A 72,089-nucleotide genomic window follows, 5' to 3' on the forward strand; every position below is an offset into this window, starting at 1 on the left:
AAGCTTGACGGTAAAAGAGCCTCATAGTGTATGTACCATGTGACAAAAGTGGGGCCCGCAAAGTCATAACTTTATTATTTTAAGAGAAAAAAAAAAAAAAACCTAAATTCTTGATAACACATCGGTTTTTTCAAAATGACCCATGTACAAAAGTACGAAGAAAATTTATATAAACACACAAGTCGTTTTTCAAGTAAACTAAAGCTCATTAGATGAGAGGGGGGGGCAGGAAGGGAGAGTATAGCGCTTAATTGCTCCCGCGTGCACACGGAACATCAAAGAAAAAAAAATGAACTCCCCGCGGCGTCTTCAGGGGTTACCCCCAAACGTCCGAAAGCTGTAGCTTCAGGAGCTTGACGAGCGATGGCGCTACCAAGTTGCTCTCGGGGATCATGTATCGTTTTCGAAATAAAATAAATAAATTAGGTGATGTAAAAAGGTATTCTTAACTGTTAATACTCTCGCACTCTCATTTACGGGGGTATGGAATAATTTTCAAAAATGCTCGCAAGCTACGAATCATATAGTTCTTTCTTTCTTGGAGCTTTCAAAAAAAAATAATGCGTTGGTCAACCTCGTCGGCATTTTAAGTAATTTAATTACCAAATGTATAACGAAAGATAACGAAAACCTGTCTTTCTTGTAGAACTACTCTTTCCTCGGTGTCTTGAATATTGTAAAATAATTTTATATTACATGCAAAATATAACATATAAAAGTTGTTACATACATCCCTTGTTAACTCAATGTAGGAAAATATTCTGCACCATTGGTTTCTTAAAATTTTTTAATTCGATTGTAATGTTCACATACATATGTATAAGTTGTAGAAGACGTAAAAATATCTTTTCCATGACAATAAGCCTAGTGTGCAGAAACACAAGATAAATGTGTTATCATCGCATTATAGTGCTTTAATTTCACGAAAGATATTATTATGTTTTGCTCTTGTATGCAAAGTGTGACTAACAATACACTTTTACATAAATACGTTAAAACGTAAATTTAAAAAGTTTCAGCTTAAAAAAAAAAAAAAAAACTGTTCTACTTGGAGTTTCATGCTCTTGACCAGCAAACCATCGCGTTCTATCAGAATATTCATGAAATTGAAGCCCAATCCGATGTAAATCACTCGAATTTTCGGCTCAACCTAAATTTCCATACACACGCACAAGTACAACAAACATCCCGTACATGTAAAAATGTCGTGTCGAAAATTAATAAAATCCCTCGTAAAACGTTATTGCACGATCATTGTGTTGTTGTTTACGTTGCTCTTTTCTCAGCCATCCGATTTTGAATTTAACTTTTCGTTTTTCTCCTTTCCATCGAATAAAAAAGTGCCACCGATTCCAAAAATCAACGCATGCCATGAAAATCGATGAGCAAAACACTTGTTCAATCACAGCAGCATCCCCGTTGTATATTGTACATTCATAAGAATTAAAATTATTACATGTGTATCGAGATGGTACGAAAAAAAAAAAAAAGTTGTGTATATTTTATTGTACACACACACGTAAAGGTTTGTAACAAAGAGAAGTGCGCACGTGTTTGTGCACACACATATATATGTATTTGCTATTTATAAATCGAAGAACGAGGACAACCAATAGCGCGCGCACGGAGCCGCAGTTTAGTTGAGTCTTCATAAAGTTTACCCTATACTCTTTCTCTCTCTCTTCTTTCTTTTTGCCGCGATGTGCAGAGCGCGTATATACACGCTATAATTACACCTCATGGGAGAAGGCAAATAAGTGTGTGTGTATATGTACGAGCACGAGAGGACAAGCACTTTGATAATTAAACGAATCGAATGTTCCTTTCTCGAATGGGTTGATAAACCAAACGATTTTTTTTAAAATTGATTTTCCACCAAGACGATGATAAACGCGTGTTTTACATCGGTCGAGGGTGTCGTTGACGGTACATTTCTCTCGAGTACCGATTAGGCGGAACAATTTAGACGTGTGTTCAAATACAAATGTTGTGTGTACAGCCAAGGCTAACTGACCTTTTTTTTTTTTTTTTTTTTTTTTACAACCTTTCTTTCACGCGCTCGCGAGAGGTGTTTAATGGCAATGCTAATAAGAAGACAGTTATGAGATGGACTTGGAAATTACGACTCGGTTGCGCGAAGGTCGAACTTTTTTTTTTTTTTTTTACAATTCGTAAAGAGTAATGCTTTTTTAAGACTCCTCCAAAAATTTTCAAAAATATCGTACGAGAACTAAAAGAACCTCAGAAAGTTCAAATCGAGGACAAAAAAGCCTCACTATTTCAAATGAATTTTTCTGTAATTGATATAGCTTCGTTTAAAGTTTTTGTATCGTTATCTCTCTGTGTCATTGAGTTTTATCAAAGTTTGGTGCAAGTTGAAATCGTTTTTGAGAAAATGAACCTCCCTAACGTGGAAAAACTAATTTTATCTTCTTGAGTAACAAATAATGTTATTTTAATCACGTACGAAGTGCCTCATAATTAGCGTCGTCAAATAACCTTTAGCTGAAAACTATGTGACTGGTTGTACGACTTTTTGGAGATAAAACACGTTAAATCAGTTCTTATCGTGTTCCATTTAGTCAAAAATACCTATATTACGTAGTGTGCCTTATCTATTTTCTTTCTATATACCTAATCCTCAAGTTTTTCTCTGCTATCGACTTGAATATTGAACAAACTGTTTATATAGAAACTAAAGATTCGCGTTTTTTTCGAGGATTATCGTAACTAACCTGAAGACGAAACTTTGCCATTTGACGCGTGTGAAAAATTATAATGAAAATTTAGATTGAGCGCAAAATCATTAGTTGCAAATAACGACACTACTCGGACGATTACTCAATACTCGCGCGCGACGTCGTTTATCAGCAGAAAATCTGGTGGATAACGACGTTACCGATAACGGCAATATATTATCGTCGTCGTCATCGTCTAAAAAAACCGGCACATCTAAATACTCAAGCAATAACTTGTTAAAAAAAGAAATTGTGTGTAATATTCCCCCCAAAATCGAATCTACGACACCTCATCGACTTTTTTTTATATCTCAACACGAGTTTCACACCAATTAAGTTTAATGTTATCACTAATGGAAAAATGTCGAGGCGTACGTCAGACTTCGGGGAACTCGTATTGGTAATGTTTTTTGTAAACTTCAAAGAACTGATGAATAAAAAAAAATTTGGAGCGTAGCGCGTGTGCACTATCACCTTGTAACATCATAACGGACATTTTAGTGATTTTCGTGCAACACCTGGTGCCCCGATGAGTTATATTTTTCGTGTCTCTCTCGGCCCGAGACTCTCGGGACCGCACACCGCATGTCTTTTTTTTTTTTTTTTTTTAATGCCTTTCCTCACTTAAGTGTATTTTCTTACAAGGTGCAGTATATCTGTATCTACACGTACAACCATAAGAGAGAAAAGGTCATGTAAACCGGCACAAAAAAAAGTGCGGAGGTACGGGGGAGGGGGCCAGAGGGGAAACGGTTGCGCGATGATGATGGTGTATACAAAGGTACGAGGCCGCAAGGGTAAAGTAAACGGACCTTAAACACGTAGAAAAGGGCACACCCACACGCCACACGTACGCACCAACGTTGGTTCATCTGCTTCTTCGTATAGTCTTCGTACTACTATGTAGGTATATGTATGTAAGATTTGTGGTTCAAAAGAAAAAAAGGAGACAAAAAAAACAGCCGGCTCCGCGCGCTTCCTGTGCCCCCCTTCATCCCTCCGCGCGTTTGCCCTCTTTTACGCCGTGCCGCTTCTCGACCCCACCATCATTTTCTTCGCCCCTTTCAAAATTCGTGTCTTGCGCGCGCACCGAAGCCAACTTGCTTACTTGCGTTGAAAAGAGAGAGAAGTACGGCTTTTACCCCCCTCCCCCGTGTCAAGCGCCGCCGTCCGAGCCGCCAAGCAGCGCCGTAGCCGTCCCATAACTGCCGCCGTAACCTCGAGCCTTTTGCTTATAGTCTCGTGAAGCAGCAACAGCTACCGTCTCTCTTGCTGAAGCACGTATCTCTTGTACTTACCTCGATATAACCTGTGTATCTAACCGATTATTTGTACAATAATCAACTCCTCGTCGTCTCGTCAACGAGAAAGTGAATAACTTCACTTTGCCAAGTGTGTACAGTAGCGTTTGCTCTTCGATATCTTCATAACCCAACCGGCAGAAATGGCTGACGTCGAAACAAAGTGAGTACCAGTGCACGTTAACCAAGGATATGCTTCATTACCCGGGACGCATTGGGGAGAAAGGAGACGTGGGAGGAAAAAAGCGCGGCAACCGGCATTTTGCTGCACGTCCTATATGTATATACATATGCATGCATGTGCCCGTGGCAGTTTTCTCTCTCTCTTGACTCCCCCTCGTCCCGATCAATATGGCGATGTTCCCATGCCGGCGTTCGTTTGTTCGTCGTACGGTTCTCGTTTGCGCGCATTTACCATCTTTTTACTCTCACTCGTACGCGCTTCCTTACGTGTTGCTGACTTGCACGATCGCGCGTGTTTTTTTTTTTTTTTTTCTTCGGCCACGCGCGGAACGAGGCCGTTGTCCGTGGCTCTCTCATTGGGCTACTGGCGACGCTCCAGATTTTTTGTGTCTCTTTTTGTTTCCGTGTTGCGCATCGATTTTTCCGTTCTCGATCCTTCTGGGAAAAAAGGGTACGGCGCACGGCGCTAGGCCTTTAAAGTATCGATGCTCTCCTCCAGGGAGCAATAAACGCATGATGTACCTTTACCGCAGTCAGGGTTATCTGGCGCAGTAAAACTCGGCACCTCAACAAAAGCGAGAGAGAGCGGCCGGTTACCGGCTCTTATCGATCCACCGCTCGCTTTCTCGTGCGCGCCAACAACCAACGTTCTACGCGTGTGTGTGCCAGAGCGGCTCTTTTCTCTTCTTGTATGTGTGTAACATGTATCTACTTGGCGCGTGCACGCGCGAACATGGTGTACATGGGGGAGAGCAATAGAAAACGACTCTTCCCCATACCCTAACTAGCCCTTCGTGTTTATTTGGTCGAGTACCTAAACTTGAATGCTTTTCGATTCGTCCGTTGATCGGGACCTGGCGAGTTCGCGTCCGTTTGATATTCGTTACACATGCAACAGTTGAATCTCGATTCAAGGTTGGAGATTGATTCGCGCGCTCTCTCGAGTATGTTATTATGATTGCCGAGATGTTAAACGTGTCATGCCGTTAAGTTGGGAAATTGAATTTAGCTCTGTTCAATGCAGTAATGGTGGCGGCGTCTTTTTTTTCTCTTTTACATGTGCTTATCCAACGTGTTCCGCGTGCCTTACTTTCTTACTCCCTCCTCCTCCGCCATCTCCTCTCTCGCAACCGTCTGAAGAAATAGAAAAGGCAACCCGGTCTCTCTCGGCCGATAATAGCGATGCGGCGCCACTTATGAGAGACCGCGCGTCAGCTCACTCTCCCTTTGATATCATTTCTGTGTATATATAGGTGTTCTCGATTGTACAAATGATCTAAGCGGTTCCAACTCCGAATTTGCCGGCAAGTTCTCTAAATTTCTATAACTAGTCGTTTAGACGTCTTGCAAAACAAATGAACTCGCCAAGATATCTCGAAATGGACATACGTAGGACTTCTCGCGTAATTCTTAAAAAAGATTGAAGAATTGCATGATGTCAAAATTTATAAGCCGGTCCAACCATCATTTAAGCTGTCCTACCTTTTTTCCCAAAATTGTGCTCAAATTTTTCTACAACACTTTACTTGGAACAATTTTGAGATATTCTGTTCAATGTTACAAGTACGAGTCAATCCATTTTCAATTGTTTACAACTGGTTACTTTTTGCTATTTAATACTCCTTGAACAATTAATGGTCGACATCCAATGTTTACTATCAAAATCCCCTTGTGTATTTACAAATGTTGTAAACCTAAAAGTACATACTACTGACTAATTTGATTATCGTAACAAATGTTGAAATATACTTACGATTCGACTCACTTTCGTTTCAGAGAAACCAAAGTCGCCGAGTCCCCAGAAAAGAAGGTGGTTGAGACCGAAAAGAATGATGCTGTCAAAGAGTCTCCCGTCAAAGAAGCAAAGGAATCTAAGGAGGTGACGGAAGTCAAGGATGGCAAGGATAAGAAAGTTGATAGTCCAGTAAAAGAAGCAAAGGAGACGAAGGAAACAAAAGAAGTGAAAAAAGATGAGGAAACCGATGAGGACTCGAAGGCTTCTGAAAACGGTAACGGAACTGCCAAGGAAGAAGAAAAACAGAATGGCACTAGTGAGGAGGATGAGACTGATAAGAAAGAAGTCGAGTCCACCAATGGTAATTCTGAAGGTAAACAAATTTTCGACACTGTTACCGCTAATGTAAAAAATGAAAAGTTTTGATTTCTTGATCAATGCATATTTAATCCCAAAATTGTATTTTCAGTTGCTAATGACGTGTGCAGCATAAAGAGGAAATCAACAAGTGCCGAGACAGAATCAAAAGACGTGATAACACCGAAGAAAGCAAAAATCGACCCAAAGTCAACCGAGGTAGTTGAGGCAGAAACTAATAATGCGACATAATTTTAAGACGTAATTTTTAGAAAAAATGACTTTCATTATCCAGCGCGAAATATTGACAAAATGAATGATCTGAAAAAAAATTCTAATAACGAACATAAAAAACTTGTATCATTTGACTTAAATTTTGAAAAACAAACACTTTTAGTGTTTTTGAATCGAACATTTTACAAATGTTTACTGGTATTAAAAATTTTCCAGCCTAAGTGTGTATAATATTTGAATGATAATTAGTATTCATAGTTTGGCTAACGTTTCTTACAATAAATTTAGATAAATTATCTACAAGAGGATAAGTGTGAATGGTCATAACTGCATCTTGCATTAATAATAGTTGTAATAATAATGTTTACTATTAAAACCACAACATAAGCACCTTATGTTTATATATAAGAGAAATAGAAAAATGTCTTTTGTACATCATTTATTGTCCAAGCCACATTATTAAAACAATAAAAAGATTTCTCGCATTTGCGATAATCTGTGTAAAAAAAATATCTTATGATTAAACCCAAACCCTGCTTTTTAAAACATTTTCTTAAATAATATTTTTGCTATATCACAGTAATGTTGGTGCTGTAATCAGTCAACAATTAAAATTTCATTTATAAATGACTAGTCTAATAAAGTAACGAAACTTTTATTGATAAAAAAAAAATGAACGCGGTATTATGGTGAGAACAAATCTTCTCAATTTACCTGCAGGTGAAAAGTTATGCACTGTAGCTCTGCCAGCAACCTGTAATAGCTGCAGTTGCTACACGGTAAACACCATAGGAGCCCGGGTATATAGGAACATCTAACTGCATGCATACAAATTCACTATGATGCTCTATACATATACCTGTATATAGAGCTATGCTATATGTGGTAACTGCACTGCTGCTGTGCAACAAAACTTTGTGAAGGGTATAGGAGTACGCCGAGAGAGTTGTCAGGATTTATTGTGATATTTGCAAGACATGGAATCACATCCGGTGTAAATATACAATGTAAACAACAAAATCAGTCAACCCGGCGTTCGAACGATACTCGAGTGGAGAGGAAAAAAAGTTTTGTATTGAATACAAATCGAGAATGAATAAATACTACGAGTGCTGTTGGCGTGCAATTGTTGCTCGTGAAAAGAGGAAGCATCTTGGGATCAAAGAAGCTGGGAAAGAAGAACGGCAGACGCATTAGCGAGAGTTGTGTGTGTGTGTGTGTGTATATATGCGTGTACATCGCGGTGTCGATATTATATTTTTAGTTTTTGTTCATGCATAATTTTTTTTTTTTTCCAACGAAAATATTTACCTCTTAAGTAGAACAAAAAAAATATATCACCTCTTCTAGAGTAGAAAAAGGAATGTCACGAACCCAAGTAAGCATATAATTTTCCATCATCTCTGCCCCAATTTTCTTATCAAATTTGCATTCATTTATATTTTCCCACTGTTTTCAGGTACTCTGATATTAACAATAATTGTATCTCACCACAGGCCTGCACAGTATCTCCCAACATTAAAAAAAAAAAAAAAAAAAAAAAAGTCTGACTAGTATACATACAAGTACAAGTTTGAGTTAGAGCCAACAAGCTGCCAATAAAAATTGTCAACGATGAGCTTTTACCAAGAGGACCACTTATACGTCGTGCCATAAAAGACATTTAAAAAATAATATGTACCACAAAAATAATATTAATCATAAGCATACAAGTACACGTAGTACAAAGCATATGTAAAAAAAAAAACAAAAAAAAAAGTAGACTCCAGAGAAGAATCAACCATGACTAGTTCTCGGGGGTCGACACCCAGTGCCATTATTCTACTGATAGCGCTTATAGTAGTAGCATCAAGCTCGGCCATCCAAGATGACACCAACAACGCGCCAAAGTGTCAGTTTGGAAAATCACCGAGGAAGCAAATCGATGTTACAGCCCTTGACGGCATGTGCTTGCGTGACATGGTCGTCCACCTGTCGAAGCACTTGTACACCCTGGGCGAGGATGAGCTAGGGGTTGGCAAGTTCCAGGGCATCCTGGACAGGCTAGTTTTTGTCGACTCGGTGACGACCATCAGCGCGCGACTGAACGATCTGTCCAAGAGCCTCAACGACAAGCTCAAAAAGTACACGGACTTGCTCAGGGAGAGCAACAGCGTCGTCCAGCCCATACTGCTTAAACAGGGCCAGGACGTTTATTCGAGCTTTGGCAGGAAAACGGATACCGCGAGCGGCAAACCCTCCGACACTTGCTCCAAAATCATAGATGCGCTCGCCATGAACGTCCGCAACCAGGACTGGAAGAACCTTCACATACTGCCCGTCGGTTTTTTTTATTTTTTTTTTATTCTGTAAGCAACGCTTGTGCGAAATTGACGTTTCCTATTTGTTCTACAGGTCAGTCAGCCAGGCACAATGTGCGGCCCACCGAGTTTGGCCCACAACATAGGTCCCCTCCTGCTGTCCCAGTGCAATCGCTCCAAAAACATAATCCTCCTGCTTGAACAAAACGCCGGCTTCATGTCCGAGGAGGACGAGACGCTCGCCCAGATAACGGCCAAGACGATAGTCCACATGCTCAGCGGTACAAAGATTTTTCATCAATTTGGAGTATTTATTTACCAAGCTACGAGTTTTCACAATCAACGTTTTTATTATTTTTTTTTTTTTTTTTTTTTTTTTTTTTTTTTTTTTTTTCTTCAAATTAGAAACCGACCGCGTGACCGTGATCGGCCTGGCCGCCGGTGGTGGTGGGCTGTGCCTCGACCAGGGCCTGCCAAGGGCCACGGACATACACAAGATCCGACTGGACAGGCACATAGACTCGCTCGTCAGGTCGAGTGCGAATCAGAGCTTTGGCCTGGACGTCGGCAAGATCGTCCGAAACGTCGAGGGTGAGCTCGTGCTCGTGCACCTGACCAACAATTTAAACGCCGGGCTGCACTCGGATGTCAACAGGATAGCCGAGGCCATTAAGAACGAACGGCTCGTAGTGCATCTGAGGACGATCCTCATACTGTCGAATCAGCAGCAGCAACAGACCAGTTTCAAGGAGCACCCCAACAACGGCAGCGTCATCACCCTGCCGACGCAGCACGTGCTCGGTTACGAGATCGCGCGCTTGTTTGCCGGTACGTGTATATATAACGATAGTTGTGTGCTTTGTGGACAAAATCAATTGAAATATTCGAACCAACTCAAGGTCTCAAGTGCGCCAAGGAGGACGCGAAGCCCTATTACCTCTCGGATCCGTACTTTGAGCCCTACAGCAAAGCGATGATGCTGTCCATTGGCCAGATAACCAACACAGCCTTGCTCTCGTTCGACGTCAAACTTCGGGACTTTGTCGAGGACGTGACGTACTTCGAAGTGGGCAGCCAACAGGTGCACGCCATACTCCTCGACAAACGAGGCGTCATCTGGATGCACAAGAACTTCCCGAGGATGGAGACCATAATTGAACAGCCGCTCAAGGTTTACCTCCATCAGATAGAGAACCTCGACGAGGACATCGTGGCTAGTACAAGGTGGGTATTTTGTCCTCATTTTATAATACATCCACATTGGCTAACTTTTGATCATTGTTTTATTATTATTATGGTAGGATGGCCCAAGAGTCTGAGGGCGTGGCCCAGGTAAAGACGCTACTGGGCACAGAGAAGCGACTCTACTGGCGGCAGCTCGATTACTCGGAACTGATAGTTTGCCTGGTGGTGTCGGGGCCCCACCTGTTGAGCAGACACCGGCCCGTAACTCCCAGCACGACCAGCCCCGACAAGAACAAGCCACCGAAGCAGCCAACTATCGAGGAAGTGAGCCTACGGTTGGGTCTGGTGCGTCCGGATGGCGCCCTCAACGCCGGTATGTTACACCACCGGCTAGATTTGGCGCTCGGCACGGGTCAGCTGCGCAGGGACAGTCTGTGCGCTCACGCGGGTAACCGTCGCGTGGCCAGCCACGAGGCGGGAGTACTCTTCCTGTCCGGTTGGTGCTTCCGCTCGGCAGCGGAGCAAGCCCGCCAGTTGGGCCTCGCGGCCCGCGTGACCGTCCAGAGTTACATGGCCTATCTGCGCGACGAGACGCGCTTGCTGGCGAATCCTGGTCTGCGCGACGACGTCAAGCCCGAGTTGAAGACACTCGGTCGGCTGCTCGAGTTGTTCCGCGAACGGCGGGCCACCGAGGGTCCTCTGGAGCGTTTCGTGGTACAGCGCTACGGCGTGGCTGTCGGCTCGGGTGCTCTGGTGTTGCACCCGGGCCTCGTTCTCGACGCCGAGCTGGATCCGAAACGCCGGGCCTGGTACGTGCGCGGCCTCGAGCAACCCGATAGGCTGGTCCTCGGTCCGCCGTACCTCGACGCCGGGGGCGCCGGTTACGTCGTCACTCTCAGTCGGCTCGTGCACGAGGGCCGATCCGTGGGCCTGCACAGCAGTAGCGATCCCGCCTTTGCCGTCCTCGGGCTCGATCTCACTCTGGGCTACTTTGGCCGCATGCTCGAGCAGCTGTTCCCACTCTGCGGACGATCGGACGGCGTCAAGTGTTTCCTCATGGACGACAAGGGTGAGTATACTATTTTTTGTTACTTTCAGTGTGTGACACGTATGTATGACCGATTCGATGCTGACTCGCAGGCTACCTGGTGTACCACCCGGCGTTGATGAAGCCCGGCGCAAAAGTGGAGCAACAGCACCTGACCAACAAGGAGTTCCTGGTGGCCAACGACATCCTCAACCACGAGAACTTTGTGAACAAGCGAATGTGCGCGAGCCACATGGACGGCACGGGCCAGCGCTACTACCAGTTCAACGTCTCGCTCGACGAGGTCCTCACCAACATCGTGCATGGTGAGCACTGCGTGCTTTACCAGCTGGCCGCGGTACCGGGCACCAACCTCTTCCTCGGAGTCGTCAACGTCACCTGCAGCTCCAGCAACGCCTTCTGCCCGTGCAGCACCGTGAGTTTATCGTTCAGTACATATGGTTGATCCTTTTTGTTTCGTGTCCCATGGCTGATGATCATTGTGTTTCACCACACAGACGGATCGCTCGTGCCTGAACTGCATAAGGATGGAACAAATGGACTGCGAGTGCCCGTGCGAGTGTTCCCTGTACACGAGCGAGTGCCAATCTCGCGAGGCACCTGACACGAAACTCGAGGTTTGCCCGGCACCCCACGAACAAGGCTCGGCCGGGCTCTCCGCGCCCTGGATACAGAGCGGCTCGACGAGCGCCCTCCGTCCTTGCCAGGCGTTCAGTTGCCGGAGCTTACCGACTCGCTCCGATTGCCTGGGCGTCGTTGGGTGCCAGTGGTGCGAACTCGATAGCGACGCCGAGACTACCTTGGACCAGCCCTACTGCGCCGATCTGGCGCTCTGCTTCCGCGGCGTTCTTGGGGCCAGCATTCCCTACGGCGACGGCAGCTATGGTACAGAAAAAGAAAGAAAAAAACCAATAACTAAATGAATAAATAAATAAATAATGTTTTTTTTTTTTTTTTTTTTTTGTTTTACAAAAGATTCGCAGGCCAGCGAAGAGATGTTGGCAAACGATTGGCCCGGAGTAGGCTCGGTAGCCGGGGTTATCCTTGGGTTGTTGCTCGCCGTCGGCTTGGCTCTGTTTTGCCACCGGCTGCGCAACGTGCACACGGGCCTGGAGCACCAGTGTCTCCACAACCACAACTCGCCGGACACGTTGCGCATGACCCACCTGGACTGCGAGCTCGAGCCTACCGATCACGAGCCCAAGCCTAGCATGGACTCGGCCCTGTTGCGCGATTGCGCGGCGGTTGCCGCGGTACCCGTGGTCTCGCCCTACCGCGTATCAAGCGGTTATAGGCGGGCACCCCAGGCAGACAGCGACCACGGGTACAGCACCATGACGCCCCACGACGACTCTGAGCAGCACAACTTCTCCGAGCCTCTGCTCGTGCTCGCCAACGGGCCCAACGACGGACCTGTGCCCACGACGGCCATAGTCACGGCTCTCGAGTCGCCGGCTACGTCGAGCTCGACCATAGTACCCTCGCCAACGACGAACATCGCCTCGTCGCCCCACCGGGTCATCGCCGCTGTCACCGTCCACCGAAACATGGAGACTAATTACTGCTAATGCGCGCCCCGAGGACCCTCCTCGCGCCCTTGTCGAACCGAGAGATCATCAACGCGGTTTTTTTTCGCGGTTCTCACTTACGTCCGTGTCAGTATCTAGGTGCACACGTGTGTGTGTGTGTATAGGCATTTTATTAATAGTGCGTAACTTGCATGCTCTGTACCCGACGAACGATTTATATACTACTACTTATTGTGATTGAGCATGACAGAATTTAAGGAGTGTTGTGGAGAATAATTTTTTTTTTTTTTTTTTTCAATACCTTTAAATACGTACTGCTTTTGTTGTGCAATGCAAATGTAGGATTTTCTTACGTGTACTTAAAGTATGATTTTCTTACGTGAATGGGAAAAGAGAGGAACGATAGCGCCCAAATTTCGTCTTCCAAAATTTTGAAGAGCGTCTTTCGTTTTCGAAAAACGCGTCCGGTGTGTTTCTTATTTCACGATTCATCCGACTGTGCCCTTCTTAGATCCATTCGATGTTATACGTATATAGATCGATATATATGTATATGTATTGGTACAATCGAATATTTATACAGATTTTACAGTACATACAAGTATAAGAAAGTAACCTTTTATAGTATACGATTATATATAGACTTAATAATGAACGATACGTATTACTTTGAACAAAATAATGAATTCGAGAAAGCAATAGTGATGCAAAAGACTGCTGAAACCCCATTGCCTCGTTATACTAACGAACAAAAAAAAATCAAGACTCTAAAGGTAAGTAAAAAGTTTAAAATTAATTTTTTGTTTATGATTTTTTAAAATTTTTCTGTGTAAATAAGAATGTATAAGGTGACCTATATGCATCTAGTACTTGACTCTATTGTACAAAAAATCCTATTATTAATTTTACTCTTACGGTGTATACTAAATCGAAAAATTAATCATCTTAATTTAATCAATTTTTTTTAGAATAAATTTTGCGAATTGAAAAAAAAAAACCTCTAACTGGCCCTTCTGTAAAAGTTGTGTTATTAACTATTGTAAGAGATATATGTACGATTTAAAAGTACAATTATTACGAATTTACAAGTTTCCGTCATTTAATACTTAATTCGCATAATAGATATAAGTTGATACCATTCAATCGTAATAAATATACAAAGTGTAATTTTCTGCACACTCGTACACGAATATATTGCAAAAAGAGGTAAAGTAGTATACAAATGGTTTTAAATTATAAAAAAAAAATCATGAAAAACTGAAAGTATCCATCGATGTTAAATGCATAATTGCAAATACGAAAAAATTCGAAATAATCAGCCCTAAATTATAATCCCAGTGCCAAAGTACTTTTAAAATTACATGTATGTATATTCAATATGAAAAATATTTTTTTACATATCACCACGGTGCGAGTGAATGAATAAGTGTTAATTTTAAGCGAAAAAAATAAATAAATAAATAAACCATGAAACGAAAAATTACAGTTTAAAATGTTATAGGGACGGAAAAAAACACATATATATATATGTATATTTATGTATGTTATCATTACTAATGGCATGTATAATTACGAAAAAACATGATAAATACATCAATACTCACTTTTTTACTCTCTCAGAGTGTTGTGATAACACACTTCATTTATACACTTGTACTTGTAACAGTAATATAAACAACTATCATAATAACATTGATATAATACAGTCACAACTATATGGATCAAGTATCATTAAAATTTTTTAAAATCATAATAATTTACATTTACCGAAAACTTCTATCATACTTTTGATATATTTGTATTTTTGAATTAAGTTTTATCATATTGCATACGTACTTTCGTACTTTCTGTACTTTTCTATACAAGTGTTGTTTTCACCTCTGAAGTTCGATAAACACGCATTGTAAATACGTAAGGTTTTAATAAAGTTTTAGTTGTAAAAAAAAACCCAATTACTTTTTCAGCTTTTATTACTTTTATTTCATTAACAAAATTGATACATTTTTTGCCCTTCAATAAAAACTCTATATGTATACATGAATGCACACATTCGTATGTACAATAAGAATTTTAATTTCCTTTATTTTTTTCAACATCAATTCAGGACTACATTATAAAAAGTGTAATTCTATGGACGCTAGTTTTCAGCGCCTAGCGTATTGATATGGTCACATGACAAAAATTATCATCATCGAATGATAAATAGTTTTTGTCAAAAACACCAGATTTGGCACAGCTTCAACGTGGCTCTTTGGAACTAGAAAGTGTTGAAAATTTTTGTCACGTGATTTATGAGCTCAAGTAAAATAGGTAGGGCCCATTCAAAGTGAAATGTTTGCTTCATGTTGCCGTCTTTCTTCCAATGCCGCACGAAGACCTATTTGTTAAGGTTCAAAAAATTCTAAATATGATGGTTTGGAAGAGTTTATGTTCATCCATCTGTAGTATGGGTCCTCGTGGGCTTTTTGAGGGCTGATATATCCGTGAGCTGGGAATGACCGTTGGCAGTATGTATGGTGACCACATATGGTGTATTAGTTGGTATGTACACGCATGTGCCCCATCAGATTGCCATTTTGGCTTAAAGATTTTGGACAATCTGGGCATTTACAGGGACGCTCCCCTGTATAAGTTCTCATATGCACATTAAGACTGCTCGGGTCTGTAAATGGTCTTTGGCAGATGGTGCAATTACCATAAGGTATGCCTGTGTGGATGCGCATATGAGTTGTTAGATGGTTTTTTTGACTAAAAGATTCTGAACAATCTGCACACTTATAGGGTTTTTCCCCTGTATGGGTCCGCATGTGCTGTGTAAGTTCACTAGAAGATTTAAAACCTTTTTGACACACCGAGCACTTGTAGGGTCGCTCCCCCGTGTGGGTCCTCATGTGTACTATAAGATTACTCGAGTACGTAAATGGCTTTTGGCAGATGGTACAAGTACCGTAAGGTATGCCAGTGTGGATGCGCATGTGTCTCGTGAGGGTAGTTTTTTGACTGAAAGATTCTGAACAATCTGCACACTTATAGGGTTTTTCCCCTGTATGGGTCCGCATGTGCTGTGTAAGTTCACTAGAAGATTTAAAACCTTTTTGACATACCGAGCACTTGTAGGGTCGCTCCCCTGTGTGAGTCCGCATGTGCTTTTTAAGACTGCTCGGGTCTGTAAATGGTCTTTGGCAGATGGTGCAATTACCATAAGGTATGCCTGTGTGAGTCCGCATGTGCTGTGTGAGAACACTGGAAGACGTAAAACCTTTTTGACATACCGAGCACTTGTAGGGTCGCTCTCCTGTATGGGTCCGCATGTGCTGTGTAAGTTCACTAGAAGATTTAAAACCTTTTTGACATACCGAGCACTTGTAGGGTCGCTCCCCTGTGTGAGTCCGCATGTGCTTTTTAAGACTGCTCGGGTCTGTAAATGGTCTTTGGCAGATGGTGCAATTACCATAAGGTATGCCTGTGTGGATGCGCATGTGTCTCGTGAGGGTAGTTTTTTGACTGAAAGATTCTGAACAATCTGCACACTTATAGGGTTTTTCACCTGTATGGGTCCGCATGTGTCTCGCGAGGGTAGTTTTTTGACTGAAAGATTCTGAACAATCTGCACACTTATAGGGTTTTTCCCCTGTGTGAGTCCGCATGTGCTGTGTGAGAACACTGGAAGACGTAAAACCTTTTTGACATACCGAGCACTTGTAGGGTCGCTCTCCTGTATGGGTCCGCATGTGCTGTGTAAGTTCACTAGAAGATTTAAAACCTTTTTGACATACCGAGCACTTGTAGGGTCGCTCCCCTGTGTGAGTCCGCATGTGCTTTTTAAGACTGCTCGGGTCTGTAAATGGTCTTTGGCAGATGGTGCAATTACCATAAGGTATGCCTGTGTGGATGCGCATGTGTGTCACGAGGGTAGTTTTTTGACTGAAAGATTCTGAACAATCTGCACACTTATAGGGTTTTTCCCCTGTATGGGTCCGCATGTGTCTCGTGAGGATAGTTTTTTGACTGAAAGATTCTGAACAATCTGCACACTTATAGGGTTTTTCCCCTGTATGGGTCCGCATGTGCTGTGTAAGTTCACTAGAAGATTTAAAACCTTCTAGACATACTGAGCATTCGAAGGGTTTCTCTCCAGTGTGGATTCGTATGTGACATGTTAGTGTAAATTTGTGCTTAAATGTTCTAGAACAAAATGAACACTCAAAGGGTTTCTCATCCAAATGAACAACTTTGTGACTAACTAAATTGTTGACATTGTCAAAAGTTTTCCCTACACAGATCGCATAGTCACGATCTTTTTCCGGTGCTGCTTTTGTGTCCAGAATTTTTTTTAGTGACCAGTTCGCGACCGTCGGACATTTTGGTAAATATAACGCCACTGATTTAGATGAAAGAGTAAATATACAGTTGATGCTGACTCAGTAAGAAGCTTCGATCTCACGGGTTGTGTGACAATAGTAACGATTCTTTGGTTCCTTGAGACAAGAGTTCCGTCCTTTGAAATAACTGGTCGTTTCTGTTGATAAAGGAAACAAACAAAGATAATTGTTGTATAGATGACTTTGAGGTGTTTGATTTAAATTTTCGATATGAGTCAATTGTTATTTTGGTTTTGCTCTGATACAATAATTTTTGCGCTTGTACCATAAAATTTTATTTCACTTACAATTAGAAAATATCCACAATCAAGTATAACATTTACTTTAAAATCCTACGCTAGGAATAAACCTTTCATACAGAAGAAAATGAATTTTCAAAAAAAGTAAAATCGAACAATTATCTAAGTTGCAGTTCTAAATCTGCCACGTGATCTTAGAATGGCATCCTTTTCTACTAATAAAACTAAATTTTATTGTAAAAAAGTTAAGAATCGAGTATTAGCATTCAGTTTTCATTTTCTTTTGTCATCGAAAAAAGTAAAAAAATGGGTTATACAGTATTAATGTTTGTTCGAACGATTTTGCCTTAACTATATGCAAGGTTACGCGGTTAAAGTCATTTTCACGTGTCAAACCGGAGGTTATGTTTCATTTATCTCGCTCCATGGTCAACTTAGTGGCCATGTTGTTTTCGTTGCAACTTTCACGTGGAATCATATTCCACGCATACGTGACTTTAAGAATAATTGCACAATTGTAAAAATAGTCAGTAATATGATGTAAATGATAAATACTTTTGTAATATTTAATAATTTAAGAGCTAATTGACTATAGAATTAGCTGTATCCGTGCAGTTTTAATGAGTGAAAATTGAAAATCACCAAGTAAAGTTATACCTGTAAAGAAACTTACTTGTTGATGTAGAGATTTTTGTGCGCTAGATTGAAATCGTTCCCTTATCCAGGTATTAAATGTTACAAACTTATAGGCAGAATTAAATTAGCTTTTTATAACTTGTCGAACAGTTGCTGATACCTTTTATTATAACTATTTCAAGAAGAATTTTAAGTAGTGAATATGCATACACATTTTATATATGTTGTAAGTATTTTAAACAAATTTTGATATCATGTACAACTTGGTACTTAAAAATCTACACTGACATCACAATGGATAAGGCGATTGCTATGTCTGTTTAACTGTGAGCGATAAGTATGATAATCGCATAATAATGACTGTTGGCTGTGCACGTAGTCGTACTATTTCGAAGTGGTGCTTCTTGGCAACGTTGGACTGTCCAAGTCATTACACGTTTTGTTATAAAAAAAAGACCGTTACGTTAATTATAACGTAGTTGTCGTTGCTCATAGAGCATAAACGTAGTTATACCTCACAATTATGAACTATACATGGCTTTGAATGTATTGTTAATTTATGGAATGGGATTCAAGTAGTTTTTCATGTTTTAAAAAATTCCACTACGTTTGTCTTGCAGTTACACAAAAAAAAGTTACGCAAAAACGAATAATTATTACAATACCCGTTCAAGATTTTGCTTATTAGTTCAAATTACAACGTCACAAGTTAAACAACAAAAAAATATTTTCGTCACAATTTAGTTTTCGCTAACAAGTTATGAAAAACCTACTACTCTTCAAGTTTTTAATACTGCTGATAGTGATACAGCTAAAGTAATTTATTTTTCAAGTTTGAACACACATTTGTAATATTAATTAATAATAATACTTTTCCTAAAAATAGCAAATTCGCATTTACTTTTTTACGCAATTTTTCAAGTGCACCTTACAACAATCCTTTCTCGAAAAACTTTTTTGACAATTGGAACACTTGAAAGGCTTGTCACCCAAATGATTCCTCACGTGATCCACAAGGTGGTGCTTGTACGCGTACGCTTCAGGACACAAGGCGCACTGATAGGGTTTCTCGCCCGTGTGGGTCCGCATGTGCCTTCTCAAATTGCTGGGATCGGTAAATGTTCTTTTGCACACGGCGCACGTGTCGTAAGCCAAACCCGTGTGTATGCGCGTGTGCAACTTGAGAAAATTTTTGTCAGTAAAGCCTCGCTGGCATACCGAGCATTTGAAGGGTTTTTCGCCGGTGTGGGCCCTCCTTATGTGCCTTGTGATATAAGCTTTTACACTGTAAGCTTTGTTGCATTCAAAACACTTGTAGGGTTTTTCGCCTGTATGTATTCGTACGTGCCTCGTGAGATCACCTTTTTGGCTAAATGTTTTTGGGCACATCGTACACGAGTGGGGTTTTTCGCCGGTGTGTGTCTTCATGTGCCTTGCAAGCTGGGCCAAGGAGACGAAAGTTTTTTCACACACGTAGCACCGATGGGGCTTTTGGCACTGCTTGTTGGGACTAATATTTTGTTCATTTTGGTTGCTGTTTTCCATCTCGTTTGAAGACGATTTCACGCAGATTTTTAGATTATACCTCTATTTAAGCTCGTATGGTTTTTGAAACGTGGATTTAATCACTGTGATCTTTAATAGTGTGTGATGATGATGATGATTATTCGTGGATTTGTTAGGTCTGATGATTTTTTTTTATATTTTACTGTAGAAAAAAAAAAGATGTTAGCTATCGTGTCCAAGAAGGATACATTTAGATGGAGTCTGATATAATCAAGATTTGAAGATTTGGAAAAAATTTATTTCTACGTCCAACGATTTTGTTTTGAAAATTGCTTTGATTGTTACAAAATGTTATAGAAATTTAAGAACACAGGTATAAACATATTTTTTATCTTTTTCTGAAAAAAAAACAAAAAAACCGTTTTTCCGAGCGTTCAAAGAAAATTAACAAAATATATGGTACAAAACTAACGATTTGTCCCAAAATGTAAATGAAACAAATAAGATTGGATCGTATTAAAACATCTTTTACTACCAAGAATTTTAAAATACAACACTACTCGAGTTTTAATTTTTTTTTTTTTTTTTTTTTTTTTTTTTTTTAATACATAAAGTTTTAGCCAAAAACTCAAAATTTGTTAATTTAATTGAAAAATGCTTCTTACCAATCTTATTTTAAACTTTGGCTTTACGACTTTGAAATTATTGGAGTTGTAGATCTAATTGCACGCTTCAAAAGAGTTTCAGGCGAGATTTTTGCAGCCAATCGTATTTTTGATGTAGAAAAAATGTTTTCCATTCATTTGTGCAGGCATCGCCATGAAGAAACAAATAAAAATGAAATTTTGCGAATTTAAAACGTGTTGAAATTTGAATTTCGAAATTTGTGAGAAACAAATGATCATCACACGCATAATGAATTTGCGCTCTCTAGTCTCTACACCACATCTAACCTGAACTTACTTCCCCGACTCCCGATGCCGATTTCATGCCACGTATCTAAGAATAGTAAGATATATTAAATGATATGCAACCCCAAACCCCATTACCCCAAGAGTAAAGTATTTTTAATTAAGTCAGCCTCCATCGTGCACCCACTTGATAATTATACATATATATATCTATAAGTATACAAATGCAGACATACCTTGAGCATCGTACAATCGTGCGTGAAACATCAATTGTTAATTGTTAAGTTCCAAGGCAACTTAGTTGACTCTATCGACGATCGACGCTGTAGTAGCTGTAGTAGGTAGTAGGTACAAGATAAAAGAGCCTTAGTCCAGCTTCAACTCGATTGAGAAGGTATAGATGGCAACGCTAACTCTTCTACGAGGAAATAGTCCCAGCCATCAGGTTCCTGAAGCTACAACTGCCAGGCCCGATCATCCGGTTCCACCTGTAGAGTTAGCCAACGACCCTTCCGAAGGACTAGTTATGAGGCAATAAAACGAAGAAGGGCAATAACGGGACCTCACAGATTTTACAGCGAAAACCCATCGCTTACCTACAAGTGGTAAGAAGATTATTTGAATATATATATATATATATATATATATATATATATATATTCTTTACCGTGGTTGAGTAAATTTTTAACTATAGTGATTTTTAGTAAAATGTAATTATTATCCTGCATCCGGTAAGATTGTTTTGTTTAATATTTGTGCAGTTGCTCAGCCACATCTCACGAAAAGAAAGAAAAAGAAAAGTTGTCGTGGAGAAAAACAAAGATGTAAGGAATTTACATATACCGCCTGTACACTTTATAACAACTTTAGAATTATTGTATTTTTGAACAAAAAAATTTTCACACAGTTTCATTGATTATTCAACTAAATCATGTATGAAAACTTAAGTTACATAACAATATCAGAGTTCAATACTGTACGTGAAGAAAAATAAATCACTACGGGATACAGTACTTAAACGGAGTTTACAGATTGTTTGTTACAATTATAGTATTTTAACGAAAACAAGTTTAAACTGCTATATTTACAATTGATCAATATAATATATTCTCACAAGACTAAATGTTAATGTAAAAATAGGTCTTTTAATCTATCAAATCTATTATTAAGTTTAACAAATCCGTACAATTACAATAATTTAATAATTTTTTTTTTTTTACGATGCCACAATATTTCGAGAAGTATGCCGTGTAGGTCACAAAGATCATCAAGTTCGGTTGGCCGTATTCACTGCATTCATAAAAGTACTACTATGTCGTGTTATTGTTACTAGATTTTAAATTTGATTGATCATGAACAAATTTTTTCAGGCCAGCAGAGAAAGAAAATGTAACTGCAGAGGATGCTTGAGTCACGTTGAACAAGAGTTTGCAAAACCAGTATTCTAATTTAATTTCTTTTATTAAAATTATAACTTATTTAAGAACGTATGGTTAATAAATTAAATTTTTTTGTATAAAAAAAAATATGTGTTTATGTATTAAGTATACCACGAAAATAATACAAAATTTTTATTTTGCATTTACATTGTTACTTAAAATGGTTCACACAAATTACACATGTATTTGACAGTACACAGATTTAAAAAATTGAAATACCTAAATACCTAGATTTGATGTGGCAAACCAAAGTCACCAATGCCAACAAATGCCGAAAATATAACTATTTGACGGTAAAGTAATTGATGAATGGCTTTATTTTTGATTTTTCGCGGCAATATAGCAGATCACATCCACCTTGTCCACCTATATACAGTTGTGATCGGTCGTCGGTGTCGGATGACGTGCCTATACAAAGTTGTTGTGTCCGGTAACACTATTTTTTTTTTTTATATGTGGTAATTTATAATGAATTGAAAAAAAACTACACCTTTGGGAGTTTTGTTATACTTTTATTTTATTTTTTTACACTTATCAAGCATTTAATGTATGCGCACAAGCTGGGCCCACACATTCTGCTGTCAGGGTCCTGTCAATCGGTCCGCTGTCACCATCGATTCATACGAAATATTTCATTGAAAAACTGTATCATTAATGCTTCTGCTTCGCATTGTTAATTTCTTCATTTTACATGTAGTTTTATTGGCTCTCTGAATAATATGTAGAAGCCACAGGGGTTGTAAGAAGTTTCAGTATAACCTGTACAACACAGTCGTTGGATTATATTTTTTTTTTCTGTTTTGCTTTCTCACAAACGTCAAATCGCTTGCTAATTGTACTTATACACATAAAGCCAACATAGCGGTTTGAACTGACGAAAGTTTTTGCCAGAGGATGAATAGCTGCTGTTGCTCTTATCACTGCTGCTTTCAACACTGCCTAGAGCATTTGCTTCTTCATTTTTTTAATCATGGCCATGGATAGAAAAGTGACAAGTAAACGACAACAATCAAGTAACGTGTTTTTTTTTTTTTTTTTTTCTTCAGTGAGACTGATTCTGTTCATTATGTTAAACTTAAATTTATAGAAACTTCCAGTATGGCAGACGTGAGATTGCTGGTGCAAGAGGAAGGCAGAGCTGCCAGGAATCTGATAGCTTTCAATGTTCCTCTGGAGGTCGACAATGTTGAAAAGATAACGCGCAAACCGCCCAGTGTGCCAAAAGTCTTTCAGCCAGCCAATGCTAAGAGATCGATCAAAAGCACCGCCAGACTAAGATCAGCCTCGACTGGACGAGACAAGCGTTCCGGTGAGTTAAAATTTTGTAAAAACACGCTGTTTCTTGTGCACCCGGTGTTGAAAATTTGTGTGACACCTCGTAGAGTTGCAAGCAAGATACTGGGCATTCCTCTTTGGCAATCTTCAGAGAGCTGTGGATGCTATTTACGAGACGTGCGAAGAAGATGAAAACATATCGGAGTGCCAGGAAGTTATCTTAGTACTGGAAAATTACACAAGGGATTTTCACAATCTCATTGAATGGTTCAAGGTCAAGTGGGCCTACGAGACGTCTTCGCCGCCGTTGAGGAGAACTCCGTTGGCGTGGGAGGTACGCAAGACCTCGCCTTGCAGAATGTGGAACTCTTGCGTTGTGTCCAAGCCAACAAGTCCCGTTGAACAGGTCATCGTTGAGCACAAAGTGAGCACTAATGACAACAAAGCAGAGCCTCCTATGGTTAATCAGTCGAAATCGGATGCCTTGAAAAATTCAAAACTCATAAAGGAGTGCAAAAATAAAAATTCTAGGGATGATGGTAAGATGGTTGTATGATGATGATGATGATGTCAGTGAAAATTTTTAACAGTATTAAATAAAAAATTGTTACAATGACCGTTGCAGGAAAAATTTTGAAGGAAAAGAATGCTCCAGTCAAAGTGAACGCAAGAGCTCCACCGTCTGGTGTATTTAAACGATCGATGTCGAGCAAAAGTCAAGAAAACGACAGCAAAGTCTTGACGGAAAACAACGTCAATATCGTTGTGAAAACAAATTCAGACCCAAAAAACATCAGTGTGTCACGCAATACCCAAAGGTCTCAGCACACAGCCGTCAATCGTACGAAATCTGCCAATTTACTAGCTTCCAATAATGTTAATAACGAAAACAACGTGGATGCACTGTCTAAAAAAAACAACGAGGCCAAGAAAGATATCGAAACAACGAAAAATCTCATAAATACCAACAAGAACATTGTAGTTAATGGCACGAGGTAATGATTAAAAGTAACTTGGGCGTTATAAAGAGAAAAAAATTTTAACTCACCCGATTTTACCTTTTACTTCCTAGGACCACCTTAAGTTGCATTAATAGCAAGCCATCGAACAAACCCTCAGTGTCGACTGTTCCTAAAGTGAAGACTAATATCGGCACTTTGCCAGCAAAACCGGCATACTCGACCATATCGCGAATGAAGTCGTCCTTGAGTATTTCGATGACTCAGCAACAACAGGAGATCCCAAAGATTGTCAGGAGTTATACCACTTTGGGTTTCAAAGGACCGACAACGCCCAACAGGATGAAGCCCGGCACCTCGGTCATAGTGAGAAAACGACCGCAAACCCAAGCTGAGGTAAATAAAAAAAAAAAAAAAAAAAAAAAATAGCCATAGCTCACAAGTACTTTCAAACATAAAATTGCAGTATTTGAGGAACCGAAGCTCCATCAGCTGCGAGCAGGGCGAAATGAGCGCCTCCGTCGAAGTTCTCCATCCTCAATCAAAGACTCCCAGACAACAGCAGCAAAGCTCAGAATCGTCGCCACCGCCAATAATTCCAAAGGAAGACGTGGACGGTTGGCAGACGGTGCGGGGTCGTTACAGACGCAGCAGCACGCACAACCTGAACATGTCGACGCGATTTCACAAGCCCAGCACAGCGACCTCGCTACCGGCTCTCTGCATCGACTCGCCGACGGAGAAGAACAACCGACAGAGGAGCAGAAGAAGCGCTGGAGCTAAACTCATGAAAATCACCACTATCACCACCACCAGTCATCAACCTGAGAGACAGCTCGACTCGGAGAAACAGAAAGTCGATAGCAGTAGCAATGCAGTGGCTGAAGTTGCATGCGCTGACAAAAAACAACAGCCCGAGGTACGCAACGACCGGTGACCCCCCCCCCCCTCATATAATTGACCTTGACCTGTTTGACAATTTTTTAAATTTCAGAGCCAGAATGCACCGGTGGCAGCAACAGCTGCAAAAGTCGTCGCGAGTACCGAGACCAGCGTCACCCCCAAGGTAACCGAGAGCCAGTCCACGTCCCTCACAATCGCCGCCATTTTCAAGAGCGAAGCCGAATTGTTGGAAAAACGCATCCAGCAGTTCATGGCCGCGCAAGCCGAGCGAGAGCGCATAATCCTCGAAGAGGAGCGCAAGACCGAAGAAGCCGACTCGCAACGCTCCAAGCAGCTGTCGGACGAGGAAGACTTGCTGCAGCGTCAAATTCTCGAGCTCGAGTCCACGGACATAGACGTGGACACGGAAACCGACGAGACTGACGGTGAGATGGTGCTGGACGCCGAGGAGGACGGGCTGAACGTGGAAACGGGCAGCAGCAGCGACGTCGACCCCATGAGTTTGGAGGATCGCTACGAGAATATGCTCGAGGGCATGTCTTGGGCCGAGAGGATGGACACGCTGGCGCAGTTGCAGGACCTCGTAGCCAGGCACCCGGGACGGGCGATCGAGCTCCATCAAAAACTCTCCTCGCCGTCGAGGAAGAGATCGTTACCCGAGACACTGAGGAGGTACACGTTTCGTTTGCATTTTTTTTTTTTTTTTTATAGAGTCTCTCAAGTTCATATCAACAATGATACGTTGTGCTGCAGGTATCAGGCGAAACAGGCGTGTGCCCAGCACAAGCGGCAAAAACTATTGATGGAGAAATCCCAACGACTGCGCGAGCTGTTGAACAAGGTCGAGGATGTGAAAACGGCCAAGCACCAGCTGATCGAAGACAAGCGACTGCGACTTGAGTTAAAGCTGAAGCGAGCCGAGGAGAAGCGCACGCAGCACCTGCTCGAGGTGGTGCGCAAAGCACACGACGAGGAGTCCAAGCTGAAAGAGATAGCCTTCATAAACGAGCTGGAGGCGCAGAACAAGCGCCACGATTTCATGGCTCTGTGCCAGGAGCAGGAGGAGCGGCTCCAGGGCATCCACGAGGAACGGCAGCGCCGTCAGGAGGAAAAGGCGGCCAAGGAGGCGGCAGCCGAGGAACGCCGGCGAGCCCTCGAGGCCGAGCGCCAGTTGCGGATCCAGCGCATGCGACAGGCCCGCCAGGAGCGCGAGGAGCGCGTCGGCAAGATGCAACTCGAGCGCGAAAAGGAGCGCCAGGAGTTGGCCCGGGAGAAGGCGCGCGACCGCGAGGAACGGCTATCGGCCCTTCACGCGGCTCAACTCGCCAATCAGGAGGAGCTCCAGAAGAAGATCGCCCAGAAGCAGCAGGACTCGGCGCGCCGGCACGTCGAGAACATCGAGCACATACGCCAGCGCGCCCTCGAATCCTCCATCACCCGCTCCGAGGAACTACCGCCGAGTCTCAAGCGGTACCCATGTCCCAAGCAGTGCCTACTTTGCTCCAAAGTTGTAAGTCGAATTGACCCTGTCGCTCTCTTGTCGCAAGTGTTCAGCCCATTACTTTTGATTTTTTATTTCTCCCCCACCTCAGATTCCCAACGAAGTGCATCTAATGAGCCATCTGAAGGGACGGCCGCACTCCGAGGCGGTTCGGAGAGTACACGAGGGCCGCGAACCTTCCCGGGACGAGTTGCAAAAGTTCAACATATCGCAGATCAAGGACCTGCAGCAGCCGAGCTCGCAGGATGACGAGAGCCGCGCGGCCAAGGAGCGTCAGAAGGCGCTCAAACGACGCAGCCGGAAAATAAAGCAGCGCATGCTGGCCCGCAGCACGACATCCGCCTCGGAGGAGTCGACCACTGTTGCCCAAAGCACTGCCGATTCCAGCAACAAAGCCAATTTCCGTCGGAACCTCAAGGAGCTTGATAAGCTTTGTCAGGCTCACGCGAGGAGTACCTGGTCCGCCACGCCCGTGGCCAGTCTCGAGCGCTGCCTTGGCCAAATCGCTCGTGCTTTCTCGAAAGCTGTGAGTCGCTTTTGTCGAATTTCACAATCATACTACGGGGCCCAACGTTCAATGCTATCCGACTCTTTTTTCAGTGTCCCCTGGATCAGGATACATTTGCACAGCTCAGCGGCTTTGAGACTCTGACGAATTTGCTGAACCTCGCGCTGAACATTCAAAATGCAATGCAAACCTTGCCAAACAAGTGAGATGAAGAAAAACAATATACACACACACATATATATATATATATATATATACACATGCTGAATATTTTATCGGCTCTTTTGCAGGAGTATCGTATCGATCTGTCGCGTTTACATGTCCGGGTTGACCGGACACCGCAACAACATAGAGACGGTCCTGCTGAGCAGTAAGATCATCGTGCTGTTGGACCTTTTGATGCAGCGTTTGGAGGTAAGTGAACCTTTTTTATCTCACCGCCGTGTTTTGCACCCCTTCGAACGATGGCGCCACTTGTCCCACTTCGAGGGTTTGGAGTCCATAACTTTTTTTTTTTTTTTTTTTTTTTTTTACTTAAGGATACACACAATTCCAGCAACCTCATTTGCGAGGACTAACTAATCGATATGCTGTTCTCATATGCAACAAAAATCAAATCAAAGTAGTTAACGTAGTATTTTCAAACACTCGAGAAGGAAGAAAGAAAAAAAAAAAAATCACCCGTATGAACCCAAAGAATGGTACAAGACCGAGAACTTAAAAGGCTCTCTCCCTCTCGAGAGTCGTGGGTACACGAGAGCCAAAGAGAGTACAAACGATTTTCAGACGACCGAGGCACACAAATGACAAATCGCACCACTCTCGGGCGCATTTTCACCACGTCCCTCCGAATAACGGCGCGCGTATACACACGCGGCACAAAGAGAGTTGGCCTTTACCACCCGCCACCGCGCGTGTCGCTAAAAGCTCGCTCGCTCTCTTGACGCTAATGCATCGTCGTCGAGGCAAAAAGGCGAGGCGCGATGTATATATATATTGTACTGCGAAAATTCTACCCTTCCCCGTCCCTCGGATCTACTCTCTCTCTCTGTGCCCATCAGTTTTTCAACTCACCCCCCTTACACAGAGGGGTCGACCGTTAATTTGAAATAATCTCGAGTTGCAGGTGGTGACGAGCCTCGACGACAGCAGCCAGGAAGCTTCGCCGAAGAGCAGCCACGCGAGCGTGGTCGCAGCCGTGCTCCAGTTGCTCTGCGCCCTAGTGCCCGCCAGCCCGACGAGCTTCGACAAGCCGGCCCTCCAATCTCGGCTTCAAGACCTCACCAGGTGAGAGACCCCGACGATGGCTCTTTTTTTTCCTTCTGGGTAAAAGAAGACCACCCGCGCAAGCCGGCGCCCCGGGTCGTGTTTGTCTTTGGAAGCGCACCTGGGTCAACTTCCTCCGTCGAAACAAAACACGGGGGCACGTCAACCCTTCCATCTCGTCGGTGCTCCGATTTCACGGCTCCTCGCCGTGTATGTTTTCCCGCGACGCCGCCGAAACTCGAGACGCTCGGAAATATTGCGACTACGCTTTTCCGTCCCCCTTCTATTCTCGTTCGTTCATTGGCTCGAGGATGCTTTTATACACTTACCCCGTGCACGCTTCTTTTTTTAGCACTGCCGCCTCATCAGCTCCTTTTTTTTTTTTTTTTTTTTTTTTCATCTTCTTCTTTCAAATATTGTGAGAAATAATACCGGAGCTTTTAAACCACGCGCCCTCGCATTGTGCGCCTTTGTTTTTTCGGTTGTGGGACAAGTATAATGTAATGAAAAAAACGAAACTGCAGCCGTATACACACACACACTCGTTTATTTAATTTCCTGGGGCCGAAGGAAAAAGGAGCTCGGTCATGCTTTTGATTACCGTAACAGTCGTGGCGCGGCTTGATCAACACCTCCGGGTTTTATCGATCACTGTTTGGTATCCATCCCCCCCCCCCCAAAAAAAAAGAGAGACGCTCGAGGGTCGTTGGACGATTGTATCGACAACACCTATTGTGTGATAATTGGGAGAAAAATCGTCTAGAAAGGGGGGGGGGATGAAAATTTACTTGGCAAACAGCTCGACATGTATATGTTTTATTAATCAGCGACTTACGCGGATTACACGCGCGTACACTCCCAAGACGTTTCTAATCAAGATTCGGGATCAAGCGCGTAATTGAATATTACCCGAGATGTTTGAACAGGACTGGATGTGCAGGGTGTCGCATATTTTATTTTCAAACTCCCATTGTCTTTCTCCATCGACTGCACCAATTTTGGCTCGAAATCTCCATTACGTATACACCATCGGAAACGCAATTTTCAAGCTAAAGCACGTCTTCCCTTTCATCCGCGAGTCCTGTTCGATTCAATGCCCCACGGATCGGTATACATGGTTGTGTCCATGGTTATATTGTACTTTTTTTTTTTTTTTTTTGTTTCATTGAAAAAAAAAAGGAAAAAAATTACGCTCAAACGAAGCAGCAATGACGTAGAGAGAAGATCCGAATTGAAAGCTCCATAAGCATGAGTAATGCGGAGAAGGAGGGTATATATATAGGTACAAACGCGTCTTTGCCCATAAGTCGTCCATGGGGCTGTGTTTCCTCTCTCTCGGATCTTCCGAAGGTGCACGCAAAAGGGAGAGAGAGAGAGAGAGTAGAAACGAGGGAGTGGAAAACATCGCACGCGCAGAAACGCAGAGTGAATGAGAGAGCTACAGCTACGTGTGTGTGTATATATATATATAATGTACGTGCGGGGGTGACGAGGTGGAGGGGGGGGGAAGTGGTGGCACGGCTACGTAATCTGCTAATGGACTCTCCCTCCCGACCCTTCGCGCGGATTCAACCCCTCGCTGGAGCTTGTGTGTGTATACTTGTTCGTCCCTCCCTTTTTCGAGCGGCGTTCGGGGCGCGTGTTCCGAACTCTTTTTTTTTCTTTTTTTTTTTTTTTTTTTTTTTTTTTTTCCAGAAAGAACCGGCGCATGACGCGACGCTTTTGCGTTTGCGTTCTCTTTGAGTAATATTCGTGGGTGCGCGGGGGTGGGTGTTACAAGCGGGGCTGTCCCTCTTGCTTTTTCTTTTTGATCATGGGTACTGCGTTGATTTTTTGACGTGCGTTGCTCGGGAAAATCTTTGGAAAAAACCAACCACTGAGTGGTAGTAGTGCCCTTGGGGGGGAAAAATAAATATATATATATGTTTTTTTTTTTTTTTTTATATTATAGTGCTCTACGTCCGGCTCCTTTTAATAAGGGCACTACTATGGGCACTTAGCACTTGGGAGAAGGAAGGGAAGAGGGATGGGAGGCCTCCCATCACTGGGAGGGGGGTAGGGGGAAATTAGGCAATTTTGCTGCGAGGAGGTCGCCTAAAACCCTCCTCGAGGAGCATTGCGTGGTGAAAAAGCACATGTGAAATATCACAGAGGTACTTGCCCGAAAAAGTCGCACTATGGCCGGGAATTGAACCACGGTCTCCCGCGTGCCAATCCACGACATAGCCGACCGAGCCACCGCGCGCTCTATATATATATGTATATATATTTTGACAATTACCCCTTTGAAATTGTGAAAACTGATGGGTCCCGGACAAATGGTACTTTACCACGATATGGAAGTACTGAAAAATGGCAAGTTTTCGATTTTTCCTCAGGGTATTCTTGGAAAAACAGCCATTGATCAAGAAGCACTTTTGATTGGAAAGGTATATATGAATGTCTATGTGGTTTTTCATATTTTCGGATGGTACTGCGAATTTCTAAGACACGTCTTAAGAGTATGGCAAACAATAGCAAAATAGACCGTGCTACAATGGCATTTCGGTATCAATCCGTCGTCTAGGGACATTTTTCTTTTTGGTGACCTATACTGAAAGAAAGAAAAAATGGTAAAAATTACTATGCTAGAATGATAATCTGGTGTCATTATTGACTTTTTACTTTTGCCAACCTAATTTTTACTATTTAATGGTTGGATATTAGGTAATTTATGTTGTACATACAGTAAAAATCACCGCACTGGCGATAACAATCGATTATTTTTTGTACCAGTAAAAATTTTCGTCGCAACAGTAAACATAAATAGAAATATAAAGTCTATGTAAATTACCATTATAATCCTAATTTTTATTATTGTTATTTTTTTGTCTCAGTGTATAAGTACTTGACCGACGACGAGAAAATCGTATTGACAATCGTCTTGTTTTGTACAAAACATTCCGCGTTTTTCATCAAAAGGGCCATTTCTGTACCAAAGTATAGACTTAACCGAAAGCCCTGATCACCTTCATCCTATAAAATATGCTCTGTAAAAAAATGAAAACTGAACACTCAATTTTTTATCAAGTGTAGAAAGCACCGTTCCGCTTATCTATACTGGCGCACAAGGTAATAATTACCGTAATGTACCGAAGCTTCGCGCGAGAGCGATCGAGCGATAATCATTGCAAGAGGATCTTCTTAGCGACCCTCCTCTTTTCATATACGCGTATATGGCTCCTTCCGTGGACATTATACGATTTTCTTAATTAATTCTACTTTTTTTATTTTTTTTATTAATTTCAGAAATCTTATTGTGTAGGCGAAAAATTTTCTCTTTCGCGACAACTTCGATTTAGTGTACCAATACATACTTTTTACACGCTGTTGGCCATTTTTTATTTTTTTCTACCTCTTGTACAAAAAATTCATAGTAACTTGGGCTCATTTTTTTTTTGTTTTTTTTTTTTTGATAAAAAGACTCGAAACAATATACGTCGTCCCATCCGCGCGGTTATTCAGAGATGTTGCAACGCACAGTTCAACTCTAAAGTCAACCAGTGAGTTTATGTTCATCATGTGTTGAAAAATATTATCTGAATTTTGAGGTAATGGGCATTTTTCTACGGTATCTGATTTGTATCTACAAAAAAAGAAAAAAAAAAAAAAAAAAAAAAAAAAAATAGGTCTTCGTGCCTTTCGAGTCATCGGTGTCAAAGGCGCACGAGTACACATCCACAGACGGGGATGGACGGACGAAAATTAAAAAAAAAAAAAAAAAAATACCATCTAATTGCGGCAGAATGTAGAGAGACATAATATAGGTATAGGGAGAGGATGAATCACGTCGGAAAAAAAAAAGACAGAACTAGATAGGGCCCAGCTGATACCTACTACCTCGCTCTCGAGGAGCATCTGCCGGCGCGCGCGTGTACATCCAGATGCCAGATGACGATGGCCGATCGCTTGGACTGCGCTCGTATATACACGAGCCCACGTCTTTATATATACATATATAGATAATATGTTGCCGATGCTATATTTAATTTACTAGTGGGTGCACGGGCAGCTGTATATTATTACTTGGGCACCACTATATACATGCTACGGCTGCCCGTTGCATATGTGTATATAATATACAGTCAAGAGACCCCGTTGGTCTCCCACATATATAGTATATATGTATACATGTATACCTTTTTATTACCTTCTTCTTTTCTTTACTATATATGTACCTATGATCAAACGGGATATCGCGCGCAAGAACAACGATGCTCACGGCAACAAGTTTCAGCCTCGCGCGTTTTGGGTCGCAAAATTTCAATTTGTTTAAAAATCGTTGGCAAAAACGATCATCATCCCATACGTGTGTATATATCTCTCATGGAAAGGGTATAGGGGAGAAATTTTTGTACACCGATAAGTTGTGCGTTCGCAGAAATAAAAGAAAAAAAAAAAAAAAAAACAGGTGGATTTTAAAAGACGAAATACACCCTATGGCAACTGTATGTAAGCACATTAAAAGCTTTATTTGCACGTGGATGAGAGTTGAAGAAAATATGATACAAGAGACACCACATATATATACTTATATTATACGTATACGCGAAAAAAAAAAGAGAGAGCTTCGGCTCGGGTAAACATTTTACAAGAGGGTGGCGAAGTGTTCGACGGTATAGCTGCAAAAACACCATATTATAGTATACACACGTATAGGTATACACTGCACTGGCAAAATGGGCAATGACAACGCGACAATACATCGGGAGTGCGCGTGTGTGTATAAGTAATATATGACAATGGTCTCTCTCTGCGAGTCCTCATCTCTCTCGGCACAATGCAAAGATGTCAGTGACACTATATGTGCGTTAGGTACCTACGCGTCATCATATACCCTTTATATATATATATATATACATGTGTGTACCTACTATTGCACTATAATGTATATAAAAGAGAAGTACATATATATAATTATGTGCACAGTGCAGGGATGGACGAGGGGTTGATGATGCCGTAGCGCGAGCTTCTTCTTCTCTTTTCCCGGTGTGTTTGATCAGGCGACTGCAGAGCTTATTCAGGGGGGAGGGGACACACGCATCTATACATATTATGTACACCACTACTCCAGAACGCGATGGCCCATTGTCACTTTGGCTGCCCTGTCATTTGCTCCGTCTCCTTATTTTCTCTATATAAAATACCGCTACCCCCCGTATATATAGGACTGGGTATATAAGTTTCTCTATTGATGTATACCAACGGTATAATACGAGGAAACAAGTGTGTGCATATTATATATCTGACGTTGTGTTTTTGACACCGTGCGTGAATAAAGATGAGGCCCAGTTTTGTGTGCCTTTTTTTTTTTTTTTTTTTCATCATCGTTTGTTCATTTTGGACGTCACGCGTCTTCGTGCATCTAGGAATATATATGCGAGGAAAACTGGGTCGGAATCTAACTTTTACTGGCGTCGGTGTGCGCATCGGTACTTAGTGAGTCCTTTCGTTGATGAGGTGGGCGTGAAACTTGACTTTTCTACCCTATGGATGTAGCAGGTGGATTTTTTTTTTTTTTTTTTTTTTCACTGCAGATCGCAAAGTATCCGTTGGCTAATGTCTAATGATCCGAAAATGGTTTTTAAAAAGTGCAAATATGAGCTTTTTGACTGGTAGTTGTAGATCAGTAGGTGCTTTTGTTCGAATTCCGCGGGAGTAGGAGTACTTTTTTTTTTTTCGATCGTTGGTGAAAACGACAAGTAAAGACTCACAATCAATGTTATATGAGCTCCGAGACATATATAATTTTTCTCCCCACAATTGTGTATACAATATTAAAAGCAAAAAATTCATGTAAAAAAAAAAAAAGGATACATTTATTTCAATGTACACGTATAGGCAGTTGCTAGTAGATGATATTTCTTTTGGCCAGTCGCAAGGAAAATAAGTTTTTTGGAAGCAAACAAATAGAGGCTTGAAGTGTATTTGAGAAACTTTAGGTAATTTATTAAAAATAACTGAACACTTTTATACAGTGCCTACAACAGCAAAAAAAATTCTTTTTTTGTGGTATAAAATTATGATCCGAAGTTTTTTAACGCCTAGAAAGCTTCTCGATAAGTTGTTAATACATTTTTTCGAGCATCGTGTATATTTTTAGCGAGAAAATCGGTATGGCTAGTTACAAAATAAACGGTCTTTGTTTTCATTATAACGTTGGACAGCGTTAGTTAGCGAAAGTTAATTCTTTATGATTTCGTTGGAATACTGTTATTTTACAGTTAAAATTAAAGAAGTACAATTTTCAAAACTTTAACGAGGCTTAAAACGACCACAGAAGTTACAACGGCAACAAAGTTCTTGTTTAAGATTCCATATTGGGCCTATTAGTGTTCATTCTAAAATCATTTCCTTTCTTCATTCGCCTGTATATTGTAACATTATTATACTCACATAAAATTGTCAACGATGCATTTCATCTAATTTTGCAAAGTGTTTTATATGGACATAAAATAATTGTTGTCCGGATTCTTTGAATTTCTACAATTATTTTTACAACTTGCAATATACTCTTTGAAAAATCAAATTAGGTCACTATAAAAATTGTATAGTCATCAAAATCGTGAGAGAAAATTAGTTTGAAACCTACGCTTCTGTACGTTAGACGGAAGAAAGCACCGTAGGCATTACATATGTATGAAAAGAATGCTTTGTTAAGCAGAAAATTAACAAAACAATGTAAAAAATGTAAAAATGCAAATAATTAAAATTTCATTTTTTAAACTCTTCAATCCTCTACGTTGTTTGAAATGTGAGGTTATGTTAGGTATTCATTTTTCAAAGATATTCAACGTGATATCGGTGAGATGCGTATGTAAATGTATTTTACGTAACGGGCACTATTGTATTGGTAATAGGTCCTGAACAGATCAGCCGCACGCCAGCCACTTAACTGGGCAGTTAACATTTTTGTACTGAGCCTTGAGTTCTATGTATTCTTATTATTTAATAAACTCGTAATTCTCATTCAATATGAGAACGATGTAACTTGTTATTGATGCTACATGTAAGTCATATCATACAATAAACTGTTACGTGGGAAAGAGTAAGGTAAACGTACAAATTGACGGAACATGTCCCAATTCACGAAACATGAAACTGTACATGCTATTTTACAACTAATATCACCAAAAAATTATTTTTAAGCAATTAATAGATAATTTTAATATTTTTAACCTGAAAAGGCTCGATTATTACATTCAATTCAAAGTAAAATAAGTTTCTCTGTATAATGGCTTCATAATAGGGACACAATCAAACATAACCTAACTTATTTAGTTTTCCGTATTATGAAACGAACTTTTAAAATGAAATTCAATTCCATTACAACTAACTGTAATTTTATAAGAAAAAAAACAGTCTATTTTGCTGTTTAACTTGTTGGTTAGCTTTTCTTCTCAGCGTTAACTTGACTACTTTTTTATTGTGTTCATCGTGTCATCTTTTTGGGCTCATATTGTTTCCTTCAAAAGATTTTTCACACTCGTTGTAACGTTTTTAAATCATCACAGTACGATAACCAAAATTGATTTTGACAGATCATGGATTTAACTTTAAAACCATTTAAATTAAGATCAATTGGTGTCATGTGGCCTTCTGTCCACAAAAATGATACTTATCTTGTTTCGTTCAAACAAATTCAACATAATCCGTATGGCGTTACCATTATAATGGCTTAAAACTCCTTAATAGTTGTACAAGAAAAAGTAAATGTGTCACATATCTCTTAATAATTTGATTGAAATAATTTAATTAAATAACAATCAATGTACTCTCATGATTCTTCGAATCCATCATATTCTAAGGTAAAATTTTTTCAAGCAGAAAATACCAATCCTTTTGAGACTAAACATATATATTATAATATATAATATTGCTAGAGTTTCATTCAAACGATTTCAATAAAAATCTATTTGATAGTCACATAAGTAATTGTCAAAATAACACTTTCTCTTTTTGTGGAAGATTATAAGGCAATGCGTCTGTTGGGACAGAAAGAGAAAAAGCATCAGACACATTAAAATTTTTACTAATGCATTTATTTAAAATGGTCAAACACTTTCATATACATCAAACATATTCAAGAATTATGATAAATGTTTACACGTCATTACAATTCACAAGTAAATATAATCACAACCCAATACAACTAGTGAACTAAAAAATATGGCAGCACGCAATGGATTAAGTATAGCAACCTAGATCCTACCTCAGTCCACAGAGCAATCCGTAGCGTAAGTGAAAACCCATCAAGGATCATAAAAGTTATATTGCGCGATATGGTTTTGTCGGGCCTTGGTTGATGAATAGGCATATGGAGATCCAATATCACATAATCAAAAATTGTGACAGTCGTGTTTGTGCCACAAGAGATCGAAGGATGTGTTGCAAAAGTAATCACACATGTCACAACTAAATGGGTGGTGATGAGCTACATGGTAATTGTAATTGTTGATTTGACGAAAAGATCGCGGACACGCCGTGCAACGATAGAAATGACGGTCTCGTTTGTGGCGTCTGAGGCTGTCCAAATCAGTAAAGGTTTGCTGGCATTGACCACATTGAAAAAAGTGACAATTGTACACGTGATTTTCAAGAAAATTACTTCGGACAAAAGTTTGTGGGCACATAGTGCAGCGATAGTTGTGTTCGGAGCCAATGTGTTTTATGAGGCTGCTTTTGTGGGCAAAAGATTGCGAACACTCGTCGCAACAATATGTGCCGTGATGGATGTTTATGTGACGCATAAGACCTTTATTTTGAATAAAAGATTGTGGACATATTGTGCATCTATAGGGTTTAGGTTCTCTAGTATGAATTTTCATGTGATTTTTGAGGTGGTGTTGTTGGCGGAAAGATCGTGAACATAGCGAACATTGAAAGGGTTTTTCGTTCGTGTGTTTCAGCGTGTGTTTTGTAAGGTTATGTTTACAGCGAAATGATTGTGAGCAAATAGTGCACTGAAAAGGTTTCTCGTCCATGTGAATGCGTATGTGTCTTGTAAGATTGGATTTTTTACAAAATGCTAGTGAACATATCGAACACTTGAATGGCTTTTCTCTAGTGTGGATGCGTGTGTGAGCAGTAAGATTTGCTTTATGACTAAATGCTATTGAACATATCGAACACTTGAACGGCTTTTCGCCTGTGTGTACTCGCGCGTGTCTGGTAAGATAGTATTTACAGCGAAATGATTGTGAACATACCGAGCATTTGAATGGCTTTTCGCCAGTGTGGATGCGTGTGTGTCTTGTAAGATTTGATTTATGACTAAATGCTAGTGAACATATCGAGCATTTGAATGGCTTTTCTCCAGTATGGGTATGCATGTGGGTTACAAGACTGTTTTTTCGTCCAAATGTTTGTGAACACACCGGACACTGAAACGAGTTTTTGTCTGTGTGCGTCTGCATGTGTGATATAAATTGACTTACATCCGTAAAAATCTCTTGGCATACATTACATCGATGCCATTTTTCCGAGGAACCCGTGACTTTGGCCATATTTGTGGACAATTTGCTTTATAGAAGTGTTTTTTAATCAGCTACGATTCTGTATAACAGGTTGTCGATGGTGCTATTAGTTCCGTAGGGAAATTCCGGTGCAATTCAACAATGACGTATAGATGATTCTCTTGAAGATAAGATTTGTTTTCCTATTAAGAATAAAAATAAAGAATATTACTTATTTCGTTTTATAATTCATTTATGTACGTTTACGTCGTTCATATTTTTGTCCCCGAAAATACATTGCATATAATAAATTACCATATTTTATTTCTGTGGTCACAAGGTAAAAAATATCGCGCAGTTGCAAATGAGTAAATTGAATTGTGTTTTATATTGTTTTATACCAAATATACTATTGAAGTTATAGTAGTCGTTTTGAAATTTTATAAAAAAAAACTTACCTGTTGTTTTCTCGATTCTTAATTGTAGTTTACACAACTTTCGTACGGTCCAAGCACTCAACTCTTCAGGTTTGACAATTTTTCAAGAGTACCGAAGTTAATCTGCATTTGAACATGTACAAAGATCTTATTTTAACATTGTCCAAACTAACTTCTTGCGCTCGACTAAACAAACTACGGTGCGAGCACTGCTTAGTACCTAGGAAATCAACGTGTCTATTACTAAATACAGTCTGTGTCATGTGTACCGATAACGATAAGACTAATGAGAATATTGTTAACGTAGAAATAGTTGAAATTGGCTGTGCATATCGCAACGGACAGTTTGTTAGGGACGCTTATTGGCTTTTGAAATTATATTTTTCTCTTACAATGAATTTCTGCTTTTACGACTACATTTTTTTTTTTTTTTTTTTCGTAGATTATTTTTAACGATGTTATTAAAAACGGTCGTCCAACATCTACCGCTTAGCTTACCAACTTGATGTGATAATTTTTTTCGGCGTCCCGGGTGCTTAATCCATCGAAAAAAACCATGGTAAAACAACCATCGCTCCGATGATTCATAAAATTAAAAATGATAATTTTCCACCCTACCACAAAAAATAAAAAAAACATCTGCAACTACCAGCCTACGTACGCCAAGCAAGGGATGGTGTTGAAAAAAAAAAAAAAAAAATTGCCGCGTTATCACAACATGATCGTCTTGGCCCGCGTCGTAATCCCCGGCAACAATGCCCTATATAAGCACACACGAACGCGGGGGTCTCCCGTTAATCGGACTATAATACACGGTGTGGGCCGCCCATCGGGCACTACCCACAGATTGGCCTGGAATAAATTATGGCGGCAAAGCAAATAAACAAACACAAGAACGAATACATCGACTCTCGGGTGGACCCAGACGAGTGAAATTGGGGAGAAGAAACCCCCCCCCCCGACCATTTCGACAATCCGGGCGTGAATAATCGAAGATGGCTATACGCATCCGAACGAAATATTCGCGCTGTACATGCAAGCATTAGGCGTGAGCACGTCGCCGTGTATACACACAGTGCTCTCTCTCTCTCTCTGCACTTGCTCGCACCGACCCCGTCACCCTCGCGAATGCATTACGCGTCAACGCGCCGACCGAGTAGCAATATCCTGGGCACTTGGATTGCGCCTACTACTCTCTCTATCTCCGGAGTAATAGTCTCGAGGCAGGGTCCATGTATACATATATATATATATATATATGTACGCTGCTCTATTGTAATACATTACCAATTCGAAAGCTCTCTCGTTGTACGACGCGCCCGCGCGTGTGTGTGTGGTGCTCTCCGAGGGTCCTATTTAGCCAGTCGCCGGCGTCAAATCACTCGAGCGCCCAAAAAAAAAAAAACCCTCACTCGGACACATATATATATATATTCATACAGAGGAATATCAATCCGAAGGGTATATACCCCCCCAAAAAAATAAACGCGGAAACAGGAGCGACACCAGCTCGCATTGTCCTCCCCCCCCTCACTCCGTGGGTACCTTGTATTGTCGCTGCAGCTCGCGTTAGCCGATGCCTCTTCTCATCATCATCTCGTCGTTACATCCGGGGAATCGACCCCCCGCCCCCCGTACTATATATATATACGTAAGATTCGGTAGCGTCACGCACCACCCATAAGAGTATGTACAACAGTGGAACGTATATATACGTGTGCGCGACAATGGTGCGACGACAAAAATGGGGAGACGACGATTTTTTCTTCTCTGTATATATACACGGGAGCAAGAGTACACGGTGCAAGAGAAGAGAAGAAGGATGAGGAGGAAAGAACTTGCGAATGGCAGGACGAGGGGATCGACTTGCTTTTAGCCCCCAACGAAAGATAGAGAGAGAGAGAGAGAGAGAGAAAGCTCGGGTAAATATTGTAACAAGTGTGTGCACTCGGCCCAGCCACCTTTTACTTTGTGTACGGTGCGAGTCTCCCTTCCTTTTTTCCCTTGTCTCTGTGTGCTTGCATCCACGGTACGGATAATGATGATGATGCTGTAGTGGGTACGTGGAATTATACATTGGAACGCATTGGGATACATTCGCAACGAATCGCAAATATAGATATTTTTGTTTTTTTCACAATTGCCATTGGAGCCAAGATTTTTCAACCCTAGCCACTGAAGCACCATGTACCAGGCAATCTAATATGATATTACCACCCTTCCAACGTATCCACCCAATGAGGTGCAGGATAAATCAAATCAACGAGCGAATCCTCGCATAAATTACAATCTGCCATATAACGACGATAAAACGAGGCGTGCGCTCACATATATATATATGTATACGTATACGCGCGCACACGTACAAGTAAATCCACCCATCATCAGAATAAGAGCCATGGGGAGGGTTGGCGCACAGTATAAAGGGCCATACGCGCTTGCGACAATGACGAAAGGATTGCCTAATGACCCGAGGAGAGCTGATGCGACTTTGGTTAATTTAGCGTCCAGCGCCACAGTGCCCGGCTTATCCGGCTGAAAAAAAAAAAAGATAGAGCAACAAAAAAAAAAAAAAAAGGGCGGTGGAACGGGGAGTGTGGGGTGGTTCGGAATCTCGGCCGTGTGTTTTTTCGAGAGGCGCGGGGGTACTGTGGGATAATCATATATAGTTAAAAGGGCTCTTGGATCCATATGGCATTACAGCGGCGCACTCGCAGAGTATAATTATTCATGCGATAAATAAATTCAATGTTTTATCGATGGTAACTTTTGGTGGAGAGAAATAAGGAAAAATTAGAAAATCCTTTGAGCGAGTAGCGAGAGATGACAACGGTGTGCATAGACACGTGAAAAAAAAAAAAAAAAGATAAAAAAAATCGTAAAGGGAGGAAGGAAGGAAGAAGCGTGGAATTAGCCGAGCGCACTTGTAACACATAATATGTATATACACGCGTGGTACGTACACCCATCACGGTGTCGTTGTCACGATGCGACGCGACAGTTGGGCCCTCGCGTCATATTTTCTCTCTCTTTTTTTTTTTTTTTTCAATTAAAACTCGTCACGCCACGCTGCATCCCTTCGCTTGTTATTATTATCATTATGATTCGTCATCGTTTTTTCTTCTTTCAATTCGCACCGAATTCCCTTCTTCTTATCCCGTGAATTATAATCCTCTCGTGTTACGCCGTCGCACGCCCCCCCCCCCTCCGCACATGTACGCATACGAGCCATATGCACACTTATCCCCCCTATACCCTCCATATACGTCACTCAAGTGCCAACTCGAATGAGGATCAATTGTCTTCCGGTAAAATCAGCGCACTTGACTCGATCGTCATCTTTGTCATCCTCTGGTTGCAGCTACCTCCTGACGAGCGGCCTGATCGACCGTCTGAGCCGTCACAGCCGCGCCACTGTCGAGTCGGACCAGGAGCGCGACTGCAGCGTCCTCGTCGGCTCGTACGACCTTCTCGGCCGGCTGTGCGTCCAATTGCGACGCTACCCGGACTCCCCGGAAACCCCCGTGGTTGCCGGAGAAAGCGAGCCCTGCGTCGCCCGGGCCCACCTCCTCGGCCAACTCGAGTCGAGCGAGGCCGCCGGACTGATCGGTGCCCTCTACGCCGCCGTTGCCCTTGCCGCCAAGCCCCCCGGCTCTACCTCGCCTACCCTAGGTCAGCTGTCACCTGCGACACGAGCCCTCGCCTGCAGCGGCTTGAGGCTACTCAGGAGTCTCGCCGAGCTCGATCTGCACAAGTTTCAGGTTAGTACATATATATATATTTGATCCATATACATTACAAGGGCACGCGGGCGTGACACGGGCAAAGAGAATATACGTGTACGCGTCTAAACGGGGGGGCAGAGGGGGGCCCCACGCACATAATATATATATTTATTATCCATCGCTGGCTTTTCCATCATTCGTGGTCGTCGGATCGCACCTCCCGGGGGAGCAAGTGGTGCTTAGGGGGGGAGGGCTCCCCTGTAGCGTGGCCCAACGAGCCACTGGAGAAATGGTGATCACTGCACGGGCAGTATATTATATTCAATTTCGCGGTCAACCCCCCCGGGCTCTTCTGTGATGTCTCTGTCTCTCGATCGCTGCCCCTCCCCCCTTTTTTTTTTGAAGATTTTTCTTTATTCCCTGTCGTATACAGGCACTGCTCGGTGCCGAGGGTACGAGCCTGCAGTGGCGACTGATTGCCAGCCACCTGATAACCAAGCTGTCGCGCGACATGGCCGACCAGGCGATTGTCGTTGGTGCCAGGGAGGAACAGCAGCCGGGATCCGGGGTGGGTAACAGGAGCCTGCTGGCCGAGCTCTTTGTCGCGCTGGGTTACTTCGCCATCAACAACACGGACAACCAGGTGAGTGGCGCTGATTTTTCGCGTTTATTGACCCCTCCTCTCCTTTCCTCTGGTTTTGCACGATCTTCTGCAGAGGCTCGGTTTAGTCTTCCAAAACGAGGATCACGCGAATTTTCGTTGTTCAATTGTACACGAGGGGCTATGCAATCTGAATTTTTATTGAAAAAAGCTGCAAAAGTCTCGAAAATACGTTCAAGTCGTTAAGTCTTTTAGAGACTAAAGGTTTTCGAAAGACTATCAAAGTCATTTAAAACTTTCAAGACTCTCAAAGCTTCAAAAATCTCAAAAAGATTTTTAATTCATTTGAAGACATATCGAGTCTTCAAGTGTCTCTAAAATGTTAAGAAAGACTTTGAAAATTTACTGAAGGATTTTGAATATATTCTTTAAAGTCACATCACGTCTCTAAAAATCACTAAAAATTTTCAAAATACTTCGAAAATTTACTAAAAGATTTTTAAGTCATCCAACGCTTTTGATCACTTCAAAGTCTTACAAAGACTGTAAAAATATTCACCTGAAGTTGCAGAAGGAAAGTCTTTGAGAGTCTAAAAATTTGCAAATAATTTGAAAACTTACATAAAGATTTTTGAGTCGTCCAACGCTTTTGATCACTTCAAAGTCTTACAAAGACTGTAAAAATTGGAAAAAAATTTTTTATTCATCTGAAGTCATAGAAGGAAAGTCTTTGAGAGTCTCTTAAAATTTGCAAAATACTTTACAAATCTACTGAAAGATTTTTAAGTCATCCAACGCTTTTGATCCCTTTAAAGTCTTTCAAAGACTGCAAAAGTTAAAAAAAATTTTTTTTACTCATCTGAAGTCGTAGAAGAAAAGTCTTTGAGTCTCTAAAAATTTACAAAATACTTCGAAAATTTACTAAAAGATTTTTAAATCATTCAAGAATTTTTATGACTCTAAAGTCTTGCAAAGACTACAAAAATTGAACAAAAACTTATTCTATTCATCTGAAGTCATAGAAGGAAAGTCTTTGAGAGTTTCTTGAAATTTTCAAAATAATTTAAAAAGCTACTGAAAGATTTTTGAGTCATCCAACGCTTTTGATCACTTCACAGTCTTTCAAAGACTGCAAAAGTTGAAAAAAATTCTTTTTTATTCACCTGAAGTCGCAGAAGGAAAGTCTTTGAGTCTCTAGAAGTTTTGAAAAGGCTCTGGGGGCCTCTAAATGATTTCAAAGTCACTTTCAAAGTCTCTTAATAGTCAAAAACAAGTCTCGAAAAGATTCTTGACTTTTTATATCGAGACTTTCAAACGAGCGCAGTCCCTTTGCTATGGCTCAGTTGATTTTTCATTGTATACGTCGTATATCCGAGTAAAAAATCCACATACGCATTGTGCATCTCGTTGTCATCGAGCCCCCACACTTGGTTGCTTGAGCAATAAAAAAAAAAACAAAAAAAAAAAAAAAAAAAAAACGGAAAAGGCTCGCATAATAAATCGACCGGTGCGTCTATAAAAAAGAAACGCGCGCTCGCGTCAGGCGAGAATTCTCCTTTATCTGTTATCGACGACCTCTCATAACTCATTTGGCTGCAAAAAACCGGGCGCGCTTCCTTCCTTCGACTTTTGACTTTTTCGGCGACACGCTCCTTTTTTCCTTGTACACGCACGGCTCTGTCTCTCTCCCGGTTCATCTGCATATATAAGCCTCCCGCACCTTATCTCTCCTCTCTCTCTCTCTCTCTCTCAGGGTCCCGTTTGTCGCTCTCTGTGGCATTTTTATGCAAACTAGCGACCTTCGCCACCGACAGAGCTGTAACTTTCCCTTGGCTCCTTCTTTTTTTTTTTTTTTTTTTTCTTTTCCATTCGTATATACTTAGGTGGCTCTTTTTTTCTCTTTTTGTGCAAAGATTAGTGGGTAAGTGCTGACCGAGCCGAGCTGATCATTTCGCGACTGTAGAGACTTGGGCTGGTTTTTCTTTATTTTAAGTAATGAAAACCTGTCCGTTTAGCTGGAGCTTTGTTTCTCGGGCTTTCAGTGTAACGTACCTACGTGTTTTTAATAAAATATCACAGAGTTGAAGAAAAAAAAAAAAAAAAAAAAAAAAAAGACTCGCGTTGCTACAAGATACGGGACGAAGAAAGCGTAGGGATCAAGTAGCCGCGTACAAGGGCGATAAAAAGAGAGGAGGAGGAGGAAAAAAGGAGCGAGCGCTGAAAGCTGCTTAGACACAACACACTCAACTCTATACTCCCTCTTTCGGACCTCCGCGTCGATATTACACGCGTCAACCCGAAGATATATATTTACCTCCTGTTAAACACCACGCCGCGCCTGTCAGTCCCATATGTATATGTATATACTTATATTGCGCACCGATGCAAGTAAGTGCATCGTCGCCGTCGCGGTCGCGCTGCATTCATCACTTGGTCCGCTACTATTATACATATACGTACACATAAGCGGCAAAGGCGGGAGGAGCCTATACGTATAGCTGATGTCCTCCTCTTTACTCTTTTCGTTTCCATATAATATACGTGTGCCTTCGCTTCTTTTTTTTCTTTTTCATTTTATCCCTACTTTTATTTGCCTCCGTCGTCATTTGATCATGGGTTTTCGAAAATTCCCTTTTTTTTTTTTAATTTATTTATTTAAATACTTTGAATTATTTAGATATTGAGTTTTGTATAAGTTAATCGTAAAGAAAATTTAGAATATGCCACAATCAAATGTATTACAATAAAACTTATATTTTACAAACATCTACCAACTGTAGATAGACTTGATACTTTCTCAAATACTTTGTATTGTTGATTTTCTTTAATTTTCAATCAATAAACACACTGGAATATTATATATCTTTTTTTTTTTTTAATGTCATAATGTAAATACATAGGTGATGCTTTAAAAATATGTTTTCCTCTAAAAATATATGAATCGTGTATTACAATCATTACAAAATTACATACCACGAATAATTCAATTTAACGTTAACTTTACTAAACTAAATTTGCTTTTTTTTTTTTTTTTTTTTTTTACATAAATAAATAAATTTAATAGTATTACTTCAGATTATTTGTACATTATAAACTTGTTCCGTACGCATTGTTACTACATTGTTCTTTTAATTTCGCCAAACAAACCACATGATCTGTTCCAACCAATGACACAGCAAAAAAAAACCTTCAGTCGCGTGGCAATCAATCTTTTCAAATAGGAAAATACAATTTATTTTTGTTTTTACGATTGATTATGCAACATAGTACTCGACAAAGAAATTTTTCCACACATTCTCACGGAAAACAAAGTTTATTACAAATTATTTTAAAAATTATAATCATGACCTAATCCGGATGTATTGAAAATAAAAGTTATCCAGCTAATCTTTTGAGTCGAGCACTTTAACACCTATTGACCCCAAAAAACGTCGACTTCCTCTATTAACATTTTGTTCGCTGTAACGATCCACAATCGTCAAATGCAACGAAAAAAAAAGAAAATGGTATTAATGGTTGTATAATTTCGTATATGTCTGCGAAGGATTAAATGTGCATTTTCGGTAAACAAAGTAACGGTCGAGAGCCAAATTAATTAATCATCCTTTTTTTTCTGCCCCACCGCACTACAGCATCGGATTTTCAGAGTAAAATCCAACAGACACCCTCGATTAAACTCAATCCCTCAAAAACGCAACAAACGCTCGTCTTCATTTGTGCCTGCGCTCACTGAGTGGCAAAACATGTATATTATATCTCCAGTCCTCATTTCGGGCGTATTACAGGCACATTTGGCTAATGGGCTTTCAATTTTCGCCCGATTTCGGCGAATTTTCCAACTTTTCGGGCACACAACTTTCCAATCCTTCCCGAATGAATATGTATTTATTTTGTATTGAACCGAAAAAAAAAAAAAAAAAGAACAAAAATTAGATCCAACCGCCTTATTACCCCGTTATGCGTAATAAGCTCAATGCACTTAAAAAAAAGCAGGTGCAAGTGCGCACGAGCTGCGGGCGACGGACGCGAGACTTCCGTAAGACGTTGGCATGAGAATTCGCGGATCGGTCTTCCTCCAAATATTCCCACGACTTTTTCCTACGAGTCTATTTTCACCGTACACGCATAAATTAAAAAAATAAAAAAAATAAAAAAAACAACAACCGTCTTAACGTACGCGCAGCTAGTGCTCCAGTCGTCGGGGGGTGGAGCGACGGGCCCGAGCGTGCTTCAGCAGCTTTGCACGCTGCCCTTTCCGTTCTATGGGGATCCCCAGTTGTCTTCGTACACGCTGTCGACTCTACTGGCTGCTACTCACGACAACGCCGAGGCCAAGGCTGTACTTTCCTGCGAGATGTCGTACCAGGTGAGCTATTGATTTTTTTTTTTTTTTTTTTTTTTTTTTCTGAAAACAACTATTATTTTATTACCTGTTTTACCATTTTTTTTTCAATACAAACGAGCTTTAGATCGCGAAATACTTTTTTTGAATTTTTCGTGTGGGGATACGGCTGTGACAATTTTCACTGTACATCCTCGTCAGTATAACAAATACCTAGAAGAAACATGTTTCATATCGTTTATTTTACTTTTGTTTACTTGTAAATACAGAAATTTTGACTACAAGTACAATCGTTTGGTCATAGGAGTGAGTTAGAAAAATGAAATTGTTCGTCGCGATTTGAATTTAATAATTCATAAAAATTTAAAAGCTACGATTCAAGGGATTTAAAACGGAGTTCTCATGTAGTTTATTAGTAAAAAATAGAAATTGTTTCTAGTTAAGTTTTTAATTTTATAACAACAATCAGTATATGATTTTCATGAAAAAAATTAGAAATGCATAATAATTTTATAGCAATTCACCATTCAGCATATTTATTATTACATGTCTAAGAAATGTTGACTCGGTGACTGTATTTTATAAGAAAAGTTATATTTTTGAACTAAACCTAATTTAAGGCAATTTCACGACTTTTGAGTTAATGACTTAATAAAAACAGAATTATTTTTTTCCATGGAAGTATGATGCGTCATCAATGACTAACTCACGAAATGTCAAATTCTAAAAATACATATTATTTATAATAGTGTATTATTTCAGAATTTTTACTTATCTAAGTTAGTTATCAAAGTTCAAATTCCCAATTTACAAGTAATATTCAGTTAACGACTTGATAAAAAAAGAATTATTTTTTTCTATGAAAGTATAATGCGTCATAAATGATCAACTCACGAAATGTCAAATCATAAAAATACTTACATATAGATAAATCTAATCTATTATTTATGTATATTATTTCAGAATTTTTACTTATCGAAGTTTAAATTTCCAATTTACAAATAATATTCAGTTAACGACTTGATAAAAAAAGAATTATTTTTTTCTATGAAAGTATAATGCGTCATAAATGATCAACTCACGAAATGTCAAATCATAAAAATACTTACATATAGATAAATCTAATCTATTATTGATGTATATTATTTCAGAATTTTTACTTATCGAAGTTTAAATTCCCAATTTACAAATAATATTCAGTTAACGACTTGATAAAAAAAGAATTATTTTTTTCTATGAAAGTATAATGCGTCATAAATGATCAACTCACGAAATGTCAAATTATAAAAATACTTACATATAGATAAATCTAATCTATTATTGATGTATATTATTTCATAATTTTTACTTATCAATGTTTAAATTCCCAATTTACAAGTAATATTCAGTTAACGACTTGATAAAAAAAGAATTATTTTTTTCTATGAAAGTATAATGCGTCATAAATGATCAACTCACGAAATGTCAAATCATAAAAATACTTACATATAGATAAATCTAATCTATTATTGATGTATATTATTTCAGAATTTTTACTTATCGAAGTTTAAATTCCCAATTTACAAATAATATTCAGTTAACGACTTGATAAAAAAAGAATTATTTTTTTCTATGAAAGTATAATGCGTCATAAATGACTAACTACGAAATGTCAAATTTCAATAATACCTACATAATATATAGATACACCTAATCTATCATTGATACAAGTCACTTCGGAATTTTTACTTATCTAAGTTAGTTATTGATGACGCATTGCTCTAGAAAAAAAATTATTCCGTTTTTATCAAGTCGTTAACTAAATGGTTCTAAATTTCATTTAAATTTGTAATTTTAACGTTTCTTCAAATAAATAATGAATAATAATGATGCGGTTGTCAAGAAAAGTAGATTAAATAAGTATTTAAGCTTACGAAAATTGTCTTTACTTTTGTCCGATTCAGCTACTGGAAGAGTACCGAGACTCCGAGGCCGGCAAACTCAACCCTCTGCTGCGTCTGTTGAAAGTTTTGTAAAATCATGTACTACATCTACCACTGGTCTACAACCGGAAAATCTTGCACGAGCAGTTTAGAAGTCCAGTGTTGTTTATTTGCTTTTTTTGCTTAAAAAAGACATCTTCGTCGTATCTTAACAATGTGATATTTTTGTAATAACAAAATGTTAGGGTATAAAGAATTTTATGTCCCCCTTTTGTTGCTTCTTTAATTTCATATACAAAATTTATGTTTTGTTTTTCTTTTTCGTCGTCGAATTTCACATATATAATGTAGAGTAAAGAAGTGTGATGATCATTCAAATATATTTTTATAACAAATTTTAAATGCAATCTAATTTTCAAGAAATGATACTTAATTTTAAGGGTTAACGAAGGTGCTCTAAGTCAGTTGTGTAGGTAATATTGAAGGGATGGTGCCGTAGTGTTATGCGAAAACCAAAATCGTAGGGTGATAATTGTATAGAAACTAATAGTGAATTTCTTGTATTGCGTAATTGATTAATAAAAAAGAAAAAAATTTCATTTACTCGAACGCGAAAAAATTAACAGAAATAAAAATTTTATTATAAAAATATTTATTCACATTTTTTACGAAATAACAAATATCTGTTAATAATTTTTGGAAAATCAGTAAAATAAGATATTAAAGTTGATCCACTAATGTATCAAATTTATAAATACATTAAACAAGTTGTTGAAAAAATTATTTTCCATTTCGGTATACATTAATTCTCATTATGTCCACTTCTTAGTATTACTGCTATGTTTTAGTTCAACCGAGCTAAGCAACGATATTCCAATTTATATTCCGATTGTGTAACTAACGACTGACTTTTTATACGAAAATGTACACATAGAGTATAAACTAAGTTATTTAATTATAAATATAATGTACTGTAAATAAATATATGAAGCCAATTTATTTGATTGATCACGAAGAGTAAAAATAAAATATTGATACAATTTTACAGCAATGAAAATTCGTTTTTTTTTCATTCGAACCCTCTTTTTCTCTTGTTTTCAAAATATACATCAAAGATGGAAAAAATATAAATGTTGTTAAAAAAAAATGTGTCTTATTCAAAGATGGATATAAGAAAAAAAAGGGAACTTGCCACTTAGATGCGCGAGCGCGTAAACACGTGTCTCGCGTGAATTGTTATGCGCTCGAGCGCCCACATAAATTGCCCTCTACTCTACTGGTGCACATACGGGGGCTACTTTAGGTATTCCTCGTACCCTCCCGCGGCTGTCGACGTTTTTAAGTGCCGAGACGAGCTCCTCCGGAAACGGTTCCTTTTTCTCCTCTCCTTCTTCTTTTAACTATTACTCTACAGTCTAAGAATTTTCTAAGAGCAAGCTTGAATCATTCCCGTTCGGATGCACATACGTTAATGGAGAAACTTTTAAAAAATTCATGCCAATAATTAATTCATACAGTCGCGTGAAATTATAAAGTAGTTTAAACTAACGAGTGTGAAATTTTGTTTACTTTGCGTATTTTTGTTCATACCTAAATTTATTACTTATAATAAAAGAAATTGCCCCTTGACGGAATTGGGCAGAGATACTTTTTCAATTTTTCTGAAAAATTATTTTTTATGGATAGAATTTTTTTTCAGCCCTATTTATAAGAAAGTGCTTACCAAAATTTTTTTCCAGCAAAATCAATACGGTAATAACGAAAGAGAAAGAATTTAGAATAAAAAAGAGTCAAATTATTTGGGAACGTATTTAAATATTTTATTGCCTCAAAAAAAAATGTTTCTTAAAGTTGTGTTGTAAATATTCAAAAATATAAATTTATTTTCAGCAAAAACAACCTATTACAACTTGAAAGAAATAACCTTGGAAAAAATTACCAAAGCACTCGAAAAATAATTTAAAATATTTCATTTCAACACTTTTCTGACAGCTAAAATTTTTTTTCAATTTTTCATCGCAAATAGTGATAAAATGTTTGTTCAGGAAAAAAGATGCAATTTCTAGGGGAAAAAATGTTTTTCTTTGAAAATCATTTGAAAATCCGTACAATAATTTTACTAAAGTCTGCCCCTTGATAGTGTATTGTGTTTTTGGGTGTACATCAAGAAAAAAAAAAAAAAAAAAAAAAAAAAACTACGTGTCAAAAATATTTTTCAATATTCTATACCTGCGTGTGCAATGTTTCACTTCATACGGTGAGTGGCACTTTAATACTTGGTGTTACAGTGGAGTAAGTATACTTTTCTTCGCGGCTGATGACAGATCGGCGCCGCGTTGCGTTTCCATCAGCGCACAAGTGACGAGGGGGTAAGGGCTTTTTCAGTGTTTACATCTTCGCGCGTTTGAAATACACACATTCATTTTCCAAGGGAGAAGCGCTGATTTCGGTAGCGATAAATCAACTGGCTTTTTAACTCGTCGCGTGCAAGCGTTTTACGACAACCGGGGAGTGCGACTATATGTGTGTATCAAAAGGACAACGAGCGCCCGTGTATAAATATATCAGCCAGTGGCGCCGGGGATGCCTTTGGAATCCGGCCTTTTTCGGAAAGAATATACTCTCAACTCGCTGGTATGTATATGCATTAGTCGTTCGAGAGAAAGAGAGTATGTGCGTCAGGGTTTAATTGAGTCGAAAGTCTTTTCGAACCAAGAGGCTTTTTTTTTCCTTTTTTCGTTTTTTTTTTTTTTTTTTTTTTTTAGAAATTGATGTGTGCTCTCGGTTTGTTGGTAACATAATTTTATTTTATTTACAGGTTTACATGAATTTATTAGTTTATTTGTTTGGACGTGTTGACGAAGAAAAAAAAGTTATATTTCAATTTTAAGTTGGAAAAGGGTGGTCTTGATTGAATTTCAGATTTTTAGATTAATTTAATTTAAAGTAAATTCCAGAAATCAAAATAAAAATACCGAAAAATACAGGAAACACTATACCTACCCCCTTTTTTTTGACACAAACAATTAATTGTAATACTTTTGAGGTGATATTAATTAAATTTCAAATTTTTAGTTTAATTTAATTGAAAGTAAGTACAAGGAATTGAAATAAAAATACAGAAAATTGCTGTTATTTTTGTAATAATTTTTTTGACAAAAACAATCACTCCTAATATTTCCATCAAACGAAAAGCCTACGCATTGATATGATTTAAAAAAAATTTTTTTTAAATAGTATTTTAATTTTAAGTAAAATGGTCTTGATCAGATTTTTGGATTTACTTTATTACAAAAGAATATAAGAAAACGAGGTAAAAATAATGAAGAAAATTGCTGTTATTTTTGATAACAACAAAACCTACCCCTGTTTTTTGATAAAACCAATATCACTTGTAATATTTCCATCGAACGAAGTATATAGAGAAAAAAAAAAAAAAAAAAAAAAGGCACAGAGCCCGCGTTCCCGTAAACTCTCATCCCCATATAACTTTTAGCCACCAGTCATTCGGACTGATGATGATCATCGGATGCACGGGCGCAGCTTGAGTGTGTGGCAGCGAAAATCCCACGGGAATCGAGTGTATACATGTAACAGCGAGCACGCGCCAGTCAGCCTCCCTCAGGAGACCACCGCACGCGTGCACATCCACGCACACCCTTCCTTCCTTCTGTCTGTCTGTCTGTCTGTCTTCTTCTTCTTCTTCTCCGATTTCACTGATGTGTAACGCTCCGGTATATATATATGTACAACGAAATGCGCGTGTCCATGGAGCAGATCAACCGTGTACGCCCTTGTAGATTCTCTCGCGCTTTAAATCCGTGGATTTGATATTCGCTGAAAATTTCGGTGAATTTTTCTATATGTTAAATAGAGGAGTGGAGCTTTTTCTTTTTTTTTTTTTTTTTTTTTTGCTTAGCAAAGCTTTTAGCCGACGTATACGGGTGGATCTGTTTGGCTATGAGCATCAACGAGGGCGGCTCTACTTCGGTTACGCGAGTGTGTATACACGCAGGGGCCAACTCTGCGCAAACAAATATCGGTTTTCACGGGGAGGGCTCGAAAACGCGGAACATCGGCTACTCTGTGCGCGCGTGTGTGTATACCTACGTAGATCGAAACCATCGTACACAGTTGTCTTGTCCATCTGTCTTCTCGTGAGATGGAATGAAATTTTTATCATCTCGTGTAATTAATACCATCCGCACATGTGTATGCGCAGACTTATTGGACACGGATACTTGCTCGATTTTTTTTTGTTGTTCAGAGTGTGATGCGTTATCTACTAAATACATGTTTTAAAATAGTACCTTTCAAACGCAGTACTTGACTCAATTTTTTGTCAGCAAAGGTATTAAGATTTTTAAAAAACAATGAGCTGTAACATCTGAAATTTATCGCACTTGGGTATCTGGTACAGTACAATTTTTTTTAAGATTATTTATTGTGAATAACGCTGATTAACACATTTTTTCCAACAATAACAATACATTATAATTTCAAGAAAAAGAAAAAAAAAAAAAATACTTTAGAAGAAAAAGATAGTCAAAGTATTTTACAAATTGTTTAAACAAAACGTTTGAGTAAAGAAATACTTTACAACAAACTTTAATGCACTACATGTATTGCACTTAACTGTCAAAAACATTTTTTTTTCAAAACTTCGTATTGAGAATGTAGTGAAGAAAAAAAAAAAAACCAAAAATGTACTTTAATTAGGAGGGAAAAAATTTCCATAAAATAATTATATCCAAGTATTCATTCACCCACGAATGCGCGTATTTGCAGCTAATTTTTTTTTTTTTTTCTCCGTGACTATATAGATGCCCTCGGTTCTTCCAATCGAATTGTATTGTTGTTCCACATTATTACCTATAGCTCGCCCAAGAGCCACGCGACCTTAAAACCCAAACAGCGACAAAAGGCCATCGGTCGCCGCGCTATTGTTACACCATCGTCCGGAAGCGAGTCATTCGGCGAATTGTAAAGCCCCTGGCCGGGAAATCGCTCTCCACTGACTTTGGATTTTAAATTTATCGAACGACTCGTGAAGTGCCACGCGAGGGAAATTAACGCTCCAAAAGGGGGGAATGGGGGGTGGCCCCCCTTTTTCAGCCGACTGACTTTTTCCGTCCACCCCGCAAAGAGAGACACGAGGAGGGGGGGGAGAGGAGAGATTCAGATGTAAAATCTTCATTTCCGGCGCGGCTCAGCGACTCGGAAGAAATACTTCCTGCGCCCCCCCCCCCCTTCCCCCCTCATTTTACTACACTTTCGTGATTTTTCGCTTTCAATACCACTCGGGGTTATTTTTTTTTTTTCAAGGGTGGAATTGTCGTAGCTCCACCTTCCCTTTTTTTATGCGTCGCCATTGCAGAAGAGGCTTAATCGGAACGCTGCGACTATCGTAGAATGATCAGCATGTAAGAAAAAAAGGAAGGGGGAGGAGGAGGGAAAATCAGCCAAGCGAGACACGCGCCAGACCACCGCTTTCTCAGGAAACAGCAGCCAAGTTTCCAAGTCCGTTTCTCAAGGGGTGGCGGTCTAAAGAATCGGGAAGACGCGGCCGGAAGCTTTTATTGTTTTACAAGTTTGTCCTCGGGAAGAAGCTTGTACGGCCGGACCGGCGTTACGTTCGATTGCCCACGCGGCCGCGGCCTTTTTCGAGCTCGTTTCTTTCTACTATGTGTACATATACGCACTTCTTGGGCGTGTATAGCTTCGATTTTTTCATTCATTCGCCCGCTTTTGAACGCATTTGCACTCATATGGAGTAAATGTATCTATTCCTGCTCATTTTCTTATTTTATATAAATATTTGCTTCATACCTTAATTGTTAGATAGGAATATTATCACTTCAACCATTGTTCCGAGATTAATTAGAAATTAGGTGTTTTATATAAGGAGTTTCACCTACCCCACGCACCTAATGATGCAGCCTACGATATTTTATTTATGGTGTACGAAATTTTGCCGACTAAATCTACAAACTATACAACAGTTTATCAATTGGTTTGTTTTTTTATGGTGTCTCTAGAATTTTCGTCCACACGTGATAAAATAAAATTACTAGTCACTCTGAATAACGGATGTCAAGTGTTTTCCAGTGATCAGAACTATATAGGTATATAGGTACACTTGCCATACGCACCCTGTATATATATATATATATATATATATATATATTTTTTTTTTCGGCACACTATGCCATTATAATGAAAAACTAAGTATAAATACAGAGATGGGGCATGTATACAGCTGAAAAAGAGAAAGAAATGAAGAAAACGTACACAAGAGCTGTTTGTGCACGCGAGTAGAAAGAAAGGAAGGGAGGGAGGGAGAGAACGAAAGAAAGAAGTCCCGCTGATAGGGGCTTGGCGCGAGTCTCTTGATTGCTGTCGCATTGTCGATTCGCGATTCTCCGAGCGAAACGCACTGCGACAATGATGTGCGAGCGACCGACGAAAATATAAAAGATCGAGAGAGAGAGAGAGAGAGAGAAAGAGAGCGCCAAGGTGGGAGGGACCAAAGTCAGAAATTAAACCTCGGAGACAATAGGTCAAGCGTCCGTGGAACATGTATATATACCCATACGTATATTTATATAGACGACAGACGAGGAACACGCCCTCCCATCCTGCTCCCTCTTTCCATTGCACCTACTGTCCCCTGATTTTTTTTCTTCTTTTTTTTGTTCCGCGTCTCTCTCTCTCTCTTTGTACAATGTATAAAACCTGTATTTTGTAATACACTCTGGTCTATTTTGTTGTCAACTCCGCCCATATACCCCCGCTACACTACTGCACACTATTACTGTCACTTTAATTTGTGCATCGAGATGATTATTATTTATGAAAAAAACATATATGTACCAAAATACATCTGACGGTGATAAAAAAAAAAAAAAAAAAAACACGCAAAGCACAATGATACATAGCACACACGCTCGAACGCTTCGATTGATCCGAGGAGTGGATACTCTCGCACGTCGTCAGCCTCACCAGCAAAGTATATATATACATCGAAATGAATTTCCCGATGAGTTGGCCCGATTGGCAGCGAAAGCAGCCCCTCTACTTAAATAGCATAAGAGCGCTCAGTATGTGCACCACCCCTATGTGGAGAGACGGAGAGGCGCAGACAATCAATCAGCCGATCACTGGACCTTGACTGTGTCCACATTGCATGTACGTGTGCATGCACGCTTTTTCTGACCGTCGAGTTTTTTTTTTTCTTCTTTTCTTCAATCACCGTTTTCCGCGCGTTTTTTTTTCATATTATATATATAAGCTCTCAAATCGCTTTGAAAAAAATGTGCACTTCCCTTCCCGTATATTGTGCAGTTGTCGCGATCTTCCTTCCTTCCTTTATCGCGCTTATTCCCGTTTTTTTTTTTTTTTTTTTTTCAAACATCATTTTCTAACACGCTGCAGTGCAGCTCATTCAATTGAGCTTCTTTTATTGTAAGCGCCACCCCATGTATATGTATACGCGTGTCGCTCAATTTCACGCTTCCTCGTCACGGCGGAGCGTTGAATTGTTCTATACGTACATGTACACGCACTTTCACGGTGAGTATTTTTTTACTTTTACTCTATATTGTCGCTGTCTGTGATGTTGTGTTGTTGTTTTTTTTTTTCTTCTTCTCACGCACTCGTCATCTGTACGCTCAGCGAACAATCCATACCATGTAGTACATACAAACTGGAGAATCTAAGGTGGAAGCGCCCAATAGCGCGACATCAGAATCAACGCTCGTTTTCAACAAGTTTTTTTTACGTAGCTCTAGTTTTTTCCCTATCGATTAAAAAAAAAAAAAAAAACTTATCTTCAAAGGTATTAATTCATTCAGTTTTTTACTCATACTTTGCTATTAATAGTCAATTTTCAACATTTTTGATTAATTTTATTACGCACAATCAAGTTTTTTAAACGTGTATCCCAATACCTACAATTTTTGTAAAGACACGCAAGTTACTATCAACATGTGTCCCGTAATGGAAACTATGAGAAGGAAAAATATGTTTTGGGTGTAAGTAGGACACGTGTAAAAATAATTTCCAAAGATTCGAGATAAACTGTTATATTCCAGTAATTCGTAACGAAAACCTCTGATGTGTTGTTATCCCGCCCTAGTATTTCTTTTTTTTTTTAAACCTTTAGCCAACCTTGTATAATTCCCACGGCAAAGTCAACTGTACAACATATATACAGTCCTGAAGAAGTCCCCGGAGGAGGAGGGAGCACTCCACGCGCGCGCGCCAGCTGATTCTTTTGATTAAAGTTTGCCCGGTATAAAGGGAAAAAAACAACGAGCAAACAAGAAGAAGAAGAAGAAGCGCGCACGATACCCGCAATTAACCGCGATCGGCAAACACACGTCTCCCGGGGGAATGCGCGGGGGCATCATCTGCATCTCCCGGTATCAATATTTATGATTTGATTAGGCACCCCCTCTCCCTGCCCTCTTGACGCTAATATTTGCGCATCATCTCTCCTACGTACCTAATATGTCCCGCGCGTGTGTCACCCCCCCCCCACTATGCCGAGCTCTCTCTCTCTCTCTCTAATCAGACCGTCAAATATTTGGACTCTCTTGTTCGGCGAGTGCGACGAGTCATCGTTAAAAAAAAGAAGTTCTACCGTGTTTCTTCTTCTTCCAAGTTTTCGATCGGAATATTTTCGAAAAGGAAAAAAAGGATCCCTCTGGCTGCTTGTTCCGTCCGAATCTAAATCATGTGTATTATCTAAGGCGTAACTATATATACGTACTGGATGTGAGTGTCGGTGGGAGGGCGACGGCAAGTACATGAAATAAAGTAAGGAGAGAGAGTGGCATTTCTCTCTCTCTTTGTTCTCTCCCCGCGGGCGCGCCTCTCGGCACGACACAGATATGCTTTTAGCGCTCCTGCTGCCGTCGGGGTTACATTTTATATATACATACAAACGCGCGCTTACGGTGGCGCGCGCCCGCGCGGGGTACTTATATATATACGTAAAAGCGCCGCCGCCGCGTTTGTACATGGCATTTCCGCGCTTTTTTTTTTTTTTTTTTTTTTTTTTCGTTATCGAAAACAGCAGCGAGGTTTTTTCTTTTTTTTCTTTTTTTTGGCGAAAAACGCAAGCGCCGAGCTATAAGTACGCGAAAACAAAAACGTATTTTAGATTTAGCCAGTATATGTGTGTATTTACCATATTATACATGAGCGAGCAAAGTTCTAAATTTGGTATTCCAAACGAGGGGGGCCGGGGGGGGGGGCTGGTCGTCGTTTCCGATTATCGTGACGGGAGTAATCGGGTTAGACGTCGCGCATCCTTTTCCAACTCCTCCTCCTTTTTTTGGTGTATATATATACGGGGGGAGGGGGTGGTTATACTATATTCATACCGTATGGGTGCAATGAATGAATGAAATTCAGGCATCGAAAGCGCAACGCTGCTCATACTCTGGAAAGACTCTCCTGTATATATATACACATACACATGTGATGCTTCTTTTCACTTGTTATTATATTCTCGGTCCTACATACGTAATGTAATAATCGGCGTGTATATATATCGGCCATATGGCCCCCCCCCCCGAGCGGGCCGTGCTGCTTCTGCTGCTGTTCAGAGAAGACAGATATACATCTCTGGTCCTCCCCTCTGCAATGTATATACATATATATACCTGTACATGTGTTCGAGCAGTGCAGGCCACTCGATACATGTGTGCTGTTATACACGAGATCCATCCCAGATTTTCATTTGGAAATCTGTGTACACGTAGGTTGTACAGTGTAATGCCCCCTCTCGCCCCTCGATCACGTATAGCTTGTGGGATTGATGACTTTGGTGCAGTGTGGATGCTTGTTTGCGTGGAGAGTCAGTTTGCTTTTTGGATTTGGGGAATCCGCGTATTATGTATATTGTAACGTGTGTTGTTATGTTGTATATGCCGACCGAAGACGTGTGTACTGTGCGGGGGCTCTGCAGAGTCTTTGGGCCGGACCGCAATCTCATTCTCTCGAGCTATTGATGCGAGCTTTCGTCAATTGATTTTGTGCTTGCGTATGCAGTGGTAGGGATTTTCGTCGTATCGGTGGTCATGTGTAATTGGTGATTCAGTTTTTTTTTTTTTTTTTTTTTATTGCCATCCTTCACCCTCGGGTTTTTCATCACGATTTTGAAGATACGATGACGACTCGAAATGATTTCCGGTGTCACGAAAGGCATTCAAAGTCTTGGATGGCTACCAGAAAGTTTTTCAGTAGACTTTAAGTTTTTTTTAAAAACTTTAAAAAACCTCCAATGAATTAAAAAATTTTTCGAGACTTTTGGGGTCTTTGAGAGACTTTGGTCATCAAAAGTACATCTTGGATGGCTACCAGAAAGTTTTTCAGTAGACTTTAAGTTTTTTTGTAAATTTTTAGAAACTTTCAAAAACCTCCAATGAATTAAATAATTTTTTGAGACTTTTGCGGTCTTTGATAGACTTTGGTCATCAAAAGTACGTCTTGGATTACTACCAGAAAGTTTTTCAGTAGGCTTAAAGTTTTTTTGTAAATTTTTAGAAACTTTCAAAAACCTCCAATGAATTAAATAATTTTTCGAGACTTTTGCGGTCTTTGAAAGAGTTTAAAGTCATACAAAGTCTTGAACTACTACGAATTCTTTATGTAGATTTCCAAGACTTTTAGTAAACTATAAGAGACTCTCAAAGACTTTACGTGGATCCAAATTACATCAAAGTGCTTTTGAGTCTCTTCCAGTCCATAATGTACTTTGAAAGTCCGTAATGTCCCGAATGATTTCGAAAATCATCGGTGAACTTTAAAAATTCTTCGTAACCTTTTAGTAATTTCGTAAACTTTCCAATGTATTTTCACAGCAGACCGTTTCAGTCTCTAAAAAACTTTTGGGAGACCTCGAAGCCATAAAACATCGAGGATGACAGTAAAACCTTTCACAAACTTTCAGAGACCATTCGTGCGACTTGGAAAAATTGAAAAATCATCAAAAAAAAAAAAAAAAAAAAAAAAAAAAGAACTAAATCAATGACGCAAGTAAATAATACCACAGGAAGCAATAATCTACATACAGCCACCCGCAAAGGTGCAACGATCATTACAGCTACGCCTATACAATCCCCACAAGCGAAGCAAGTGATGGCAATTCACTCGTGAAATTGAAAAATAATGTTTATCATCGCACGCATACGAGAGTGGGGAAAGGGGGTGGGGTGGCAATATCAATCGCAGCCCCTGTTATTGTCGCGCACACATATTATTATATACACTTGTACAAGTCGTCGATCGTCAAAGTAATACAATCGCGTCGCGTCCAAGTCTCTCTTTCGAGCAAGTGAAACCGAGCAAGTATATATATTGATACATTTGCATGCTTGGCTTCGGCACAGGGGTGTAAGCTCGTGCCGTCTGTCGCCTCGGGGCGAATCTGTATTGGGGGTAGGGGTGGATCGACGCTGCGCGTAATTTCGATTAAATCAGCAGCAGCAGCAGCAGCAGCAATAATACCATATACAACAGATGAAAGAGCGGCCTCTGCTCTCCTGTTGTTGCGCTACACTGAAAGGGCAAATGTCGAGGGGGGGGGGGGGTGCGGAGGGTCATCGTGGACCGACTTGTACGTACATATGCGTAGCCGTGCTCTAATCAGCCGCGAAAACTTGTCCCGGCACAGGTGTCCCTCTGTATAATCCACGGGGGTGTGCGTATGTACCATTTTTTTTTTGAGCGTCGGTGTATATTCTCACCTATATGTATACGTATATAGTATATACATAAATATTGGTGGGGAGCGCGCCAGGTATGTGTATACATTATCGGGGAGTCGCATCAGTGCCGCGTCACCGTGTGTATCTCTTTTCTCTCGCCGCCGACGCGCCTTCGGACAGCTATTACAATACGTTCCGCGCTTATGCGTGCATAAATGGCACTTTTAATCTCGAGGCGGCCATCTATATGGTATGTATACGTATATACCTATACACACGTCGGGCTTGTATCTTCTTGCATCGCCAACTTATATACGGGATGACGATCGAGACCCGCAAGGGTATATATATTTACGCGTGCAGCTGCAACCTGAATGACGATGATTATGCTCTTTCGACTCGTTTGCTTCTTACGCTTCTTTATAATAATATACTTGTATGTGTAAATGAGGACTCGCGTGTTTACGCACGTTTTGCTGCGCGTTATCGTTTTACACGCGTATATTATTGATTTGTTGTTGTAGTCACTGTTACTATCCAAGTTTTTGGAGGTACCCGTGTTTAAAGCGTCTACCTAGTAGTTGAATATTTTTTTTTTTCTTTTTTTTTTTTACAAAATGTATTGTGGTGAATTTGAGTATTGATTATTTCAAGAAAAAATTTAATCAACGCTTCGTTAACTCTTCACTGCACATCGAAGTGTGTTCTTTCAACCCACTTGAGTGTGCGCACTTACTTTTATTTGCATAATAGTACCAAGTGTGTATTTATCATTTATATATATATACTTACGCGCATAAAAGTGAGTAACAACTGTTACAGAAAATTACACAATTGAGTGATTTGCAGTGTTTCGCTTGTCTTTTCAAGCATGAAAAAAAAAAAAATTTTCCTTCCACGATTGACACACAAGTGCAGAGTTGAAAGCTTGTATCAATGACGCACAAAAAAAGGTAAGTCCGTGGTACACATTAATAACATCAACGCTCTACATACCATCATATTTCACCTTCTCGTACACCATATTATACACACGCTATCGTACCAACTGACCAATGATCGGTGCTATCCTTATACTCTTTTTTTTTATTTACCTCGAAATTCCACTTCTTATATACTTTACACTCCATTCCTTCCATTAATCTCGAAATGTCCCTCAAACGAGTATCCTCCTTCTTGCGGTCTCCCCCTTCCTCCTCTAAGGAAACACACTGCGAAACAATCCTCCTGAGTCAGCACCCCGATAAATAACCATTTTAGCCGATAGATGGAGAGAAAAGCCTTGATTTCCCTCCCCCCCCCACCCGCAAGTACAAATCGATAAATGGATTAATAGCGGAAACCAGCGGCTTCGTATACATCGATGACGATGAGTCTCGGGGCCCATATAATTATTCAAGCGGTATATACACGCACGTCGGAAACGGGGTGTTTCATTTTTTTTTTTCACCACCACCCACGACCCTTCATAGCATCGGAAGCTATCTTCTCTCGAGGAGATGAATGGTCGTATACGGCCCCGGGACAAATGAAGGAAGCTCGGCCCTTTTATATTAACCATACGCTTTTTTTTTTTTTTTTTTTTTCTCCACCCTGCATTGTGTGTATCTATCTTTTCTTTTCTTTTTTTTTTTTTATTTCCTCGCATACACTCACACCATTATTGAAATTAATGACCTATGGCCCTTCGTGAGAACTACCGCGAAGAGAGAGAGTTGAGGGAGGAAAAAAGAAGGGGAGGGGAACGAACCGAGGGTTTTTCTTTGATTTGGCAAAATACTTACTCGTGCACAAGGTAATTACTGTTTTTTGCACACTTGCAGATATGGAAAAAAGGAAGAAGAAAATGAGCCGCATATAAATACACACAAGGAACAATGACTGCGCGGTAGAAAATAATATTATCAAGCCCACATTATAAATATGTACGAGGCATATCGGCCGTACAATGTACTACATGCGTTGCACGTTACATACATATACATGTATATATATGTATTGTATATGGACGCGGCACGTGACGTCACGCCGGCAGCCGTCAATTAGACGTGTCGCGTGCCGATCGCGTCATTTGTCAGCCAACCCTGCACGGATAGGTATACCGCGTATGGTTCCTCTTTTTTTTTTTTTTTTCTTTCTTTCCCACCCACCCTCCGTATAATAAGCTCCATCGCCGCACGGCTATTATGTGCATCACCACAGTCGGCCACAGAGAGACTCTTTATCACATACGTGTATATATATACATACATACAAGTGCAACGCGGATGCTGTATACGAGCTTGTTTTCTCTCTTTTCTTATTATTTCAACAATATTGATAAGGCAAAGAAAAACCAAAGACAAAAAGTATATATTATATATATATATAATATACCACGTGCAGGCCGACGCTGGGAAAAGCATCAGTTGTGGGCGGGCCCCTTTTAACTTTACAACAATGCCCCACTCCCCCTCTACCCGGTGACGTATATTGTATATATGTATAAACATCGCTTTTCTCTCTTGAATGGTGCCGGCGGCAACAATGCACACATATATGTACACAAGAGAAAGAAGTCGAGAGCGAAAAGCTGCAAGCTCCGGTCGCGTGGCCGGACATGCCCCGCGCGGCCGGCCACTGGAGTATGGCTTCCGGCCGCGCGAGCGTCCTTCCGGCGGCTCCGGAAAATATTTATGCCCTATACGTTCACTTGGGCGGGGGTGGGGGGAAGTAAACTTTATTCCACCGATTTCTTCCTCGGGTGTATATATGTTGTAATTAATTACGCGTCGGGGGGATGAGACCACGCGCATATGGTGTATACACACACAAATACCTGACGCGGCACGAATACAATAGAAAACAACAATATATTGTATATAATATATAGGGATGGGAGGAGGGGTGGGGTGGGGGGGGTGACACGGTAGCGTGTAATCGCGAACAATGCACAAAACGCACACGAGAGGGTTGACGCCGCCGAGGCTCTTATCGCCCGGCTGGATCGCTCTTCGCGCAGGAGTATAATATAATGTATAGGTGTAGTTTCTCTCTTTTTTTTTTTTTTTTTTTTTCTTCTTTCTTGCTTTATCAGATGCCGGGAGGGGCTTTTCAATCAGCGCCAACTGTTCTTCCTCTCCTTTCGCTATATATATGGTGCGAGGAGTAGGTATACATGTCACTTTGTCGCTCGATCGTCGATTGCATTGGCCTTTGTCTCTATACATATATATATATATATATATATATATATATATATATATATGCTGCCGATGGCCATTTGATCGCGCAGGGGGTGTTTGAAGCGCAGGTTGACTCTCTCTTGTTCCCTTAGACAATCGCAACCTTGCACGCATATATATATATATGTATATACGTATGATTTACAGCGCACGTGCGCACCTCGATCATCGTACATCCCCGTCGTATCGCGGTCATTTCGATGTGTTGGTAATTCTTCGTCCAACAATTTAACCCATTATATTATATACGTATCTCACGGAAAACCGAGAGCAAACATAGCCGCACGCGCATACAGTGTACTGGCTGTTTAGCTTTCGACTTCCCACGCTTTTATCATCACGTGTACGTACACATACCGATTTTTACCACTTTATCCTTTACATTCGTTCTTCCTTTTTTTTTTTTTTTTCCTTCCACAATGCAAACCAAACGCATCGGGCAACACACCAATTGCGGTTCGATGAGAATCGCACTCGCGCGAGCAAACAGTCGATCACTCCCGTATCTTACGGAAGATTAAACACACAATCTATACCTACATGCATATATATGTATATGTAATTATGTAGATGTCAGAGGCTACGTGGACTTGATGTTAGTTAGTTACGCGATTAGACTGATATACATGTGTATATAAAGTGTATCGAAGAGGAGCGGTTCATCAACAGCTGCCCTTGTTGTTGCTTGGATCGTTACCATATGGCGCTACATACATATATGGTGCGCGTGTACTTACAATATCTCGATTTTTCGGGCTGATTTGAAAAAAACATTGTAAAGTTGTGCTTTTTTTTCTTTTTCTTTCTCGAAGCAAAGGAATAAGTAAACGTGTGCACAAGGTAAAATGCGAGGATCGAAAAGTGAACGGGGATGATTAACTTTTGGTGAACATGTACATTATAAAGAGATATTGTATGGGTCAATTAGCCAGTTGCAGGAGTCATCGGGCAAAGGGGCAGAGATCGCGTGTTTGGATATATTGTGTGTATATTGTACTGTGTGAGCGAACGCAATTTCGTGGGCGTGTCGGTGATGCACGCGAGCCGCAACGACATCATTATCTATAAAGTTCGATCTCGGAGGTATTGATTTTTCTTTTTTTTTTTCTTCAGGTTAATCACATGGGGCTACCAAAGGGACCAAAAAAGTTTGCATTGAGAAAGAGAGGAAGAATATGCGAAAAATTCGTCGCAGATGATAATATAATGGTAAAAGCTATGTATACGTATGATACGAGTAGCGGAGGCCGACAAAGCTGTACATGTAAACTGGTATACTCGCATTTATGCGCGTAAAAAGAAGCAAATGTTTGACCAGAGACCGTTGGCTGTATAGTGGCTCTTAGTGTCAATATTGTGAGAGACGGACGAGCCGAAAAACCTGACTTCATCCCACTCTCATCTTTCGCCTCTTCTTCTCCTTCGCGCACGTTAAGTATATATACCCACCACGGCAGCAGCTCACGTGTGTGTGTATGCATATATACGAGGATGACTGCCTTGCTTACCTTGCACTCTCCCGAGACGCTGATGGCTCTCCTTTTTTTTTTTTACGCTTAATATTCGTTCTACTTTCCTTTTTTTCCCTTCGCTCACTTTGTTTTTTCTTTTTTTTCGCTACCTCTTGCGGCCCTTTTTTCAGCTACGTTTCGCTTTGGTCGTAAAAAGGCCCGCTCCGGTTGTGTGTATACCTTTACCGATGTCGCGGCTACTGTGCGTCGTCTACACACGACGGGAATATCTCCCCGCAATTACCAGGGCTTCTTTTTTCCTCTTCTGCCTCAATCAAGGGCGGTTTGACAGAACCGGCTTTTTTAAGGTTAGGTCGCTCCACTTTCCGATTGATCGACGTGCCGTGATTTCTTCTGACGGTAAAAGGCTCTTTTTTTTTCAAATCACAACGCGGCCGATAATCAACTTTTCCCCCTTTCATCCTTCGATGAGCCAAATTAAGTATCATTATACGTTTCTTAACAACATCTTCCTTCCTACACGCGCCCCGAAAGCAAGGCAAGAAAGCTAATTGAGGCGGCGTGAAAAATATTACGCCACGTACGGAGCCCAATGGCAATACAATGAGAACAAAAGAATCAAAAGTGAAAATAAAGCGATCGACGACGCCTACATTGGGGCTAATACACGTGCGGAGCATGAGTCCGCAGATATATCCGGTAGCCGGCAATTAAGCCGGCCGGCCTGTCATTACGTTTACCGCGTGTCGGAGGAGAAAAAGGTATGCTCGCGCAGTCCGCCACAGACTATATACGCAACTGTAGCTCCGCTATCTTTTTTCATCTCGGCCGCTGCAGCAGGCTTTTGTGTGTATATGTACGAGTGTAATATCCTCTTCAACGGAGGCTCTATACGTATGACGTGTAGGCATTCACCTGCGTTCGCTCATTCGGCCAATGAAGCACGAAGGCGCGCAATCTCGAGCGTCTATTGGCTCTCGACTTTTCGGCCTGCCTGCACCTTCTTTTTTTTTTTTGTTCTCTTTCTTCTCCTCCTCGGTTTTATCTTATGAATCTCTGTTCTACGCTGTACGAATGATTCAGAAGTAACAATGGAGAGATCCCCCCCCCTGTCCCACCCCTTTTTTTCGTCATTTGTGCTTTTCATGCGAGTCTTCGAGGCGGGAAAATTGTGGGAAACTAGAACGAGGTGATGGGTGGAAAAAAAAACTCGGCAAACTCTCGAGTTCTCAATTGATGCTTTTGTTCTTCTTAATTGCTCGAATGCTTTTCACCAATCGAAAGTGTGGAAACACTTTAGGCACTTGTAGAAGGGTATGGATCTTCCCTAAAAGATAATTTGGTCAAAATTTTTTTATAAAGCAATTGATTTGAAAAAAATTATGTAATGATCATTAATAATTGTGAAGTGGAAAAAAAGTAGGTAAAAACGCTTTTATTGTACGCTGTATGTGCGGTCTTTCTTGGAACTTCCTTGATATGTTCCTAATTAAAAAGATTAATTAAAAACTTTCTGATTTTCTGAAATTTAGTAGATAATTATGCCAAGAGTCTTCCTCGATAGTTAAACTGTTACAAAATCGTTCAAAAACTTGATAGTTTACTGAGTTAATAGAAGCGATTAGATTACTTAATTACCAGAAAGACAAGTCATAAAAGTCGTGGATCGGTTTGATAAAGTTTGGGATTTTTTTGAGTTACGATGCAGATTTAAAATTATAAGGGTTTAATAAATCAGTTATGATAAACTGCACCCAATGTTGAACTTAAGTTGATACTCGCATCCAAAAGATTTTGGAAAACTGTGCAATAAAAAACCTTAAATAGTACTATTGATACTCACTTCGTTTACATGAGTATACTCAAATGCACACCTTTTTATAGAAAAAACGTAATCAGACTGCGTGCCCATTGACAAAAAATTGAATGACCTCTAGGACCACAAAATTGTAATTTTATATGGATATTTTTTTGGATATGCAATACCGTTATGTTTATCATTTTATTAATTTCATACTGGGCAGTCGATGCATGACTTAACAACATGAGATTTCGGATATATGATAAAAACTACGATTAACACAAAATTTATATCTACAGTAACAAAAGTCTTGACGAAACAGCACAAGTATTCTTTTTTTTATTTTTATAACTGATGCAACGATCAAACGCTATACATCGCTACCCACGAATCAAATATCGATTGCAGTATCTATATCATTCCAAAAAATGTGTGAAACTGACTAACGGAACATTTTTTTTTTTTTTGTTTAATACATTACGTGCATTTGCCTTTTAGGCTAGCTGTCGGTTTTTCTATTCAATTGGAGGAGCTTACTTTTAAGAATATTCTTACAAAGTTTTTACTATGTAGTATTAAACAAATAGTTTAGACATTCATACAACGACTTTACTTTTATTTGTAAAGGTTAATCTACTCAATTTACATTAACAAAAAAAAATAAATAAAGAATTAATTAATGGTCCAGAGATCTCATGCCGAAAGTACGTGGACAATACGACATCTATAGAAACAAGAAGGTTAGTTTTTACTTTAAAACAAAAAAGGCTACTTCTTTACAATAATTACAAAAAAAAGTTGTATTTTTTCGTTATTCACAAATAAATTCAGAATTACGTCATTCCCCGGAACAACACTTTTTTATTTGATATTATAGTTTTTGTATTTATTTACTCTCAGTAGTTGGAAAGTGTAATTTCCATTTTCAAACCATTTAAAAATTAGAGAATCTGCAGCAAAAAAATACCCTAGTTTTTAAGCAAATAAAATGTAGTTTAAAAAATTTTTCTGCTTAAAAAAATTACCGTGAAGCTTCCGATTAAAGTTATAGTTAGGATTTTTTGGTAACATCTATACGTTTACATAACAGTTAATATCATGACACTTTCTCCAGTGTGGTTTTTATATTAAAGGAAGTAGTACAACGTAAGCTATTATAGAAAAATATAAAATTTAATATAGAATTATATAATTGTATAAAAAACTGAGCTACTAATTTTTTGATAGATGTAGGAGTCCAAACATTTTGAAAATGGGGTTTCTCAATTTTTGGTAATTCATGAATTCCGGAACATTTTCTACGAAAAAAAAAGTTTCAAAGTTAGATTAAATTATGCATGCCTAATCTGTACACTATAAATCTAAGCGTAACATTTTCATTTCTAATCAATAGTTACATTATCAATTAGATTCATTATTAACAATTCAAACAGTCTCCTAAACCGTGAAATTTTTTACTTTTTGTCAAGGATATATGTCATACTTGAGAGTGAATAAAATATACAAGGAATTGTTGTGTACTCTTTACCTCATCGGAACAATCACTTAGGAAAATATTTGTGTTTGTTTTAGTTGTTTTTGAAAGTTCATCGTGTCATAGTACCAACATCTTCGAAACACCAGCACCAACCACAAGATTCAACGAAATCACAGTTGGCATAAGATTTCAGCGTCACATCATTCACGAAATAATATGGCTACATCTCCAAGTTCCTCTAGAGAATGGCATCGTTGCAATATATGCCAAGAGAGTTTTATGGTTTTAAGTCAATTAATATCACACATGCAGACTCATGAGAACGAAAAGCGAAAGGAAAAGTCGATTCAGTGTCCGGTGTGTTTACAAACATTTGGACAAAAAAACAATCTTGTAATCCACATGCGTACCCATACTGGAGAAAAGCCATTCAAGTGCTCGATATGTTCACTAGCATTTAGTCATAAATCAAATCTTACTGCTCACACTCGCATCCACACTGGCGAAAAGCCATTCAAATGCTCGATATGTTCACAATCATTTCGCTACAAACATCATCTTGCAGGTCACACGCGAGTACACACAGGCGAAAAGCCATTCAAGTGTTCGAAATGTTCACTAGCATTTGGTCATAAATCAAATCTTACTTTACACACACGAATCCACACGGGCGAGAAACCATTTAAATGCTCGATATGTTCACAATCATTTCGCTACAAACATTATCTAGCAGGTCACTCGCGAGTACACACAGGCAAAAAGCCATTTGAGTGCTCGAAATGTTTACTAGCATTTTGTAAAAAATCAAATCTTACTGCTCACACTCGCATCCACACTGGCGAAAAGACATTCAAATGCTCGATATGTTCACAATCATTTCGCTACAAACATCATCTTGCAGGTCACACGCGAGTACACACAGGCGAAAAGCCATTCAAGTGCTCGATATGTTCACTAGCGTTTAGTCATAAATCAAATCTTACTTCACACACACGAATCCACACGGGCGAGAAACCATTTAAATGCTCGATATGTTCACAATCATTTCGCTACAAACATCATCTTGCAGATCACACTCGCATCCACACTGGCGAGAAGCCATTTAAGTGTTCGAAATGTTCACTAGCATTTTGTAAAAAATCTGATCTTACTGTTCACACTCGCATCCACACTGGCGAAAAGCCATTCAAGTGCTCGATATGTTCACTAGCATTTAGTTATAAATCAAATCTTACAAGACACACACGCATCCACACTGGCGAAAAGCCATTCAAATGCTCGATGTGTTCACTAGCGTTTAGTGTTAAATCAAATCTTACTGCTCACACACGCATCCACACTAGAGAAAAGCCATTCAAGTGCTTGATATGTTCACTAGCATTTAGTCAGAAATCGAATCTTACCGCTCACACACGCATCCACACGAGCGAGAAACCATTTCAGTGTACAATTTGCTCACAATTTTTTCGTAACAAACATCATCTTACATATCACACGCGAGTACACACAGGCAATAAACCATTTAAATGCTCGGTATGTTCACTATCATTTCGCTACAAACATCATCTTACAAGACATGCACGTATACACACTGGCGAAAAGCCATTCAAGTGCTCGATATGTTCACGAGCATTTAGTCAGAAATCAAATCTTACCGCTCACGCACGCATCCACACGAGCGAGAAACCATTTCAGTGTACAATTTGCTCAAAATTTTTTCGCTACAAACATCAACTTACAAAACATGCACGTATCCACACTGGCGAAAAACCCTTTCAGTGCCCGATTTGCTCACAATCATTTCGCTGTAAACATAACCTTACAAAACACACGCTGAGACACACGAACGAAAAACCCTTTCAATGTTCGACATGTCTGCATTCCTTTCGACAACAGCACCACCTAAAAAATCACATGAAAATTCATACTATAAAACCTAAACCCTACAGATGCACAACATGTCCACAATCTTTCAACCAAAATAAAGGTCTCATGCGTCACATAAACATCCATCACGGCACATATTGTTGCGACGAGTGTTCGCAATCTTTTGCCCACAAAAGCAGCCTCATAAAACACATTGGCTCCGTACACAACTATCGCTGCTCTATGTGCCCCCAAACATTCGTCCAAAGTACTTTTTTTGAAAATCACATGAGAAGCCATCATCACTTTCCTTGTGACGAATGTGAACAGACTTTTCCGGATTCGGACAAACTAAGGCATCACAAACTCGTTTATCATTTTTATCGCTGTTCCCTATGTTCGCAGTCCTTTAGTTCATGCATACATCGTTCTTCACACATGGCCGTTTATCATTGCTTCCGATGCCGTTTGTGCCGTCAAATTTGTACCACATACTCTGACCTCGAGAGACACTTGTGCTACGCTCACAATTTGTCGTTATTTGAGGCTTTGCTACAAACGTAAAAAGTTCAAACATATAATCAGTGGAAGGATTACTTGAAATCAATTAAAGAATACATCGAACAAATGGATCATACGCGTAGAATATCGCCATATTGGGGCGTTTATTTTTAACTTGCGTTGATTACAAGTCTTACTTTTTTTTTCAAGCAAGTTAATATGTACTCCTAATGACTTGTAAATGTTTATGATAAAGATGAATTGACATTGAAATGTTGTATATATTTTCAAGATATTTATAATCTATATCTAAATGCATGTGTATAGGTTACCTTTCACAGTAATTATTAAATTTGTTTATATACATATCATAGCACCTATATTTCCTACTCCTCACCTAAATTCAAAGGCTCACTTTTATGTATTTCCTGTTGTTGTTAGAGCTCCGAGTAAAATATTGTTACAATATTTATTACAATCAGTATTCATTTCATGATCATTAATGAACAGTCTAATTGACTAGCAGAAAGCACAAACTGTTAAACAATCTGTGCAACGTACCGAAGTTTGGTAAAATCCTGTGAAAGTATAAGCAAGAAGACCTTGTGATTTTACTACCGGGAGATTATGTATTGTAAATACCTTTTAAATATTTGTATGTTGTAGGCACGAATAAAGTTGCTTGATGGAAATTCTCTAGGAGAATTCTTTTTTTTTAATGACACTGAAAAAATACTTTTGGTGTTACTTGGAGTGTTACGACTAAGTTGGAGCGAACTCGATGCATGGACGTCTGCATTAGTATTGTTTTCTGTATAAACTTATCTATTCTACTTGTCTTTGTGCTTTTTTTTTTTTTTTACGAAGTTCCTTTTCTCACTTTATGAGTTTTGGGCGAATAGGAGCTGGATCAAAAAAAGTGTATCAAGACTTTTTTCCGAACTCGCTGTAGATATGGAGCCGTGTATAAAGCTGTATACATTGAATAATGCCATTCGTACAACATAGCAACGTATTGCTGCGAGTGATCAATAGTTTTTAAGAGAGTAAGACTCGTTTGTTGTTTACTTTGATGTATTTTATTATAGCAAACAATTACTGTTTCTTTTTGTAAATTAAATAAGTATTATAAATAAAATACAATTCATACAGTTCCTAAATGTTTATTTTTTATCATCATAACCATCTCAGATCATTCAGCGTTTAAGTTGTATTATTCATTTCATACATGATGAATATATTTTATCACAAACTTGTCAGTTTAATTCCACCAGCTTCTTATTTTATCCTTGATAATTACGAAGTGAAAAAAAAGTAGGCACAAACGCTTTTTTTTAACGCTGTGTGTACGGTCTTCCTTAGGACTTCCTTGATA

At 39.8% G+C, this 72,089-nt stretch overlaps 6 protein-coding genes across 6 annotated transcripts; 3 read left to right on the top strand and 3 right to left on the bottom strand.

Moving 5' to 3' along the window:
- Nucleotides 1-3,961: 3,961 nt before the first annotated feature.
- LOC106644139 (uncharacterized) lies at nt 3,962-7,026 on the top strand. Its single transcript, XM_014359529.2, has 3 exons — nt 3,962-4,202; nt 5,999-6,330; nt 6,427-7,026. Exons 1-3 carry the CDS (start codon nt 4,183-4,185, stop codon nt 6,564-6,566), a joined length of 492 nt encoding a protein of 163 aa, XP_014215015.1. The 5' UTR covers nt 3,962-4,182; the 3' UTR covers nt 6,567-7,026.
- A 1,049-nt stretch (nt 7,027-8,075) lies between these two features.
- LOC106644135 (VWFA and cache domain-containing protein 1) lies at nt 8,076-13,607 on the top strand. The gene is made up of 8 exons (XM_014359525.2): nt 8,076-8,867; nt 8,943-9,129; nt 9,254-9,676; nt 9,748-10,072; nt 10,150-11,102; nt 11,174-11,496; nt 11,579-11,966; nt 12,057-13,607. The coding sequence occupies exons 1-8, from the start codon at nt 8,331-8,333 to the stop codon at nt 12,647-12,649; spliced, it is 3,729 nt and encodes a 1,242-aa protein (XP_014215011.2). The 5' UTR covers nt 8,076-8,330; the 3' UTR covers nt 12,650-13,607.
- A 1,041-nt stretch (nt 13,608-14,648) lies between these two features.
- LOC149373942 (uncharacterized) lies at nt 14,649-16,740 on the bottom strand. Its single transcript, XM_089595283.1, has one exon. The coding sequence runs from the start codon at nt 16,507-16,509 to the stop codon at nt 15,145-15,147; it is 1,365 nt and encodes a 454-aa protein (XP_089451409.1). The 5' UTR covers nt 16,510-16,740; the 3' UTR covers nt 14,649-15,144.
- A 1,972-nt stretch (nt 16,741-18,712) lies between these two features.
- Nucleotides 18,713-20,792, bottom strand: LOC106644125 (uncharacterized). Its single transcript, XM_089595273.1, has 2 exons — nt 20,521-20,792; nt 18,713-19,575 (listed from the first exon to the last, which is right to left on the bottom strand). Exon 2 carries the CDS (start codon nt 19,410-19,412, stop codon nt 18,765-18,767), a length of 648 nt encoding a protein of 215 aa, XP_089451399.1. The 5' UTR covers nt 19,413-19,575; nt 20,521-20,792; the 3' UTR covers nt 18,713-18,764.
- Nucleotides 20,793-22,287: 1,495 nt separating this feature from the next.
- ssp3 (short spindle 3) lies at nt 22,288-49,665 on the top strand. Its single transcript, XM_014359522.2, has 16 exons — nt 22,288-22,736; nt 22,811-23,032; nt 23,106-23,537; nt 23,624-23,993; nt 24,071-24,353; nt 24,424-24,876; nt 24,952-25,532; nt 25,614-26,370; nt 26,453-26,887; nt 26,962-27,071; nt 27,160-27,283; nt 27,996-28,156; nt 41,428-41,827; nt 42,225-42,434; nt 46,576-46,758; nt 48,678-49,665. Exons 1-16 carry the CDS (start codon nt 22,694-22,696, stop codon nt 48,747-48,749), a joined length of 4,836 nt encoding a protein of 1,611 aa, XP_014215008.2. The 5' UTR covers nt 22,288-22,693; the 3' UTR covers nt 48,750-49,665.
- LOC149373943 (uncharacterized) lies at nt 36,287-37,831 on the bottom strand. The gene has a single exon (XM_089595267.1). It carries the CDS (start codon nt 37,678-37,680, stop codon nt 36,514-36,516), a length of 1,167 nt encoding a protein of 388 aa, XP_089451393.1. The 5' UTR covers nt 37,681-37,831; the 3' UTR covers nt 36,287-36,513.
- Nucleotides 49,666-72,089: the final 22,424 nt, after the last annotated feature.

This window comes from Copidosoma floridanum, unplaced genomic scaffold (assembly GCF_036245765.1).
Source record: "Copidosoma floridanum isolate Cflo_tuat_1 unplaced genomic scaffold, Cflo_Japanese_pri ptg000025l, whole genome shotgun sequence".
Lineage (NCBI taxonomy): Eukaryota > Metazoa > Arthropoda > Insecta > Hymenoptera > Encyrtidae > Copidosoma > Copidosoma floridanum.

Coding starts and splice junctions, on each gene's coding strand:
- LOC149373942 (XM_089595283.1), bottom strand. CDS start 16,509: ATGCGCATCCACACAGGCATACCTTATGGTAATTGCACCATCTGCCAA.
- LOC106644135 (XM_014359525.2), top strand. CDS start 8,331: ATGACTAGTTCTCGGGGGTCGACACCCAGTGCCATTATTCTACTGATA. Junction 8,868..8,942: donor AGAACCTTCACATACTGCCC/GTCGGTTTTTTT, acceptor TTTGTTCTACAG/GTCAGTCAGCCAGGCACAAT. Junction 9,677..9,747: donor GATCGCGCGCTTGTTTGCCG/GTACGTGTATAT, acceptor AACCAACTCAAG/GTCTCAAGTGCGCCAAGGAG.
- LOC106644139 (XM_014359529.2), top strand. CDS start 4,183: ATGGCTGACGTCGAAACAAA. Junction 4,203..5,998: donor ATGGCTGACGTCGAAACAAA/GTGAGTACCAGT, acceptor CTTTCGTTTCAG/AGAAACCAAAGTCGCCGAGT. Junction 6,331..6,426: donor CACCAATGGTAATTCTGAAG/GTAAACAAATTT, acceptor TTGTATTTTCAG/TTGCTAATGACGTGTGCAGC.
- LOC149373943 (XM_089595267.1), bottom strand. CDS start 37,680: ATGGCCAAAGTCACGGGTTCCTCGGAAAAATGGCATCGATGTAATGTA.
- ssp3 (XM_014359522.2), top strand. CDS start 22,694: ATGGCCATGGATAGAAAAGTGACAAGTAAACGACAACAATCAA. Junction 26,371..26,452: donor GCCTACTTTGCTCCAAAGTT/GTAAGTCGAATT, acceptor CCCCCACCTCAG/ATTCCCAACGAAGTGCATCT. Junction 27,284..27,995: donor TTTTGATGCAGCGTTTGGAG/GTAAGTGAACCT, acceptor CTCGAGTTGCAG/GTGGTGACGAGCCTCGACGA.
- LOC106644125 (XM_089595273.1), bottom strand. CDS start 19,412: ATGGAAAACAGCAACCAAAATGAACAAAATATTAGTCCCAACAAGCAG.